The sequence below is a fragment of the Pleurodeles waltl genome, chromosome 5, assembly GCF_031143425.1.
Source record: "Pleurodeles waltl isolate 20211129_DDA chromosome 5, aPleWal1.hap1.20221129, whole genome shotgun sequence".
Taxonomy (NCBI): domain Eukaryota; kingdom Metazoa; phylum Chordata; class Amphibia; order Caudata; family Salamandridae; genus Pleurodeles; species Pleurodeles waltl.
In genome coordinates, this window is record NC_090444.1 from 888219735 (window position 1) to 888291823 (window position 72089).

Here is a 72089-nt window from a genome sequence, read left to right on the forward strand (position 1 = left end):
ACGCCAAAATTGTACCCCACTCTACTACGTGTTAACTTAGCATTCATTTTGAATCAACAGGGACTACAAGAGGTTTGTGTTTCACCACGCACGCCAATAATTCGATGAATGTCTTGACACCTTCCATGATATATTGAAGGAGTTAGCCTGCACTTGTGGATTTGCGGATGAGCAAAGAGAAATACGGGGACAAATAATATAAGGGTGCTCATCCACCAAGCTACGAGAAGCAATCCTCCAAGAACCAGGCAACTTTCTACAGGGCATTCTGACCTTAGGGAGGTCAAAAGAGCTGTCAAAAGTCAGAGCCTCTCACATGGAGGCTGTGCTCCATAGACCAATTAAAACCGAACAAGTTAAACTTGTCCGAGCTCGCCCAAACACTCCAGCTCAGAAGGGACTTCCAGACAAGCATAAGGAGTGTGGGTCCTGTGGAGGTCCTCCGCACCGACTTAACGATTGCCCAGCAGAAGGAAAATACAGCCACTTTGCAAAAGCCTGCCTGTCCTCCAAGGCCAAAGCTGCAAGAGAAATTGTCCAGGTGGTTTTTGAGGTCACAGAAGAACCGGGGGGCATGGATGATGACTCTGAAAGCTACGCGGTCTACACCATCTTTGCTATAGGAGCCATGCCCCAAAGTCTCCGTCTTCTCCTGAGGTGCCAGATAGGAACTCAACTACCCAACATTATCATTGATACCTATGCATCAATTAAGATAATGTCAGAGAGCGGCCATTCCTCATAAATGAACTCCCGTTGCTGACCAAATCGAAAATGTGTGTATTCGCCTATGGTCAGACGACACCCATACCACTCCTAGGGTGTTTTCAAACATTGATATCACATGGAGACGCCAAGACTGACTCAGCGATACACATAGCTAGAGGAGGGATCTGCATACTATTCAGTGGACAGACAGCTGAGGTGCTGGGACTAATATCATTTGCCTTAGAAGTGCTAGAACAGGAACTAGCAGTCCTTCTAAAGGAGTATGAAGACCTCTTCAAGGACATTAGCTGTCTTAAGAGAAATGGAGTCAGGCTTCACATGGACAAGTCGGTGCAACTAATTGCCCTGAGACATAGGCGCATATCCTGTCACCTCCGGCCCAAATTGGAAGAGGAACTGTTCAAGCTGGAGACTGCTTACATTATTAAAAAGGTGTCATCAGGGCCTACACAGTGGTCTCCCCAATTGTCACAACCAGGAAGTCCAAACAGCCAGGGGAAATCTGCATACGTGTGGACATGAGATTACATTATGCTGCTATCAAATGAGAGCGACATTTGACTCCCACAGTAGATGACAATCTGAACGAGCTCACAGGGGCTCAATAGATCTCCAAAGTTGATTTTCATCTGGATATCATCAGCGACCCCTCCACAAAGACATGCTTTATATCACAACCTTCTCAACGCATCTGGGTTTACGGAACTATAGCTGCCACAACTTTGGCATCTCCAGTGTGGCGGAGATCTTCCAAAACACAATTTGTGAGGTACTCACCGATCTCCATGAGTCCCAAATGTCAGTGATGACATTTTGATCTCTGCCAGAGCACCATAACTACCTCTGAGGAGTAGTACAGAGAATCCCAGATGCTGGGCTCACCTTGCACTGAGAGAAGTGTGAATTCCTGAAACAGAGAATAAGCTTCTTTGGGTACACCTTCTCATCTGATGGCATCGCTCCAGACCCAGACCCAGACAAGGTGAGAGATGTACAGGAAGCCCCAGCCCCTACTAACACACAGATGTCAGGAGGTTCCTCGGAATGATCAACTTCTGTGGCCATTTTATTCCAGGCCTCACTAACCACTGAGGGAATTCACCAAAGCCAATACAGCAAGAAGATGGGGCCCGAAGGAAGAAGAAGCATTTCAATGCACCAAACAGGCATAGTCAGCAAACACCACCCTGGTTTACTTTCATCTAACCAAGATGACGAACATTGCCGTGAACGTCAGCCCAAATCAACCAGGAGAGGTGCTCACCCAACAGCAACCCCTATACCAGCCACGTTCTCACTGGCATGGAGCAGCGGCACTAGCAGATAGAGAGAAAAGCCATTGCGATACACTGGACTTGCAGACACTTTCATTTGTATGTGTACGGTCATTCTTTTGTTGTCATGATGGATAACAAACCGCTGATTCCCCTGTTCCAAGGGTCCGCGTCCAAACTGCCCCCTCGCATTGAGAAATGGATGTTGCAATTACATGAGTACAACTGTCAGGTGGAGCATCGGCCAGGCTTATCCATCTGAGCTGACTACCTATCCTGGCATCTCTGAGCAGCGACCTCTGCGGGAGTGGCTGATGCAGAAGACACAGAAGCCTACGTGAACTTCACAAAGAATGGTCTCAACCACTACTGATATCTCTGGTGACGTTCCAGCAAGCTCTGAAAGAATATGAGTGCTTACAGCTTGTTTTGGCTGCACTTCAATCCAGTAATTGGCAAGCTCCCAAGACTCAACTGCCACAAAGGACTCCAAAAGCAGGAAGACTCTGGAATCCTTGCTACAAGTTGCCAGACTCAGGAAGGTGCCTTTTGAGAGGACCTCGCCTAGTGATTCCTTCTAGCCTAACACAACAAGCAGTCCAACTTACACATCATGGACATCAAGGGATCACAAAAATGAAAAACTGACTCCGCACCAAAGTGTGGTTTCCCGGTATGGACTGCATGGTCAAACAGCCTGTCAAGTCATGTCATTGGTGCCAAGTAGCCGGATCTCCTGAACCACACTCTCCTGTCATAAAGGAGAAAGGTCCTTTACCAGCCCTGGGAGTCAGCCATCATTGATTTCGGACACCTCCCTGATGGCTGACACCCTTAGTCATCACTGATGATAACACAAAACATCCTGAAGTTGAAATCGTGAGGTCCCAGTCCGCTGCTGACGTAATCAAAGCTAGAGAAGATCTTCACTACACATGTCATCGTGAGCAGTGTGAGCACTGAAAAAGGTCCCTAGTTTCATAAGCAAGAATTCGCAGAGTACCTAAACTCTTGGGGCATCCATCACCAGAAGGTCACACTGAGATGGCCTAAAGCAAATGGGGAAGTGAAGCACTTCATGAGGGTCCTCAACAAGGTGATCCACATCGCTCAAGCTGACAATCAGTCGGTTGAGAGAGCTATATATAGTTTCCTACGTGAGTATTGTCAGATGCCTCACTCTATAACTGGCCGAGCCCCATGACATGCCAGTATGGGGCAGATTGTCACAGAGACCATTCCGCATCACTCCATGTGGGTTCCACCCCGCCACTGTTGATTCTGAAGTACTACATCAAAGGAGGAAGACCAACCAGTGGGCCAGTTCACTGCAGCGGGCCCAGCCAAGCAAGATGCAGCCTGGAGACTGGGTTTTTGTCAAAGACCGGTATCCTGGTAGGAAATTTCAGCTAACATTTGAGCAGAGACCCTGGAAGGTCACCTAAAGGTGCAGCACTATTAAAACTGCCTGTCAAAGGGATGAGACTGTCATGAGGAATGTGTCATTTTTCAGAAAAATGATGGGTCATCTAGAAGACTGCTCTAATCAGGAAGAAGGTCGAGACTCTTTATTGGACAGTGCATGTTGGGCAAAGTCTCCAGAACCCTCACGGCTACAACCTGAGCTGGTGGTTCCTGTATCTCCTGGATGCCTGACTGCGCATTTTTGTCTTGGTCGTGAGAGAGAAGTGACTCAGCCAGAGACTGAAAAGAATCGTGGACAAGCCGACAGCTGTGATGCTCATCCTAGATGCTACCTGAGATGCAACCAGCTCCATCCTTGAGGTTGGCCGGATTCTGAAATAAGCTGCAGCATGTATGATGTGACACTGCCACCAGGAAGGTAACTGTATTGTGGTGTGCTGTTGGCATTCGTTTATGTTTGTCGTTTTGTTCATTGAAGTTTTGGAGGAATGTAGTATACCATTGTTGTATCTGGGCGAGGTGGTCTTGTGGGAGACCCCCGTATGCGTAGTACCTAATGGTTTGCTCTAGCGCACAATGGTGATCTAATAAATGGAGTGCAGGCATCAGTCAGTCACCTCCGGCCTCCAATGATAATAGTCTGCGTGACTATTTATGGTCCTGTCTGGCCTGCAGGCCCTGAAACCAGCGTGAGCTGCTCCTAGTGACAGCAGCACATGCACCACTGGTAGGCTCTCCATTGATTCCCGATCTCAGAGACTTTTTGGACTCCCAAAGTAGTCTCTTCTCTCCCTAATGGCTGCTATTTCTCTGTTTTTTCAGAAGCCTTGGACATTCTCCCAGTTGAGCCCGCAATATTACAGTATTCTCTCAGGGATAAGAGTTTGTGTACACCACTTTTACCCACACCCTGCACGTCTGGCCCTCCTTTGTTTATAAATCAAGTACTCTTCTCTCCTTAGACAAACCACTTTGTGCACTGACACAAGTAGTCTCTACCCAGGATCACCCTGCTTTCATCGGTCATTCTTTGAGACTCCATTGAGTACTGAAATATAGGTGGCTGCAGGTAATTTGCACAACAACAACTGTTCCAAATTATAATTTGTTTTTAATTAATTTCTCACCTTCTCTTCACAAGCACCTGACGATACTTGGCAATATATTTGTTTTCTCCTTCACAGTTCTAACTTTAGCTGAAGCTCATTCACTTCAGGGATTGTGCCAATTATTGGTTTTCCTGCTGGACATTGTTTTCCAGGAAATTTTTAAATAACCACTATCTTCTTGTACCTGGGATCCACGTATGCCTGGTCCAAGACACATGATGCGCCTCTCTCCTATCTGGATGGATGAGGTCTTTACAGCGTACTACTGCCTGGCAACTAATGTTTTTGCTTCTTTCTTTTTCCCCTTCCCCTTTTTCTTTTCAGTTCATGTTGTAACTTATCTCTCTGGCATGTTTTTTCTATGTCCTGATGATGATCCTATGATCTTATAAGGATCGAAACATTGTCAACTCCAGTAATACACACAAGGCAAGCGGTACTTATGAATTGTGACTACACCTATTTAGTTATGTTTTTCACACACAAACACCTGAGTCTTTGAAGCCAAATTTGTTTTTCCTTCTCACCCCAATGTGTAATATTGATGCAAATAAATAATTTACAAACTGTCCACTGGACAACATATATAGTTATCCTAGCATTCCTATTGTATTCATACGTGTGCATGTTTTTTGTGAAGGACCGTTGTTCCTTTATAAGTAGGGTACAGTGGCATAGAGTGTAGTGACACAGAGTGCTGTGATGTAAAGTACAGTGGTGCAGAGAGAGGTGTTGCAGAGTAGAGTGGCACAGAGTGCAGTGGCTCACAGTACAGTGACGTACAGTGCAAAGACGTACGGTGGAGTGGTGTACAGTGTAGTAACACAGTACAGTGGTGTAGATTAGAGTGGTGCAGAGTTGAGTACAATGGTGTAGAGTGCAGTAGCTTAGAGTAGAGTGGTGCAGAGTGAATTAGAGTGGCATCGAGTGCAGTGGCTTAGAGTGATGCAGAGTAAAGCAGAGTGGCGTAGAGTTCTATGGGGTACAGTGGTTCTGATTAGAGGGTAATGGCGTAGAGTGCATTTGTCTACATTGATGTAGAGTAGAGTGGTGCAGAGTACAGTGGTGCAGAGTACAGTGGTGCATAGTACAGTGGCATACAGTAGAGTGCACTAGCGCGGAGTACAGTGGCATACTGTGTAGTGGTATACAGCTGTTCAGAGTACAATGCAGGGACTTACTGTGGAGTGGCATACAGTGCAGTGGCATAATGTTTTTATCATTTTAATAGTATCACTGTACTTTGCAGAGTAGAGTAGCATAGTGTGCAATAGTGTAGAGTGGTGCAGAGTAGAGTACAGTGGGGAACAGTGCAGTAGTGTAGAGTAGAGTAGAGTGGCATAGAGTGCAGAGGTGTAGAATGATGTAGAGTAGGGTAGGTTGCAGCCGCACCTGGTGGGGATTCCTGGGGGCGGGGCGGCATGCGGGGTGGAGTAAGGGGGACCGGGGGTCACAGGGGGAATTCAAAATAAAAATTTAAAAAACCTTACCAAGCCGCTCCTCTCTTCGCATTCGTCTCGATGCTGCGGCCAATCCTGATGCTGCTCAGAGCAGCGTCAGGATTGGCTGGGAGCACCCAGCCAGGGCGCTCCCAGGCAGACTGGGAGCCTGTGCAGGCTCTCTCAAGAGCCTACTGTGCATGTATATTTGTCCGGCCCGATATGGTCAGCCAAACATACATGCACAGTGAGGGGGAGTGCTGTGCACTCCCCCTCAATGCATGTCACCCTGTGGCCCCGCAGGGGAGTGGGGGGGGGGTGACGCTCCTCTGCCCTAAAGGAGGAGCCGTAACTGGTAGGTTGGCATAGAGTGCAGCGCACATTTTAAAAACAACTTAGAATTTCACTGAAAAAAACAAAGACTAAAAGGATATCATAGTTAAGTAAGAATGTTAGTTAAAATATACCGTTTTAAACTAACAAACTACCGAAGTTGACCAGTTATAGCTATCTCAAGTAATACAACTTGTGCCTAAAGTAACTATGATTCAAATCCTTGCCATGCACTGCTAATTACCTCACATATTACATCACTCATGACATGATCTGACATCATTGACAACAGCACTGCAACTCTGAAATTACATCATTAATGAGAATACTGTGCATTACACAGCTCTGAACCCTTTTCCTTGTGCTCCTAATTTGCAAAGGAAGATAAATCTTCTTAGGAAGCATACCAAAAGGAACCAAAGTTCTGGAACTCTATACCATCAGTCATTAGAACAACTCCCTCTTATGAACCTTTTAAGAGTAAAATGAAAAAATCGTTTGGAAATAATACTGAATTTGTTTTTAATGACGTTGATGGTGATTCCGAAAGAAGACCACACCACGCAGTTCCATCATTCCAAAGAAGTTACAGTTTTCTTGAATCCTCTGCCTTTGTTGCGTTCCTTTTGGTGAATTTATATCTGGGACAACTATATATTGTTTCTTTCTGCTAATCTCTACATCTCAGTCGCTCTGTCGATGTCTTTGAGAGTCGCCTTAGTACATGTGTGGTACTTTTATGCTACCCTTTTTAGTCTGTAATGCTCTCTGCAAAGGTCTCACCGCACTATAAAAAACACAAATATGTATTACCACGGTAAATACCAAACTAAGCATGATGTGTACCACCAGAACCTGCAATAGATGAAGGACGTTCTTACTACTCAAGAAGGAGCCCTTCAGATTTATCTAGAAACACCCTTAATTGAGGAGAGCCCAAAACGTTAAAAAATAGTCCACAATCAAACTAAAAGAAAAACACATTCATACATAAGGACATATAGGGGGTCATTACAACCTCGGCGGTATTTTTACAAGACCGCCGAGGGACCGCCGTGCTGAAGACCGCCAGTGGTGGCGGTTTTCCGCTCGGCGTATTATTATGACTGTTGGCAGCTCTACGTCGTTTTTCCGATGGAGAGCCGCCAACAGCCATAGTGACGGGTGGCGGGGAAGTGGAGGTTGCTCCACCTCCACCGCCACGCCAACAGAACACCGCCCAGCGAATCACGTCCTGTGATTCGGTGCGGCGGTGTTCTGTTGGAGGTGTGGTGTTGGCGGAGCTGCCCCCATGGCTCCCGTCCCCTCCCGGAGGATCGACGGAACAGGTAAGTCGATCGTCCGTTAGGGGAGGGGGTGGGGGGTGTTGTGTGTTGTGTGGGTGCATTGGGGTGTGCGTGGGTGTATGTAGAGGGGGTGTGTGAGTGCGTGTATGCTTGCGGGGGTGTTGCGTGTTTTGGGAATGAGTGTGTGTATGTCTGTAGGTATGTCTGTATGGATGTGCGCGTGTATGTTTGAATGTGGGTGTGTGTGTCTGACTGTGTGTGTGGATGTTGGCATGTATGTCGGTGTGTGTGCGTGTATGTGTGTTGGTGGTGCCTGCGTGCGTGTCGGGTGTGTATGTGTAAGGTAATGTCGGGGTGGTGGTGGGTGTAGGGGAGGGAGTCGGGGTGGGGGTGGGGGGTGGGGGAGACCCCTATCAGTGCCAGGGAAGGAATTCCCTGGCACTGATAGTGCTTACCGCCATGGATTTCATGGCTGTTCCTACCGCTGGAAATCCACGGCGGTAAGCCGGGTCAAAATACCGGCGGCGGTATTGTCACGGCCTCTGGGCTGGAGACCCAGGTATCCAGCCCAGCGGGCGGAACGGAGAAGCGGCGGATGACCATGGCGGTAACCGCCATGGTCATAATCCTCAAAAAAAGACCGCCAGCCTGTTGGCTTTTTACCTCCGCTTTAACACCGTCCGCCAGGGTTGTAATGACCCCCATAATGAGGCCAAAACAGAATCACACAACAGGTTGAGTCAAAATTGCGCTCCTGGTGTTTTTTGTTTGTTTTTGACACTCAAATATTGTCCCTAGGTCCAACTGTAGGGGGGCGCTCTCCAGCATATAGAATTTTAAAAGGTACCCTTGTGAACATCCCACAGGGTGTGGATCACACTCTCACAAGTTGCAGGCGTTCGACCTTAATGCATTATAGAAAATTAAGTTCAATTTACTCGCATACGCATTCCAGTTGTTTTTCAAACGCTTGCGCAGTCATACCAGACATTTCCTGATACATTAGTGTCATGTCTTTTGTCATTCTTCATAGTAGTACAAACTGCCCCTAATGAGAACTCCAGCTAACTGGGTAGAACAGAAGTCTTCGAACTTGTTCATGCTATGCCTCCCTCTTATAAAAATCTTTTCCATTCGTTCTCAAGATGATGAAACCTGATAAAATGTTTAGCTGTTACTGCCTACCTTGCGCATCAGAAGTTCTGGGATGTTTATTTGAGGATAAGTTCAAAGACAGCAGAACAAACATGATTTTAATATAATAAGAACAATAATACCTGTAGTAATAATATTATTATTATCATTAAAATTATCATTATTTTATTATTATTGTTGTTGTTATTTATTATGTTATTATTACTGCCTCTGCCTCCTAGACATCCCATATATAACGTATTTAGTGAAACACACGTATTTAGTGCACTACAGAGTATTCAGTTCAGGAAGAAGTGTAAGCTACTCTCACAAACCCTTAGCATACTCCGTAGGAAAACAGCAGTTTAAGCTATTCTCACACACCAAACAGGTGGAGTGCACACAGGCAGAAGGGCGAATCCAGGTAACAGACAGACCAGAAATAGCACAGGCTGCAGAATGCCAAGTGTGGAGATAGGGGTGTAGTGTGGGCGCCTATTGACTCCTACAATGTATGCAGGTCAGCGTGCGATGGGGCACAGGAGCCGGCTATTGCAACTTTCTGTCTCTATGGTCCTCGTGTCTCCAGCGATATTTGGAGGCAGTGGTCTCCTTGGAATTTTGGGGAAGCAGCCTACAGATGAGACCTCTGTCATACATCAGAAATTCTCTGTCATCCTTCAACGCCTGCATGACAGCAGTGAATAACTGGATGAAGGCCAATTGGCTAAAACTTAATTGCGAAAAAACTGAGATTCTGTGCTTTGGGATTAAGAGGGAACACTGGTCTTCCATCTGGTGGCCTAAAGAGTGTGGCACTCTCCCTGTGCCAGGGTCTACCTCAAGGAATTTAGGATTACTGTTTGACGATCAATTGTCATTCAAACCTCAGGTCAATCAGATAATCAAGACCTGCATGTGGACTCTGAAGAAATTAAAGAAAGTGTTTCCTTTTATTCCACAATCCTGCAGAATTACTGCTACTCTGGCTCTAGTCATTTCCAGATTGCATTACGGGAATGCGCTTCTGCTCAACTTGGATAAAGAATCACTGAATAAGCTACAGTTGATGCAGAACACTGCTGCTAGGCTTTTACTGAAACTGCCCCGCGGGGCCTCTGTTAAGAGGTGTCTCAGAAATCTACATTGGCTTCCGGTAGCCCAGCGGATCTCTTTTAAGGCTCTCTGCATTACTCACAAGGCTGTCCATGGGATTGGGCCTAAGGCACTAACCACCAAGCTGCAATGGTATAGACCTAATAGGCTGTTGCGATCTGCCTCTGCCTATCGAATCCAAACTTCCCGCACCAAGAAGGCGAAGTGGGGAGATAGAGCGTTCACCATTGCGGCTGCTAAAACTTGGAACTCACTCCCACTGGATCTAAGGCAAGAACACAATTATCTCACATTTAGGAGACTGGTCAAGACTTGGCTCTTCCCGCAATAAGTTTTGGAGTCTCCTTGGTAGTAGATCCTGCCTCACCCAGTTAGCGCTTCGATGCCCTCGGGCCGGAATGCGCTTTATAAACACTCAATACATACATACATACATACATACATCCTCCTAAAGTCCTTCCAGGCCTTTATGTATCTAGTAGCCCAGGGAATGCTTTAGCCTGCACTCAGTCACCCTCAGCCAATTGTTATGAGGGCCCCTAGCTCTCACAGCTCCATTTTGTTCTCATATTACCTCACACAGCCTTTAAAGACCCTCTACTGGCCCACAAGCATGTCCAATCAATCCTAGAAGCTCATAGCTAGACCTCAACCAAAATGAGAGACACTATTCTGGCCCTCAGTCGGTCCTCATGGGCTAATAATAAACAATCAGAGATCATCAGATGTACTATTTCCCTCCAAGGGCTCTCAGCCACCATCAATTGACCTTCAGGCCCCCCTCTTCGGCTGCTCAGGCTCACACTGCAAACATATGAGGTCCTACAAGACTCCTCTACTGGGCTACTTTTTACCAAAGGCACCCTAGCCACACATACCATAGGATACTCCCTTAATGCTCTAAGTAAACCCAAGGGACCATTAGCCTTAGCAAAAGCTGATAACTATGTAGATTACTCCAGGGTACCTGTGGCAGGCATCACAATCCTCAAATTGCCCCTCACAGACCTTCAGCATCACCCTGCCAGTTACTAGATGCCCTGTTATTCCTCTATTGGGTCTCAGAGCCCGGAAGAGATCTCCTGTTAGTCCCTAGACAAAAAAACAATGGAACGTAGAAATGTCAGAATGGAGAAGAGGAGAGAAAGGAGAGAAAGGAAAGAAAATGTGTGAAGGGTGCTCCCCCACAGGGGATCTATGTGAGCCTGCAGAAGAGTACTCTGGTGATTTGTTTCAACATGAAGGGCATTCACAAAATAGAGTTCAGGTCTTGTGAATGCTATTCACTTGAAAAAAAACAGAGGAAACAGATTAGTGGCGAATGATTTTCCAGAACAGTTTTCCTTAAGTCACTTGTTCTGAATTCCATAAAACCCTAAATAGCAATTTTCATTTTCTTGTGCAGCATTTTGAGCATTTACTGCTTTTTGCTCTTTCTGACTGTAAAGATACTCCTAGGTGTAGACTTACATGTCCCCACCTCGTCATTTCAGAGGGTGGAGTCTGCTACAAAGTATTCTACAAACACTGTTACTTTCCGATCATATTTTACGTTCTGCACACTTGGTGGAAACCTCAGTCACAGGGGCAGAGACATCTGCAACAGGGCTGGAAACCTCCGCCTATGGGAGGTACACATCTGCATGCAAAACGGAGACGTCTGTATGGAAAGGAATAGGAAAACAGCATACAGCTGACCTAAATAACATGCCCCTGACACCTATTCACTTCCAGCCACATTATACTATATGTTAAGCTTTTATCTTGTTTCTGTTTGTTATCCTCCGGCCACTAGGAACACATCAGCCTCAAGGATGGAGACACCACTCCCAACTCTGAAGTGAGGGGAAACTTTACTGAAGAGAAGTCAGCCCTTGTATTTAAATTTGTGGTCAAACACTACAGAATACTAAGTAGGCCGCCTCCATTCACGCTCACTGCGGCATAGAAGACAGATTTGTGGCAGGAGGCCACTGACTCAATGAATGTGTTGAGGACGGAAGTTCACACCATGCAGAGCACAAAGAAAATGGCAAAATAAGAGGAGCCGGATGGAGAAGGGGTTCTTCAGGACTCAGCTTGCAAAAGTTCTTCCTGGGGTGACACCTGAATACCATCTCCATTTCATCCCCCTCAAGAAGACTAACCTCTCCGTAAAGCATCCTCAACTGCTATATTAGATGTCTGTTGCAGATAACCCTAATGTCGTGCCAGGTATGAGGTTACCCCTCTCTGTCACTACAAAATATCCTACAAGCACACACCAAATTCTGTAGTTCCACATGTCAACATTGTTAAGCACACATCATATACATACTCCTCAAACACAGCTGCTAACACATAACCTCATAAAAGGCTGATGTTTATATTAATGCTCTTTTAATTTTCTTTCATTTCATGCAGTCACTCTTCAGAGTAAATAGGCCTTATGCTAACAATTTCACTACCACATTAAAAGGTTTTTTTAACTTTGCTTCCTAGACCCTAACTCTTTTTTAAATGGTGTTTTAATTTACTAATATCTAATTAAATATGCCACGAGACTGGCACAGCACAAAGATGGTAGAGACTGGGACGGATAATGTCTGCTCTTGTGATTTTAACTCTAACATATACACTTGTAAGTGACAGGGTAGGTGGATGCTTAGTATGACAAATCCTTACTTTGGTAACATAACTTTTCCTTAGACTTGTTACTGTAAGGCCAGCACTATAATATATCTTTTACACTTTGTGTTAACTTGAAGAGTCCCTCTGTTGGTATCAAACATTACATCGGAAGTAAATGGCTTGAGGTTGGGCTTTGACTGCTTTAAATTAATTTACTTTACTTCACAGGCAATTACTTTTTTTTATAGTTTAAGTAATATAGAACCTGATTAGGACTTTAACAAATGCAGTAGTGCTGTCACAAATCACCCGCAACTCTGTCCTCAACCATGGAGCTCCGTTTACCCTAGTTAGAGTTTGGCAGTCAATTAATACAAATACAACAAACTTTCACTGCCTACGGCGGTTTTATATTCCCCCCCACAATGGAGTACTTAAGCAAACATGGCAGATGTACTCATCTCAGCCACAACTCCGCCTGCCATATTTAGATTTGGCTTTATGTTGACACAACTATGGAGGAGCCACCTTTACAACTGAGATGGCGGAAATAAAGTATAGATAGCCTCGAAAATGCCAGAATTAATTCCCTTATGGCTCTAAAAGCATCTCGTTGCGGCAAGGCTTCGGAGTGTGCAAGGCAATAGTTAAAGAGGAGCAATAATAACATGCGGTTTATACGGGGACCTAGGCATACATTGAGGCTGACCACGATTAAAAAAAACACCAGATAAACAAGCCAGGTTAGACCCCGTCCTCTAGTGCAAAAAAATTGCAAAGTGGTTTAAGTGCTATTTTAAATACTTATGGCCTTATTATGATGTTGGCAGTCCAACCGTTGGACCACCAATATGAAGGTGGGGAGCTGGCCGACAAGCCGCCGGCCTCCCCACCGCCATATTATGATGTTTCTGCCAGGAAACAGTGCAGCGGCATTGGCCTTGGCTCTCATGTAGCCCTGAGGCCAATGTCATCACAAAGATGGTGTCCCCAGCACCCTCGGAATGCACACTCTCTGCCTTGGCAGACAGTGTGCATCCTGAGGGTGCTGCCGGGGAGTCCCCTCCACTGCTAATGCCATGGGCAGTGCTGGGAACCCCCTATGGCCCCCTCCCTGCCTTTCTACCGGCCTTTCCATGACGGGGTCCCCGCCATGGAAAACCTGGCGGATAGGCAAGTTGTAATCAGCAGAGAGGTGCAGAACTCGCCACTGCTGTGGCTGACCACAACTTGCACCATTGCCAACCCGTCAGGATCTCTGATCCTGGCGGTGGCATAGTGTGCTAATGGTCTGACCGCCAACAATGTAATGTGGAGGTCAGACGTCAAGGTTGCCACAGTCCGACCCCCACTGTGGGTTCGGCAGTCCATAGACCACCGTACTCGTAATAAGGTTGTTAGTACTAGTTTGTACTGCTGAAAAAAGACATAGGGCCTGAATATGCATTTGGCATCACACTGCCAGACCGGCACTGCGGCGGCCCTAAGAAGACCATTGAGCCAGCGGTTCCCACCTGCCATGTTACAATGTTACCGCTGGGCCAGCAGCGATGTTCCTGACAGCGATGGACCAGTCAGCAATATAAGGAATATTTTTTCATGTGTTGATGCAGGTGTGTACATTTTGACTAAATAAGTCCAAAATAAACACATATGCATGTCACGTGTAAGAATACTTTGTTCAAATACCGTTCCATTTCTGGAGTCTGGGCTAATCCAGTCAATGACCGGTGTCCAGTCTACAGACCCTGTTTCAGATAGATCACACCCCCCCTTTAAAAGACTCTCCAGTACACCGAGGCGCCAGAGCTTTTGCGGCTTGGCAATCTGAATGGGGAATTATTGACTCTTGACAGACCCATTATCCAAGAAAACGAGATTACTCATTCTTTTTACCTCTATACGACCTACATGTGTGCCTTGACTCAAACTTGGGTTTGCCAGATGTCCTTGAGATGGTGCACTTGTCCGAATATTTGACTAGAACCAGATCAGATCACAACCCCCTATTGGATTGGAGTCGGCATAGACCACCCATTCCTACATGGGGGCTCAGACCCAAATAGTTAGAAGACCAGGTTTTCCGATACACAATTGGTCCTGCCATCTCAGGCACAGGGACAGTGAAGTGTACACAACATTGTGTCACACATCAGCAACAACACAGCACCATTACCTCTACAAATACAACTGACACCCTCACATTGCACACATGCCTTGGACCTTCGTCAGATTGAAGACACATATGTATGGATGTGTCATAGAACACAAACACCCCTCCCATGAAACAGACCTGAAATGGACCCACACATCACCCTCGTTGCAGCACGATTAAAGGACAATGAGATGCACACTACTTTGAGAGACAAATATACAAAGCTCACTATGCAAACATTACCTGCATAATAAGGATGGGGGCATCAGGAGCACTCATGGAAGGATGCTGCCTTGGGACACATTACACTTTGCACATGCCCCTGAAACATCATTTGCATAGGGACTGGCCCTTCAGGTATCTCTGGAACAAACAACAGTAGAGCCAAGTGACAAGATTATCTGCATAATGTGGGTGCAAGTCAAGAAAGCACATACAACAGCAACAACATGGGCCATACATCTAGATGAAGTAGCTGCAAGGTACACTCATAAAAATTGACACATGCACATTCAAATGCAAAGGAAGACAGCACAATTGAACACCTCCCATGTGTGGACAAACAAAACCCAAGCTTCCCACACATGAGACAAATGCACAATCCATAGCAGGGGGAAAAGTCTAACACCACACATGCTTACATTGGACAACACAAGATGAAATACTTACCATACCAAACATAACACAATGCAATGATGCCCCAATTGCATTAACAAGCACCATACATACAGTCAATATCTACCCTTGTCGTGGGTGACACCAGCACTGCCCACAAAGTCAGAAATTGCTAACAACAGCAAATGGATCAGCAATCAGGCTGAAACACACACAACTGTAGGCATACAACACAAGTTACTCAGGAACAACATAAAGGTAGAAAATTAATTGCAGGACAAATGTGTACCCAAAAACAACTATTTGGGTTTATTAAAGGCAGAATAATGAGAATAAAAGGCCACTGTCCGGCCCATTTGAAAGTCTCTGGACAGAATGTGCCTACACTTGGCTCCAACCACTGCCAGGGAACCTCCACATCAAGCAGGCAGGCTGGCACCTCAGGGATCATCCTTGGTTGGGGTCAGATTTGGGATGGGTGGGTTTGAGAGGAGGGCTTTCTCTTTGGAGGGATGAGCTTCTTCTTGGGGGGGTAGGTGCTTGCTTGGGGACAGGTGTGAAAGGAGGATTTGGATATGAAAGGGATGGGTTGGGATGTGGGTGGGGGGCTCCTAGGTTTGGGAGGGGGTGGGGGAAGCAGGGGAAAGCTCAAGCTCAAAAAGGAAACTCTCCTTGGGAACACAGGGACTGTCTGCAGAAGGGATTGAGGATTTGAAGGTTGAAGGAGTGGTTTTCTGGTGTTTGGGTGTAAATGTCTTGTGTGTGTGTGTGTGTGTATGTGAGGTATGCTTCAGTTTGGGTGATGTCTGTTGCATGTGTGAGTGTAGGTGTTTGCGTGTCTTGGGTGTTGGGAGGTGGAGGTGCTGGGTGATGGAGTGTTGAATGTGTGGGTGTCTGTTGGGGTGGTGTCTGTGGGTATGCTAGATGTTGAGGATGTGTCTGTAGGTGTTAGGGTGGTGTCTGCGGGTATGCTGAATGTGGTGGATGTTTGTATGTTGTTTGGAGTGGTGCCTGCAGGTATGCTGGATGTGTCTGTGGGTGTTGTGGTGGAGTCGGTGGGTATTGTGAATGTGGTGGGTATGTCTGTGTGTGTTGTGCTGGTGTCTAAGGGTATGGTGGGTGTGGTAGATGTGGTCACTCCCCTTTTCTTTGCCCAGTTTCGCGCTAGAGCAGGGACTGGGGGTCCCTGAACCGATGCAGACTGGATTATGCAAGGAGGGCACCGTTCGTGCCCTTCAAAGCACTTCCAGAGGCTCTTGGAAGACCCCCCATCCCATGCCTGTAACACCTATTTCCAAAGGGAGAGGGTGTAACACCCCTCTACTAAAGGAAGTGCATTGTTCTGCCTTCCTGGGATTGAGCTGCTCAAGCCCAACAAGGGCAGAAGCCTCTCTGTGAGGTGGCAGCAGCTGTGGCTGCAGTGAAAACCTCAGAAGACTGGTATGGCAGTAATGGGAGTACATGGTCGAGCCAGAATCAGATTGGGGGTACAATTTCCAGTTCCTTGACACCTTACATGGCCATGTTCGAGGTAACCATTGTGGAGCTACATATATGCATTGACATATATGGAGTGCATGCTTATAATGGATAATGCCATAATAAGTGGAGGAGGGTACCTGTATTTCCGCAACCTCGCCGGAACTCTTTGGAATGGTGGGGGTTCCAGGCCCCAAGCTGGGCATTGGTTAAGTACCAGTATGATAATATCCTGTTGCTGTCTCCTTGCTAGAGGCATCAGAGCTCATGTGTCATGCTCTGCACTGTATGTCGGACATTCATTGCCGGACAATGTTCAACCAATTTCATTCTCCCAGCGTCTTTGCCCTGGGGGTCTTTACGGTTGTGAGGAGAGAGTATAGCTCAGAAATCAGGTGGCTGTCGGACGACTTCTGTATAAGACATTTTTCAAAAGGAGTCAAGGCCTTTTCAGCATGAGGTCTAATGGAAGGGTGGACCACTCATTGGAGAACTTGAAGGTATTGGACCCTGTCTGTTTCCGTCAGTCCATAGTCCTCCCAGTGCTGGTCAAAGGGGATTATATCTTGTGGGTCGAACAGGCAGCCAATGCGCTTGCAGCCGCCCTCCAGCCATTACCGAATACAGGTAGAATCCAGCCCAGGAGTAAACTCCGGATTACTGAGAATTGGTGTCGTTGGGGAGGGGAAGGTTGTTAGGCCTGCTCTCTCCGCTATAGTGTCACACACTTTAAGGAAAGCATTAGTCACTGGGCAGGAGTAAAGTCCCCAAGCTCTGTGTTTTTTAGGAAGCCACGGCTCCTTCCAGATGTGGAAGCCAGCCACAGCCTGATCCATGATACAGCAGTTTTTCTCTGTGAGGGGCCTGCTCCACTCCACTAGGAATCGAAGTTGCAATGCCTGATAGTCCCGCAGGAGGGAACGAACTGGTAGGCCTCCTTTGTGTGTGGATCAATAGATGAGGTGCCGGTGTAGGCGTGGCTGCTGCCCCCCCAGATGAAGCGATTGATATCTGCCTGTATGCCCCTCATGGCCTTTTTTTGGAGAGGTCAGTGGAAGGGCTTGGAAGAGGTAGAGGGCACACAGGAGAGTGGTCATTTTAATGGCTACAATTCTGCCAAACCAAGAGAGACTGAGACGCTCCCATGAGGAAATATCAGATCAGACCTGCTTAGCAAGAATGCTGTAATTAAGGGAGATTGTTTTAGAAATTGAGCTATCAGTTGGATCCCTAGGTACAGTACGTGTGAGGGGGGCCCATTCAAATGGAAAGCGAGTCTTAATGGCTGCTTTAGTTTGAGTGGAGGAGGAGAAGTTCAGGATAAGAGATTTTTGCATATTGACTTTAAAAACAGAGTAGGTGCCAAACGCATGGAGCTTGGAGACCAAGGCAGCGAGGGCAGTCAGTGAGTTCGAGAGGGCCAGGATCACATTGTCTGCATATAGGGTAATTACATGTTGTTCGCCCCTGAATGGGATTCCCGTGATGTGAGGGTGCGTTCAAAAGTGTTGGGCCAGTTCCTCTATATCTAGGGCAAAAAGGAGAGGGGCCAAGCGGCAGCTATTTATCATCTGCCTCCTAATAGGGAATGGTGGGGAGGATAGCCCATTAACTCTCACTGTGGCACTCAGGGAGCTATATATGCTGGAGACCCAGCCACAGAACCGTGGGCCAAAGCCAAAGGCCTCTAAGGTCCGATGTGGATAAGGCCAGCGGACCATATCAAAAGCCTTCTCTGCGTCTATGGAGAGGAGGAAAGCTTCTTTCTGAGAACTGGCAACTTTATCCAACAAGTGGTAAAGGCGTCTAGTGTTGTCTCCACGGTGATGTGATGGAGTGAATCCTGCCTGGTCAAGAGAGATCAGCCCTGGCATGAGTGGATTGAGGCAGTGGGTCAAAATACTGGTAAATGTTTTGGCGTCAACATTAAGGAAGGATATGGGCCTACAAGAACTACAAAGCATTCGATCCTTGCCTGAATTGGGAATGATTGAAATGGAGGTTTCGAGCATGGAGTCTATGAGGGTGCCAGAGGTTGCAAAGGAGTTAAAGAGGTTTGTAAACACTGGGACCAATTCACAGCAGAAGGACTTGTAAAATGCGGGCGAAAACCTTTCAGTGCTGGGGGACTTTAATGGCTTAAGGAGGGAGGTTGAAAAAATCACCTCCTTGAGGAAGATGAGGGAATCAAGGGAGTGTGCACAGTGTGAGGGGAGTTGTGTTGGGAAGTAGGAGGGTAGGCAGGAGTGGGAGTCATCGGGGACACGTGGGTCTGCAGAATAAAGAGATTGGTAGAAGTGATGGAAGGCTTTGGCTATTTGCGAATCAGAGTGGACTTCTGTATCTGGAGTAGAAGGAAGGAATGGTCCTAGACATAATCTTGGACCACATACGGTGGGCCAGGACTTTAGCACAGCGGTTGGCTCCCAAGTAGTATCTATGTTTTAAGCGGAGAAGGGCATGCTCTACTCTGTCTAGGTCCAATCGTTGAAGGAGAACTTGAATACCCTCAAGCTCTCTCCATGGGCAATGGGCCCGATGCGTTTATGAATGGTTTCTAGTTCAATAACCGTGTGCTCAAGTTCTGATTCTCTATCCTTGCAGAGACGATTCTCCACGGCTGAGAGGGCGATGAGTTCCCCTCTGATGATCAGTTTCAGGGACCCCACAGAAATGACAGGGGCACCTGTTCTGTATCGTTTGTTAGCAAGTAGTCTGTAATGGTTTTCCGTGTAGCAGTCATGACCGTAGGGTGTTGGAGCAGCGAGTCTCTAAGTCGCCATTGGTAAGGGGCAGAGTATGTGCTTTTTAAACAGAAGGTGAGGTTGAGAGAGGCACGATCCAAGAGTGGTCTGGGGTAGTTGGTGGCGTTGGAAACAAGTTGCCGGAAGGCAGGTGTTGCTAGGAAGTAATCAATGGAAGTGTATGTTTTGTGTGCTGCAGAATAGTACGTGAAATCACCTGTGGTAGGATGCGTCTCATGTCAGACATCAACGAGGCCCCAATCTGTGAGTCAGGTTACTCAATGCGCTAGTAAAGCTCTTAGTTGCTGCTAATTGTAATACTACCATCATCTTAGAATTAAATGAGGAAACAGTGTATCCATCAGTTTTTCCTCATTCAAAGGTGTGAAATTAGCACTAGCTCTTTTCAGCTGCTAATAGCATCTATTTCAATGTAGAGAAGTGGTATTACTAAATGTTTAGATACTATAACAGCAGTCTTCCCCTGCCAGGGTTTGGAGGACTGATTGAGGTTCTCTGGCCATGGTGGTGTGATCCGGCTTGGCGCCAGCAGGGGCCCCCTCGACCCAGCGCCTGCGTGTTGACTTGTGCTTCTTGCTGACCTGGGCCTCTTCCAGGTTGTCCTTTGAGGCTGCGTCGGCCGTAGCCAAGAGTAACCCAAGTGTGACCAGGCCTCGGCAAGGGATCTTATTTGGGCTAATATGTCATTGTGCCAAAAGAGGATTCTAAAGGGGATGCCCCAGGGTGGACCCCCCCATGTTTTTGGACGGTTATAGCTGCTAGGTCCTAATATAGCGCAGGAAAGTGGCGTCTGAACTGATTAGGGTGGGCTTCTTTGGCCTTGTGGTGTATGGCTTCCTTCATTTGAAAGTCATGCACACACATCAAGATGTGGGCAGGTGGGGGGAATTATCCAGCCTGGTGGGGCCTACCCAATGTATGCGGTCAAGTTGGATGGTGGTGTCTTCAGAGGCTCCTAAGATATATCAAAACAGGGCTCTACTGTATTCCTTGAGATCCAGTCCCTCAGCGCAGAAAGGAACACCTCTGATTGTTATATTGTTACGCTGGTTCTCTAGGTCCTCGGCTTGGGCCTGAAGTTCAGTATGTTAGTCTTGCAACAGCAGAACCTCCTGGTGCAACCACTCTCCCTCCCCCTCGCATTCAGCCTCATGGTCCTCCACTGCAGAGACTCTGTAGCCAATTTCTTCCAGTTTCCACCGTACCTCTCACAGATTCGCCAATAGATCTTTCTTGACTGCCTATTAGTCTTCAGGGAGTGATGTGAAGAGCGTCACCCGGCCTTACTGGCCCTTGTTGGCTGAAGAATGGGCAGAGGCATCCAGGCAGGGGTTTTCCATCCCTGGGGGGCCCAAAAGGCTTTGTGAGCATGTCCTTAAATGAGTGGTCTTTTTTCACCCTGGCAGCTGCCATCATGCAAAGTTCAAGAAGGTAGGGTGGCCGCCCCAGGTGAAGCGCAGGCCAAGCAACCGTGCTTGGTAAGGGGCACCAGCGACCCGTTTTCAGGAGGGCAAGAAGGGCAAAGTCCCATGGCTACGGTCCAGGCCTCAGGCCCCGTCCAGACCACGGGGCTCAGCAAGGGAGTCTGTCCCACCGTTCCATATTGGCCAGACCCCAGAGGGCTGTGCCGGCATGCCAAGTCGCAGTAGTGGCCCCTTTTATTATTGCTGAGGCCCAGGGCCCAAAGTGGGGGACCATCCCACCTCGCCAGCCGCAACTGCCAATGTCCGGTGGGGGGCTGGCTGTCACCCTGTGCTGCACGATGGTAAGGTCGCCACAGCCTCCCCTCATTCAAAGGTCCACGGGCCCCATGGCATGTAGCAGCTAGCTGTGTGGTCTGCTCGTGTCTAGGGGTGAAGTTGTGGGTGGAGGCCCTTAGGGCCATACTATCTGTGGGTTGCTGTCTTAAAGGGCTGCGATTCGCCCCCTCCAGGGGGTCCGCGCTACCACATACAGGAGTCTGTCCAATATCCAGCATGGGCCCTTAGGCGACTGAGCTCAGCATTATCAGTTCCAGGCATGCATGGCAGGGGAGCACGTAGTCCGTTCTTGGCCCTCCCTCTCTGTACTGCAGCAGGTACTTCCTTTCCCCTACCTCTGGTCCCATAGGCCGCTGTTGACAGGAGCGCAGGGATGAGGTGCCCAGAAACTTCGGGGGGGTCCAGCTGCATCCCAGCAGGCCCCCTACTGATATTGGGTTGCCGAGTGCCCCACCGGGTCAGGCAGCAGGGGAGGCAGACGAGACCCAGGATCCTGAGTCGCCCTGTCTGTCCGGCGCAGAGCAGACCCTCCCACGGCCTCAGGCCACTGCACCCTCCGTGTTGGATGCAGGACTAGACCTCTGCTAGACCAGACTGTGGCCTAAGAGGACCCACCAAGGAAGCACTGGAGGTGGGCCGGCCAGCACCAGTGAGGCACCAGCAGGACCTGCAGAGGGCAGGCACCCGGAGGTGGGCCACATCGATGGGACGATGGGGTTTCGCCAGTGGCTGTAGAGGTAGTAGGGACGAAGCGGCGCCTCTTACTTGTGCGCTATCTTGACCACATGCCCCATGAAAATGGCTTTAAAGAGGCTTTGGGCTACAGTGACTGTAAGCACAAGTCAATTGGAGGAAGCCAGTGACAGGCACATTATAAACATATTTCTGTGAAACCTTTTGGTAATTGATCTGCTCCCACTATTTAACTAGGCGTATCTGTCTTGTGCACATGGAGAACAGGCATTCGTGTTTGGGGAAGTTTTACTTGGATCTGTCGTTCTGTGAGTTCTTTTGGTTCTTTTAACAGCCTCTGTAGTTTGACAAGAGAACAACCATCCTGATATACAAACCTGCAACCTTATCTTTTGTGCCAAAGTCGTCTTTGTGTCAGTGTGTACCATTCCCCAAGGCCTGACCTCATTACTCACTAATCGTTTTTCCGTTCCATAAAAAAGGTACCCATGAATGTGGGTAAAGCTTTTAGAACCATTTTGAAGTGCCCACTTGGATGTCTTATCTCATGGTCTCAAATTGAAATCAAATATGGTAGATTCTGAAGCCTGCCATACAATATTCACAACACTTATCATAGCCTCACTGGAAGATTTGGATGGCCAGCTGTCCTCAAAGAAAGTAGGTAAGGGTGGATGCTCATCAAACTCACCTTTTGTATGCAGGTGGAGGCTAAGCACTTGGAGTAAAAATGTCATGCTTCTCGAAGATTCCAACAAAATCTCCAAAACAAAGATGTTCTGATTGCAGGCACCTTTATTGTTGAAAACATTATCAAGGCTTGTAATCTATCAGGTGAGTTATTACAGGTATTAAATTGTTAAATGGTACAAATGTACTTTTGGATTTCATTTTGTAGTTCAAAATATTTCCTTCACTTTTACTAAATACAGAGACAAACAGAAAATAAAAGCAAAACATTTTGTTCATCAAGATTACCATGTTACATTTCAAATAAGAATGCTGCAAATCACAAAATGCTAATTTTTAATACAAGTACTAAAGTAATTATGCATTCATTGTGAAACATATGGCTACTTAAACCTTATTATGTATCGAATGTACAGTTGAGAACATGACAACAAGTAGCAATATATTTGTCAAGAGTTTTCCAGATTAAAGTTTTGACCAAAGGTGTCTTATTGTTCCTATTAAAAGATAGTTATGTAACATTTCTCATACATATTAAACATTCCCACCAAGCATAGCAAATAAAACATTGGCAGACTTCTAATTCATAGTAATAGATTTGACAGTGGAAGAAATTTAAAGATCAAATATTTCAATATCAATATGGAGTAACGGAGGTAAAAAAAAATTATTTACACACAATAAATTCATAAAAAAGAGAAAAAAATCAGCCCAATATTTAAAGATAATTTGACAATCAAGTAACATGTCCTTCAAAGTACTTGGTTCTTATTGCGATGCCTGTAATTTTGTGTATAGAACAGAAAAGTTAAATATCAGATTATTGCGGATGTGGGATAGAACAATTGTAAGCATTAAGAACCTAGGGCCAGATGTAGCAAGGGTTTTACACGTCGCAAACAGTGATTTTTGCTGTTTGCGACGCACAAAACCCACATCGGGATGCCCTATTCCCATTTTGCGAGTCAGTAACCTGGTTACCAACTCGCAAAACGGGACTGCGAGTCGCAAATAGGAAGGGGTGTTCCCCTTCCTATTTGCGAGTCGCAGCGCGATGCAGGATTGCTTTGTGACCGCGAGCATGGTCTCGAAGCAATCGCACTTACCACCAGTGTCACACTGGTGGTAACCCATTTGCAAAAGGGAAGGGGTCCCCATGTGAATGGCATTGAAAACATTTTTTCAGAGCAGGCAGTGGTCCTATGGACCACTGCCTGCTCTGAAAAAATGAAAGTGACACGTTTAATTTTTTCATTTTGTAATGCATCTCATTTTCCTTTAAGGAAAACGGGCTGCATTACAAAAAAAAAACTTTATTTAAAAGCAGTCACAGACATGGTGGTCTGCTGTCTCCATCCCTGTAAGTGCTGAGAGTTGAAAGGGGGTCGCAAATTGCGACCCACCTCATTAATATTAATGAGGTGGGCCTTTGCGACCCCCTTGCGACTCACAGATGGTGTCAGGGGCACCATCCTGCATCCTGCATTGCGACTCGCAAACTGGATTGCGGTCGCATGCAGGATTTTCCTACATCTGGCCCCTAATTACATAATATAACATAACTATGATATTAAGAGGAGAAAATACAGAACATACTTAGTAGAACAATAAAAGAGAAAAACATCTTACATTGAAAAATATCTGAAATCCAGAATATTCCAGTATTAATCCAACTCTCCTAACATGATACTGGTGAATTCAGTTTAACCTTTGGATTATGCCACAAGGATACTTTCTCAGAAGATATAATGTTGTTTCCAATATTTTATCAAGATTGGATAATGCAATTCTGGTTATATTTAATATTGGAGAATACATTTGTAATATTCATAAAGAGGATTTCTGGTAAAGGAAAGGGAGAAACAATATTTTTCTCAACTAAAACTCACTTGTGTGTTATGTAGGATTCCAAGTTTGAGAACCAATATACACTTTGAGCAGCTAGAAAATCACCCCCTCTAATCTAGAAGGTTGACCTATCTTATACGTAATCCTGTGACTTACTACTCTAAATAAACTCAGTAAAATGATTTTTTAGGTTTTTAAATAAAGTTAATGGAAAGTATAGGATGTTTGATGCTATGTGTGCCATTAATAATACATATGATACTTGTTGATTACCATTTTAATAGCCTAAATTATCCACCACCACAATAGGTTCAATGAAGATCTTTTGTTTCATTTTTCTGAAACTTTGGATATTAGTTTCTTACAATGTAGGTCAACTGTACAGTTTATTATATTCAGAAAATAAATACTGAGACATTTGAGACCAGCTATGGTACAGAGAATATCAGTGCCATGTAAAATATCTGCAGTACAGAGTACATTTAAAGGGAAAAGTGGTTTTATTAATATTCAACAAATAACCTGATACTAATCCATAATTATTAGTGAGATCTAATATAACCAGTATAATATATTTAGGATCATTAATATACAGTAGTGCATCATATACATAAGCAGACATTTTAAAAACTGTGTTATTAACAGTGATACATTTCTATTTATTGAGTTCCAAGAATATGTACTAATGGTTTAATGGCTAACAAAAATAACAAAGTGGATCAAGGGCATTCTTGTTTAGTACTTGTAAATAGTTGAAAGAATGAGGAATTAACACCAATGGTTTGACCATCATAGAGCCAAACCAAAATTCCTGCATAGTTCGCATTAGGAATTATCCTTATAAAATGCTTTCTCAGCATCTAGAGCCAGTACATCCACAGGGTGTTGAAAGCTATTTAGAGAATTAAGAGTGTGATAATGTAATCTAGTATTTTGTGATGATAGTCTACTTTTCATGAAGTCCATTTGATCTGGGTGAATAATGTGATTTAACTTTGGAGAAAGTTTAGATGCCAAAAGTTAAGTATACATTTTGCAACCTTGATTAATAAGAGAAATGGGATAGTAACTGGAGATTAATGCATGGTTTTTATCTGATTTAGGGAGATGGATATTTGTTGCTTCTTTAAAACATTCCAACAGAAGCACAATCAGAAAGAAATCTGAAATAAGGATAAAAGGATAGGGACCACTTGAGTAGTAATCATTTTATAAAATGTGGATACCATCAGGGCAATGAGCTATTTAAAAGTTTAAGGACTTCATTGCACTGCCAACTGCTTCAATTGGATATTTGATGAAGCAATAACAAATATTCTCAGTTTTTGACGATTTGTAGTTCCAATGTGTTTAATTTAGAAATAGAATTGAATAATAATTGAGTATGTTGTTCTCATGTGCCTTTGTAGAGATATAAACCACTCTAGTATAGGCTTTAAAAGCATCCCAATAAATAATCTTAGAAGTATCTTAAGAATTGTTGTTATGGAAATAATCAGAAATGGCAGATAATATTTTGTGTTTATTTGTATCTGAGAGAACAGTCAGAATTAATTCTCCATCTAGGTGAATGTCCACGAATATCCCTTAAGGTTAAAGAAAATGAAGTAACTGTGTAATCTGAAATACTTAAGGGATACACTTTTGGCTCTGAAATCATGTGGTATAAATTTATAGAAGAAAGTAAAAAAGTAATATGTGAACATGCAGAATGTGCATTGGAGAAGAAAGTGAAGAGTTTACTAGTGGCGTATTTAAGTCTACCATGATCAGTTAATTTAGCACTATCTAAAAATGTATTAAGAAAATCACCGACCTGTGGGTGTGCAACAGGCTACTGGGTGGCTGCCTGGTAGAGAGGCAGCATGTTCCTGAGCAGCGCACTGGAACTTCCCCCTCAAGTGAGTGGAGAAACTGAGATTAGGGGGTAAAAGCACTATGGGACTGTGGTGCTTAAACACTCCCGGGAAGCCCTAAGTGGCCTAGGCCTGATCGGCAGCTGCAGGTCATCTGGTGCGGCTGGAAAATATGGGACTTAGGACTATTCTGAGAAACTCAATGGGGACCCTCTGGTGTGATGTATGATACACCAGTAGACTCTCCCCAGCGGCTCCTGTGAGGAATGGTGGGGTGAAGAAACAGGCTGTGAATCGCTCGCTCCCCCATTTATCTAGGCCTGGGCCTTGAGTGAGCAGTGTGTGGGAGCGTGGGACAGCCCCGTGGCTCCCTGGCTGATGGGGAAGGAGAAGCCCCAGTGATCTGATTTCACCAAGCTCCGTAAAGAGACTCTGAGGCGAAGGCGGCAGAGTGATGCTGCAGAATGGTCATCTACCTACACAGAGTTCGAATAGAGCAGTGTGTAGCGGAGAAGGAAACCTTGGGTGGGGGGCACACCTAACAAGAGAGGACTCCCCTGGAGTGATTTGTGCAACAAAGCCACTGGAGGCTCCATGCTGATGATCGATAAATGGAAGAATGCTTCCAAATCCTCTCCCCACCCTCTGAAGATTAATGCAGCAATGAAAGCCCCTCAGTGGGGGACAACTGTGTCTTAGAAATGACCAAAGTGGCATTAGAGAGGAGACGCCTTGCTATCCTGCTCCCTGACTCTCCCCCAACATTGCTGTGCATAGACGGCCAACTCTGGATTACTGGTGTCGGAGATTGCCCATTCCCTAGTATAGTGCTACACTGGATAAAGAGTGGACTGGTGTGCCTGCATTGATTCTTCATTCCCAGCTTGCTTGAAGCAGGGAGATCCTGCTGGAATATCTGGAACATACCAGACATGCAGGAGCAGTGGTTTGGAATCGGGGTATTAAGCTTGTACAAGCAAACACTTTAGACAAGTACACACAACCAATGGCTGTCCATAATGAGGTGACACAAACAGCGGAAGGCAAAGAATCATCTCGGAGGCTGAGACCGAGGACGATCCCTCACTTCGAGAAATCATGACAGCCATACAAGAACTCAAAGGAACACCTGAGCCGAAACTGGATGCCATTAAAGTTGATGTCAACCTGCTGTAAGCAGACCTTCGGAAAATCACTGAAAAAGTTAGGCGGACATAATCATAAATAAATGGACTAAATTCCACTACAAAGCCCTTGGAAGAGCAGGTCTGCACCCTGACAAAGCAGAAAGCAATTATGTCAGCTAGACCTGAGGATCAGGAGGGGAAATCATGGCGCAACAATATCCAAGTGGTAGGGGTCCCTGAAGGGGTGGAGGGGTGAGTGTTAATTTCTTACCGGAAGGCCTTATCCTAAACATACTCCTCCACAAACGACTGTCCAATTTCTCCATCAAGCGGGCTCATAGAAAGCCTCCCCCTCATCACATCTGGGCACCAAGCCATGAACCATAATCGCCAGGATCTTCAACAATAGAGACCGGAATACAAACCTCCAAGCGGTATGGTGATCTCTGCCACAAGAACACTCTTACTCGCATTTGTCCAGACTTCCCTCTCCAGGTGCAGAGACAAAGGCACAACTTTGAGGAAGTTAATAAAAAAGCCCTGAGGACTAGAGAGATACCCGGCCCGGCTGAGAGTGGTGGAGGAGGGCAAGAAGTGGCACTTCACTTCCCCAGAGGAGGCATGTGACTGCCTCAAAGGATGGCGAGTAGTTGGACAGAAATACGCTAAGGAACAGGGAGCTCTGCACTCTAGAAGGACTCCTGAGAGGCAGAGGTCAGCCTCTCCGAGGGACAGCAGACCTAAGACTTGCCCAAAGGCTCGTAAGAGACTAGTCCCTATGCCTGATATGTATGAGTGGTGCGTGTGGCATGCTACAGAGTCACAGTAAATTACCTGTTACTGGGAGGCCAGGCTTATGATCCGGGTGCTCAAATAAGATCGAGGAGGGTGGACGACAAGAACTGCCCAAACAGAGCATTGGACTGTTTTTGCGGTCTTATAATTCTGCAATTTGGGATGCTATGCTTTAACTGAATATTCTGATCCTTAACAGTTACAGCCTACCACGTTAATAAATGTTATTACTGGGGCCAAAGGCACTCTTGAAGTTAAAGTGGGAAGTGGTTCTGAACGCACATTGCAGGGCAGCAGGGAGGGGGCAGTTTCAGGGGTTGAGTCAACTGTTCATATTTACATGTTATGTTGGCTCATCTACAGTGTTAAGCATTGCAGAGGTGACAGAAAAAAAATAAGAGACTACCCCTCAGGAGACGATCAGGACACATGTAGATAGCCACCCATCCTAAATTATGGTTGTGTAAGGGTTTGCCATGGTTGCAACATTGTCACAACAGGCACCGGTAGGACTTAATATTTGGTCATGGAACGTCAATGGTTTAGGCGGATGATAAAATGTGACTAGTGCTTCAACACTTGCGTCAACATGCTCCTGATCTGGTATTAATACAGAAAAAACACATCTCTAGAGAAACCATTACAAGGCCATTAATAAATTTGGAAACAGTTAGGAGCACACTGCCTCACACTCCAGCATGCAGTTTGCCCTATTGCATTATGGTACATGCAATACAAATTTGTGCTTACTTTATCTTTAGGTTGTAGTTTTTCACCTTAGTGGGTGCAGCTACTGCTGTATATCTCTAAACACGTGTTTCTGGGTTTAGCCCTTCATCAGTGGAGAGCAACAGGCTTTTTCTCTCAGGTTGTTTGAAATGCTTCCATAATCATCTCAGGTCTCAGTACCACTCACTGGCACACGTGCATCAACCAAAACTTGTCAGCTTGCTGGCTCAGGGGAACCTTTTTAAACAGGAAACAGTTGGGGGCACACTGCCTCACTCTCCAGCATGCAGTTTGCCCCATTGCATTATGGTAAATGCAGTACAAATTTGTGCTTACTTTATCTGTAGTCTGTAGTTTTTCACTTCAGTTGGTGCAGCTAGTGCTGTATATCTCTAAACAAGTGTTTCTGGGTTTAGCCCTTCATCAGTAGAGAGCAGCAGGCTTTTTGTCTGGGGTTGCTGGAATTGCTGCCAAAATCCTCTCAGGTCTCAGTACCACTCACTGGCACACAGGTGCATCAACCAAAGCTCATCAGCTTGCTGGCTCAAGGGAGCCTTTTTAAACAGGAAACAGCTGGGAGCACACTGCCTCACTCTCCAGCATGCAGTTTGCCCCATTACATTATGGTAAATGCAGTACAAATTTGTGCTTACTTCATCTGTAGTTTTTCACCTCAGTGGGTGCAGCTCGTACTGTATATCTCTAGACAAGTGTTTCTGGGTTTATCCCTTTTTCAGTAGAGAGCAATAAGCTTTTTTTCTCAGGTTGCTGGAAATGCTGCCAAAATCCTCTCGGGTCCCAGTACCACTCACTGGCTCACAGGTGCATCAACCAAAGCTCATCAGCTTGCTGGCTCAAGGGAACCTTTTTAAATAGGATACAGTTGGGGGCACACTGCCTCACACTCCAGCATGTAGTTTGCTCGATTGCATTATGGTAAATGCAGTACAAAATTGTGCTTACTTCATCTGTAGTATGTAGTTTTTTACGTTAGTGGGTGCAGCTAGTGCTATATATCTCTGGACACAGGTTTCTGGGTTTAGCCCTTTATATGTGGAGAGCAACAGGCTTTTGTTTGTGGTTGTTAGAAATGCTGCCAAAATCCTCTCAGGTCTCAGTACCACTCACTGGCACACAGGTGCATCAGCCAAAGCTCTTCAGCTTGCTGGCTCAAGGGAGCCTTTTTAAACAGGAAATAGTTGGGAGCACACTTCCTCACACTCCAGCATGCAGGTTGTCCCATTGCATTATGATAAATGTAGTACAAATTTGTGCTTACTTCATCTGTAGTCTGTAGTTTTTCATCTTAGTGGGCGCAGTTAGCCCTTAATAGATTTGGCTATAATCTCCTGGCCCATGCAGTGTATACAACAGACTCATGGGGGATTTGGCATTCTGGTCAAAAAGGCAGACCCATTTACATGGAATGACTGTGCCACATCATGGCAATAATGGGCACATGGGAAGGACTTACACGTAATATTAGTTCACTCTATGTACCACCCAAACTACTGCCAAGACACTTCCGGATGTAGGTGCCTTAATCCTGGAATACCCAAACTGGATACTTATACTGGAAGGTAACATGAATGCAGTGTTGGATCCCAGGATGGATAGGATAAGTACAGCAGCCCCTCAGATGACAGCAGGTCCATTACAGGCCTTCCTAGGCTCAATGGGCCTCATAGAGTTATGGAAAAGAAATAAAGTAAATATACATACGTTTCATCTATGCATGGTAGATTTTCATGCTTGGACTACATACTTACACAACACACAAATGTGAACTATTGCCAAGCGGCAATCCTTCATGCAAGAGGCATTTCTGATCACTCTCTGGTGGGGGTCATGCTGTTCAGACCATCACATGACAGGACGCTGCTCCCCAGGATAGACACATGGTACATTCGAGATGGGGTATTAAGGAGAAGCTAAGACAGGGGACGGACTCCTACTTTGATGAAAATCAAGGAACGGTAGACTCAGCCTGCAAGGGAGGCATACAAGACAATGGTGCGGGGGCAGGCCCAGGCCTTGAACAAGAAAAAAAAACTGGAATGTGAAGCCATACAGCGAGACGTTGCCAGCATTGTAGGCAAAGGTGTCAGTAGATGCCACGGCCAGCAACTTTCACCAGCTGCACCTCTGACAGCAGGACCTACGTGCACTGGCAGAAAATAGGGCAAGGAAACATGCACTGGTGACACAATGCCACCTTTATGATGTAGGAGACAGAGCCAGCAAACTGACAGCCTGGCTGGAGAAGAGAGATAGGGACTGTTCATGGGTATTAGCAGTAGAAGATGCAACTGGGGACCTGCAGACAACCAGCGCTGTCATAGCCAAAGCCTTTGCTGCCTACAATTAGTTGTTATATACTCCCGTAATGAAAATGACAGACGATGACTGTGAGGATTTTCTAAAAGATACTATCCTACAAAAATGTATAGGGAGGAATGGGAGCCTTTAGAGTCACCCATGATGGCTGAACAGCTTGTATTGTCTATCCCTGGAATACAATTGGGTTAGGCGTTGGGCTCAATGGTTTGCCCATTGAGCTATGCAAAGGGGTAGCAGACAGAGCAGCCAAGCTAATGCTGGACATGTTCCAGACAGCGCATGCAGATGGCTGCTTTCCAGTAGACCAGTGGACTGTCACCATTGTGGTCATTCACAAAAAGAGTAAGCCCCCAACGGGCTGTGGGTCGTATAGACCCATCTCCCTACTCAATGTAAAAGCCAAGGACCTGGCAAAGGTCCTTGCAACTGGACTATGCAAGAATAAAGCCTCACTCATACACGCAAACCAGTCTGGTCTTGTGCCACATCAAAGCCCCTGCCTTAACTTGCAACTACTATGTGGAGTGCAACATGTGACACATTTGCCCCGGACAGAGTGAGCAGTGATGATGGCCCTAGATGCCAAAATGGCATTTGACAGTATTGCATGGAATTATATCTTTGCCACACTCGTGAGACTAGGCTTTGGACCTAAGTTTTGTGGGTGGGCCAGGCTCCTCTATTGGTGCCCTCTAGCTAGGGTGAGGGTTGATGGAGGGGTCACTCACATATTTGCCCTTCAGAGGGGCACCTGGCAAGATTTCCCCCTACCTCCATGCTAGTTGTGCTGGTGCTGGAGCCACCTGCAGCCTAGATTCACCAAAACCAATTGATACAGGAAGTGTGGACAGATGGAGGATGGGAGGTGCACATCTCCCTTGATGCAGATGATATCCTGTTACATGTCACCCAGCCCTACCTTTCCATTAATAGGATACTTCAGATCTTCAATATCTTTGGGAGCCACTCAGGCTACTGAATTAACTGGAATAAATCGATGGTCTTTCCCTTATCAGATGACATCCCAAACCTCTCAGCTGACTGGATGCAGCATTGGTACTAGAGGGCCTACATTATCTGGGGATATTTGTCACCCAGAACCCAGCAGGATTTTTTGCATAGAAATCTGTTCCTGCAACTAGACAGGCTCTGACAAGAGGTGGCCCATTTGAGTACCCTACCATTGTCCCTTATGGACAGAGCAGCATTATATAAAATGATGACCCTCCCGCACTTCCTCTATGTCCACCAAATAAGCCATACCAGATTACCCATGAGTTATTTAAGAAAATTGCCCATGAAGTCCTCTTACTGCTCTGGAATGGAGGTACCATGCATATTGCGCTGAATAAACTTCAGAGTGAGGTGCATGATGATGGTCTTGCAGTGCGGGATCACCTGAGGTATTATGGGGTGACACAGCTACTAGTGGTTAACGACTGGGTCTTCTCAGACCTTCAGGACGGGCAGGTCATGGGTCACAAAGGGCACAAAACAATCCTATACCTTAGGAAACAGATACGCACCTGTTAGACCTGGCATCTTTTGGCATGTTTCCCCTGTCTTTTTGCCTTCTGACCTCCTGTTTTTGTAGTATGTGGGACTCTGTTTTTGATGGTTTATTGTCTCTGTGCAATTTACCACTGCTGATCAGTGCTAAATTGCAAGTGCTCCCTATGGAAAATGTATTGGTGATTAGTTTATCTATGGTTGGCACATTTGATTTACTCATAAGTCTCTAGTAAAGTGCACTATGCGTGCCCAGGGCCTGTAACTCAGATGCTACTCGTGGGCCTGCAGCACTGATTGTTCACCCCACATGAATAGCCCTGAGAACATGTCTCAGACCTGCACTGCAGTGTCTGTATGTGCAGTTCTAAACTGCCAATACGACCTGGCAAGTGTACCCACTTTCTAGGCCCAAATCTTCCCTCTTTGTGAGGCACCCTTAAGGTAGACCTCATGTAGCCCCATGGGAAGGGTGCAGTGTATGTTAAAGGTAGGACATACACTGATGTGTTTTACATGTCCTGACAGTGAAATACTGCCAAATTCGGGTTTCACAGTTTCAAGGCCTATCTCTCTCATAGGTTAACATGGAGACTGCCTTTCAATATATTTTAAGTGCAGTTTCCTATTGGGAGCAGATAGAGTTTGGGGTCTCTGAGCTCACAATTTAATAATATATATTTTGGTAAAGTTGTTTTTTAGATTGTCAGTTTGAAAATGCCACTTTTAGAAAATGGGCATTTTCTTACTTAACCATTCCGTGCCTCTGCCTGCTTGTGTATTTCACGTCTGAGTCAGACTGACAGTTGGACTGATGTGAACTCCCTCTAGGCAGTGACACAAAGGGAGCTGGGGTGTAGTCTGCATATCCTGATGAGTCTCCTGGGCTACAGTGGGGAGGGAGGAGCTGACACTTACATCTGAAAGGGCTGTGCCTGTTCTCACACAATGCAGACTCTGACCCCCTGGAGGTTGTCTGGGGCCAGGCCTGGGCAAGGCAGGATCTTGTGAACAACAGAGACTTTCCTTTGATGTTTGCCTACTTCAAAGGCAGAAAGGGGTATAATTAGTGGACCCAAAACCCCAGACTTTTAGAACACTTCTGGATCAAGAGAAACCTCTGCCAAGGGGAGGAGCTGGAGGAGGAGTACTGCCCCTTTGCTGTGTGCGCTTTGGTGGGTTGGCCTGCAGTTGCTGCTTCTGCCTTCAAAAGGGCAAAGACTGGAGTTTGCTGTGTATTCTGCTTGTGAAGTTTCTCCAAGGGCTTTGATTAGAGCTTGCCTCTTGTTGGAAGTCTCAGGGATATCAAAGACTTCAGCTTTATCTGACTACAGCACTGGGAACTGTGTGTTTTGTGCTGCAACAGAAGAAAAACCACTGTGATGCCATCAATGACGCTGCTGCCTGCATCGTGACCTGAGGATGCCACATGGAGCCATGCCCCAAGTCGCACCGCAATCCTGGTCTCACTGACGCCGCCACCTGATGCCATCACCGAGCTGCTTCTTACACCATGGCCTCCGTACTCCGCATTGCCTTGCTCACACCGCAGCCTTGGCATCCCTGACAATGACGCTCCACGCTGCCACCGACGCCGCTGCCGGCACCGTGGCCTGAGGACACTGCTCATGAAGTACATGACGCACTGTCCCGTCCCGCACTGCAGCCCCAGTACTCCGGCGCCAGCGCCATCGACTTCAGTGTCATCAACAGACGCCCCTGTCTGCACCACGACCCGTAGGTGCTGCACGGAGCACGCCCCAGGCCACACCGTCGCCTTGGGCCTACCGACGACAGTGCTTCAGCAACGACGACGCCACTGCCTGTACAGTGCTGTGGAGATACCACACATTGCACCGCCCTGCTTCACATTCACACTGAAGCCCTGGTCTCACAGATGCTGCAGGACGCCATCACCGAGCCGCTGCCTGCACGGTGACCTGTGGGTACCGCACATCACACCGTCCCGCTTTGCATTGCGGCCCTAGCGCCATCCATGCCAGCGCTCCTGACTTCGTCATCAGCCAAGAGTTCAAACTGCAATGTGTGTAACTTCAAGAGCCCGATGACCCCCACTCGACCTCTGGAACTGACACCTGTGACACCAGCGACACTGCACTCCGGATCTCATCCCAAGGCTCACAACACCTTACATTTCCAAGGTACTGTTTGTGGGTTTTTACAACACTGATGCTGGCCCGCGATGCTGCGGCCGGCCTGAACTGTTCGATTTGTTGTTCATGATGCAGTGATAGCCCCAGACGGAGCTATCAACTTCAAGGAACTGTATTTTCAAGTTAATTCTTGCGAAATTCATATTTTTATCACTGTATGCTGGATTCTTTTAGTTTTGGTCTTGTTTTACACAGATAAATATTGGCTATGTTTCTAAAACTGGTGTGGTGTCCTTTTGTAGTGTTTTCACTGTATTACTGTGTGTTATGTGTTTAGGAAAGTACCATCTTGCCTGGCATGTTACCCCCATATCTCACTGTATATATGTTGTTTTAGTGCATGTGTCACTGGGACCCTGCCAGCCAGGGCCCCAGTGCTCATAAGTGTGCCCTGTATGTGTTCCCTGTGTGATGACTAACTGTCTCACTGAGGCTCTGCTAACCAGAACCTCAGTGTTTATGCTCTCTCTGCTTTCCAAATTGTCACTAACAGGCTAGTGACCAATTTCACCAATTCACATTGGCATACTGGAACACCCTTATAATTCCCTAGTACATGGTACTGAGGTACCCAGGGTATTGGGGTTCCAGGAGATCCCTATGGGCTGCAGCATTTATTTTGCCACCCATAGGGAGCTCTGACAATTCTTACACAGGCCTGCCACTGCAGCCTGAGTGAAATAACGTCCACGTTATTTCACGGCCATTTACCACTGCACTTAAGTAACTTATAAGTCACTTTTAGCACCCAACCTTCACCAGGTGAAGGTTAGACATATGTTACTTAGTGGGTGGGCACCCTGGCACTAGCCAAGGTGCCCCCACATCATTCAGGGCAAATTCCCCGGACTTCGTGAGTGCGGGGACACCATCACACGCGTGCACTGTACATAGGTCACTACCTATGTACAGCGTCACAATGGTAACTCCGAACATGGCCATGTAACATGTCTACGATCATGGAATTGTCACCCCAATGCCATTCTGGCATTGGGGAGACAATTCCATGATCCCCCGAGTCTCTAGCACAGACCCGGGTACTGCCAAACTGCCTTTCCCGGGGTTTCACTGCAGCTGCTGCTGCCAATCCCTCAGACAGGTTTCTGCCCTCCTGGGGTCCAGCCAGGCTTGGCCCAGGAAGGCAGAACAAAGGACTTCCTCAGAGAGAGGGTGTTACACCCTCTCCCTTTGGAAAAAGGTGTCAGGGCTGGGGAGGAGTAGCCTCCCCCAGCCTCTGGAAATGCTTTGATGGGCACAGATGGTGCCCATCTCTGCATAAGCCAGTCTACACCGGTTCAGGGATCCCCCAGCCCTGCTCTGGCGTGAAACTGGACAAAGGAAAGGGGAGTGACCACTCCCCTGACCTGCACCTCCGAGGGGAGGTGCCCAGAGCTCCTCCAGTGTGCTCCAGACCTCTGCCATCTTGGAAACAGAGGTGCTGCTGGCACACTGGACTGTTCTGAGTGGCCAGTGCCAGCAGGTGACGTCAGAGACTCCTTCTGATAGGCTCTTACCTGTGTTGCTAGCCTACCCTCCTTCCTAGGTAGCCAAACCTCCTTTCCTGGCTATTTAGGGTCTCTGCTTTGGGGAATTCTTTAGATAACGAATGCAAGAGCTCATCAGAGTTCCTCTGCATCTCTCTCTTCACCTTCTGCCAAAGGATCGACCGCTGACTGCTCAGGACACCTGCAAAACCGCAACAAAGTAGCCAACGACGACTACTGCAACCTTGTATCGCTTCTCCTGCCGCTTTCTCGCCTGTTTCCTGGTGGTGCATGCTCTGGGGGTAGCCTGCCTCCTTCTTGCACCGGGAGCTCTGAAGAAATCTCCAGTGGGACGATGGAATCCGCCTCCTCTGTCTCCTCATCCAAGTAGCGAAATCCTGGTCCCTCCTGGGCCACAGCAGCATCCAAAAACCCTAACCGCGACCCTTGCAGCTAGCAAGGCTTGTTTGCGGTCTTTCTGCGTGGGAACACTTCTGCAAGCTTCTTCATGACGTGGGACATCCATCCTCCAAAGGGGAAGTTTCTAGCCCTCTTCGTTCTTGCAGAATCCACCGCTTCTACCATCCGGTGGCAGCTTCTTTGCACCCTCAGCTGGCATTTCCTGGGCATCTGCCCACTCTCGACTTTGTCGCGACTCTTGGACTTGGTCCCCTTGTTCCACAGGTACTCTCGTCTGGAAATTCACTTTGGTTGCTTTGCTGGTGTTGGTCTTCCTTGCAGAATTCCCCTATCACGACTTCTGTGTTCTCTGGGGAATATAGGTGCACTTTACACCTACTTTTCAGGGTCTTGGGGTGGGCTATTTTTCTAACCCTCACTGTTTTCTTACAGTCCCACTGACCCTCTACAAGCTCACATAGGTTTGGGGTCCATTCGTGGTTCGCATTCCACTTTTGGAGTATATGGTTTGTGTTGCCCCTATACCTATGTGCTCCTATTGCAATCTACTGTAACTTTACATTGCTTGCATTACTTACTTTTGCTATTACTGCATATTTCTGGTATTGCGTACATATATCTTGTGTATATTTGGCATCCTCATACTGAGGGTACTCACTGAGATACTTTTGGCATATTGTCATAAAAATAAAGTACCTTTATATTTAGTATATCTGTGTATTGTGTTTTCTTATGATATTGTGCATATGACACCAGTGGTATAGTAGGAGCTTTGCATGTCTCCTAGCTCAGCCTAAGCTGCTCTGCTATAGCTACCTTCTATCAGCCTAAGCTGCTAGAAACACCTCTTCTACACTAATAAGGGATAACTGGACCTGGTACAGAGAGTAAGTACCCCTTGGTATCCACTACAAGCCAGGTCAGCCTCCTCCAATGTGCAAATGCTTTCCACATTGCTTCTGAGAGAAGCCTGACTGCTTGTGCCAAGCTACCAAGGGGATGAGCAGGAGTTATCTGAGCTGGTTATCTCACTTATCCTGACTAGAATGGGGGCCCCTACTTGGACAGGGTGCAAACTGACTGCCAACTAGAGACCCCATTTCCAACAGCACTCTTCTGACACATACTCGGACAGTAGTTAGGGTATGGAGGGTGGCCACAGATTACTTAGTCTGGAAAATTAAACTGTCCAATATGACTCCGTTGTGGGACAGTGACATACTACATGAGGTGGGTGACTTAACAGGTTTCTCGAGGTGGGAGAAAATTGGCATAGAGCACCTGGGAGATATATGGCAAGGTTCTCCGTCAAGAATTTGAAATGGCTGAGTCAGAGAAGTATATGTACCTTCAACGGAGACATGCCTTTCTTCATCATATAGTAGAAGGGGAGCAAGTTCCTGAAGTGGCCCCACTTGAGGACTACCATCTGACAGAGCCCATACCCACAAAATGTATTTTGGTAGTCTATAGAAAGCTGGTTAACAACTCCCCTGATCTGTTGGTGGCACTGAGAGAGGCCTGGAGGGGTGATGAGTGGGTGGAGGCACTCCAGAGCCAAAGGGACATTGCTGTATGGGCCCGGTTTCGTCTGGTTCAGCTTAGGATATTACGCATGTCCTACTACTCCAGGACCCTCATTATAAGATAGGCAGAGTGCACTCGTCACTGTGTATCAGGGGGTGCGGCCAGTAGGTTACCTTCTTTCACATCCTATGGGAATGTTCCATAATATTCAGGTATTGGCAGAAGGTTACAGAGAAAATGTCCTGGGTTCTGTCTCAAGAAGTTCCCCTGGATCCTCAATGGCTCCTAGTGATGATATTGGGGGAGAAATCCTGGATTCAATATCAAGGGATCTGGCGGGTGGCAGGGGTGAGCAAACGCAAGGAACTGGGGCATGGTGACTCCCCCTAAAATTGAAGACTGGGAGTCTGACCTTGACTGATGCCAAAGAGCAGAACAGTAGGGGTTGCTCCAAAAAGTGGGATAAACTATAGGGGGCCTGGCATAATGGCTACTGATGGAGGATTAATTGTTCAGAGGAATAGTTTTTTTTTTTTTTAGATGAACCACAATTAAAGAATGTTGTATGTCATGGACTGGGCCGTAATAGAGCCACAACTGATATGTATATTTGCTCCGCCTTCTGGCAGTTGACCCTCATTGCTTTATATAACACTCAACGCTTGGTGTCATTTCCATGTTTAAATTGTACGAACAGCGATGTTTCAATAAAAAGGCTTACATTAAAAAAAACTTTACATGTGTGCAGATAATCCAATTTTCCTTTCTTTTAACTGGGTAGTGTCAACCCTTAACACTTAAGGAGGCAATTTTTAAACTACAGACATTAATCATGTCAATGTTTTGCTCTAATAGTATAGGGAATGTTTGAAACACTATGAGTATATAATAAACCACTGACTAATTAGCCCACATAAAAAGACAAACAAAACATACAAGTCATAGACTGTGAGAGCGCATTTTCTAATCTAAGTCAGGATTCGAAAACGCCAACATCTGGGGTCGATGGGATCTTTGGACCCTTTGAAGAGTGTGGTAAAACCCAACACATTCAATCAAATGACAATCAATACAAAGTCAATTTAAACACCATAACCAATTTGGCCATGGACATAAAACTCCAATCAATGAAAAGTTTAAATTCTTTATTACAGCCACAATGCCAGCATTGTATAAATAGTGCGCAAAACTAGATTATACAATTAAATAAAAACTATAGGCTGACCAAATCTGCAATACAAATTTAATCTACTCATCATCAAAACCATTAAACATTCCAGCAGAATTATACAAACCAGCAATGATAATGTTTGGGCAACAGAAACAGTTTTCAAATCAGTTGAAGGTGACATTGGTCAATACTAAAATTTCAAATGTAGAAAAATAATTTTTTTATGAGGACGGTTATCCAACTCAACATTCCAGTTTAAAAGGATGGTTTATTAGTAACAATCAATAAATCACAGTTTAGGGGATGGTTTAGTATTTAACCAATTAACAGTAGGAGGATGGTTCTTAAAGATCAATTAATCAGCATAAAATAATCATTATTCCCTACTGCTATCAGAGGTTAGGACAACCGTGTGGGAACAGACTAACACAAATGGGCAAAAGCAAAAATAAAAAGGAAGACAAAAATAATTTGGAAAATCATCTATCTTGGGTTACATTAGGCTAATTACTAAAATAAAAAGAAAGAGGTGTCAGGATGCTAGCCTATTCAAAATAAGGCAAGAGAAAAATAGCATTGTAATTTTATACCTCCCCCAGCAACAGCAAGTGAATCAGAAACCACAACATATTAAGTCAGATCCAGCAGAATACATCAGGAACATCATCAGGAAATGCAGAACACAAGCTGCACATCAGGAACAGGCATGGGGAAATTAACAGTTTAATTCAAGGGGCAATTTAAAGATGCACACAGGACTTAACAACAGAAGAATCAAGTGGGAATGTAATATCAGATGAGTCCAAAGAACATGACAGCATGGGAGCCGAAGAAGAACTGACTGCATGAGAGGCAAGAAGGGAACTAACTAAAAGTATCAAAAGTCTCTCCCTAGCGAGAAATGTCAATTGTAATTCGATTGGTCCATTGAGTAGAACCATATCTCATAAAATGACCAATCTTCAATAAAATGTAGAATGCCAATTAGGTTTGCAACATCTCCAAATGTTCTCAGGGTAGGGTTGAAGTCATCTTTCCTTCCATGTGACACCGGCAGTAGTTAGCAACATTTATTGATACAATCCAAAATCTTCTCATGTGTCACAACATTTTCCTTATTTCACATGGGAGCTAACAGTTAAGCAATAGTACTACTTTATTTTGCAGTCCTCATGTACTAATATTGCAACAGTTCAAGGTTGTTACTGAATAATTTTACACACGAAACTATAGAACCCTTCATTAAACATGTGAAATATAAACGCCCCTTCTCTTTTGGGTTCTTATTTGGTGCTTCTGCTTACTCCCTTTCATCATTGCACCTGACCTCCTTTGTAGAAAAGCCCTGTAGGCAATCTTCCAACCCTCCACAAAACAATGGCTCTGTCTCAATCTGGTGGTGTTGTATGCCCACTTCCACTTGTTTTTCCACCACATGCCCCCAGTTGATTTTCTAGGCATTCTCCAGAGATAACCTCAATACTCATTGAGGGTTAAAGGGCTGAGCGCCGGCCTGCCGTGGCTTGTGGCTTGATTAACCGGTAAACAAGTAAAACTGGTAAGCTTCACCTCATGCACAAATGGAGGGAAGGAGCAATAAGCTGTGAAACAAGCTAAGAAAGTGGAACATCCCGGACCCCCCCTGCATGCAATTATTTCTCTAGAGAGCAAAGCTTGGGTAAGGATCAAACTGGCTGGAGAAACAATCTAGAGGACATGCTACACTGACTGGGGTCTAAAACAGCTCTGTGTTCTAGCCCAACACCTTTTAATTTATATATGGCTGATTAAGGCAACAGACTTCAAACCGCAAACCTAGCTACCCCTAAAATTGGGCCAAACAAAGTGGTAATATGGGATCATGCCACAATAGGACTACGGGACCCTTATAATGAAAGCAGCAACCTGGTAGGCAACACAAACAAGACCAAAATTGTGGTTTTTGGACACTACGCAAAAACACTTTACTTAGATGGAGATTGGGTGCTCAGACTATCACCACGGTAAGAATGTATAATTATCTTGGGTCATGGCTCAGTGATACTGGGAAGGCATCGTTACACCAACAAAGAATGAAGTCTTAAGTTCAATCAACCATCTATGCATTATGCAAACTTTACCGGGGGCTGTGCAGCCCAACCAAGGCGCCAATTAGGAGGGTCATGTCAAAAGGGGTACAGACATGCTAAGATGAAGTTTCAGCATTGTTCTCCAGCAACTCCCTGTCAAAGCTGGCCAAATTTGGGAAATATATGGCAGAGGCACACTCCTGGTTGAGTGAATTAAAAGGACCCTGAGGTGCAACTGTGGCATATAAGACTAAATGGTAAGTAACCAGACATGAGACAGGACGGGTCTGGGTGGCATAGAAGTCCTTATGCGCCAAATACATGCTCTTTAAACTGGCCAAAGCATAAAGAGTATGTTAGCACTTTAGAGGCCAGGCTTTTTAGCTAGTAATTAACCTTTTTTAATATTTAATGCAATTAACACATATGGAAATTTGAAAACATGAATTGGGTAATGCATTTTGAACTGTTGTTATCTTTTTTTAGCTGTTTCTTTTTAGCTGTTTCCTTGAAAAAGTGTACATTGTGGATAAGCGTTAACTGCAAGTCCTCCAACCTATCCTTCCTCTTCTTTTTAACTGTTTAAATACCCTGTTTTATTTGAGATATATAGGATTTACTATTTTTAATTTCTTTTTTTTGGAATATTGCAATGATGTTAAGTAATTTGTGCAATAAAAAATTCATTCATTCATACAAGTCATAGAAAACAAACAAGATACATATGACCCCTAAGAGGACTACACAGTAACTGAAACATTGAGGCAACAAAGGTACAATCAAAGGGGGAGATTTAACTCTACAATATCTGCACAAAGAAAATAAATATAGGATAGGTTTGTGACAAAAGTACATCATGTACTGTTTACAGGCGCTTGAGAGTTCATAGCAACTGGAGTATGCAGGTGCAAGTAGGCAATGAGGTCTGAGGTGAAGCAAAGGATTTGTCTACATCATTTTTCCATGGCCCCGTGACTGAAGTATTAAAATGTCTGGATTTTTAATCAGCTCTTTAAATCTGAGATGTTTACCAGCCATTTGCTTATGTAAAACTAATGTTTCATTTCAAAAGTCTTGATGAATAAGTTTGTTTCCTTCCACCGTTAAATAAGGAATTTGTCTGACAGCTTTGCATTAATATAATGTGATGATGGTGATGCAATACTTCAAATATAACTTGCCATGTTTTAGGTTGATTAGGTTTATGAGGCAAGGATACACAGTAAGCATTATCAATTTCAAAGTTCTCAGCGAAAGTAAAATTCAGTAGAGAAGATAGCAGTTTTTCCAAGAAAACTCTTCAATTTTGACCCTCAAAATGTGGTGATAAATTGAATACACATATGGATTTGGAAAACAGGAATCAACAATATAACCTAACACCTTTTTCATAGGTCACATATGACTAATCTAAGGAGATAGATGTTTAATAGCTGCTTTATTAGCTCTTATAAGAAATTAGTTCTTATTTGTCAGACACTTAAGTTGTTAGTCCTGCAATATCTCTTTGAGTAATCTTGATATCAGAGCAGATATAGTCAGTGTTATTATGGATTGCATGAATTACTTGAAATACTGTTGCCATTGACTATTCCACCACTTTAGATTTGAGAGGCAATCGTGAAGAAGTCTGCTTCCTTTTTTTGAAAGTGTGTTATAGAGATTTAATTTCTAAACTAGGGCTCGACGTATTCTGCAACTGCTCACGAAGTAACAGGAATTTGGTGAAATATATTTTGCAAGTTTAGTTATAGAGCAGACTCTCCAGTATTAGAAAAACATGTATTGAGAAAAACAAAGGATGAAACTGCTGAAGCAAAATTTGAAATTATGAAAACCGACTTGAAGTTTTCCCAATAAGAAAGAAAATGTGTAGAACCTTTAAGGAAATGAGCAAGCTTCTTTAGTTAATCCCTTTATGAGGAAATAGTGAATCTGTACGGTCCGCCTCCTTTCCTCAGCCCTGCCCTTCACACAACATAAAAGCCACTTGATAGGAGATGAGGTCAACCAGAAAAACAGCTTGCAGGAGTATCCCACTGAGAAAAACAACAGAAATCTACAACCAGAAGGCTTAATCGGATTGCAGGTCCAGAGATGACGAATTTCTCGCAATTCCTTAAGAAAAAACATCATTTGGGGCAGGCAAAATCAGAGCTACCATACGTCTGCTATCTTGGATCAACCCTGATTAATTTTCCTAATTCTTATACTTTGGCAATTTGTGTTCCTGGTGTTATGCAATCGAAGGTTTGTTAACTCATTTGACAAAAACGATACAGCGCCCTTAATAGACCCCAACAAGAATCTTTTGCTTGCTGCTTTGTTTAAAACATTGATGGCTTTTCCGGGTCCTTCTAGACCTATGAAGCTATTGTTCATTTTTTCAATGAGTCTATAGAACAATATCCAATATACTTAATTTAAAAAATGTGACTCAACTATTTAAAAACCAGAGGACTGGATCCTTCTTTTCCATATGATCAAATGCAGCCCGATTCAAAATATATCTTTCTCTGCAAACTGCTCAGGAAAAGAAGATGTTCCTGGTCTAATACCCCTGTAATACTGTTCTTTTGTTGCACAAAGTACTTAATGCCAGATGTACGAAAATATTTTGCAGGCACAAACATTGCAATTGACAAAATCACTGGGTTTGAAAACCTCAAAATGATGCACTAAACCACTTTTGCGAGTTGGCTAACCCTTTCCAACTTGCAAAATGGGTTTATAAATCATTCTGCATTGCAAAGGTAACTGGGCTACAAAGAAGTGTTCCCCTTTAATTGTGAATTTGAATGGTTTGTATTGATGGTTTGTGATAACAATTTTCGTGCAAAACCATTGATATGTTTCAGACACATAAATGGAGATGCTATTTGCAAATAGGAAACTGTTCCTGTGGGACAGCTTCCCTTTTAGGTACTATGTCAGGAGTCCCACAGATTACTGTCGCTCCCCTGTTTTCTCTAATGGGAATTATGTTTTTTAAAGCAGCACCTTTTCCTTTAAGGTGCACAGACTGCTTTTTAAAAAGCATGTTACCCATTTGGGAAAGTGAACGTAAGGATGAAGGTCTTTTGTTCATTGCAGGCCACCATCCCTTTATTTGTAGCCTATCACAAGGAGTCGTAAACAGCGATCTGCTTAATTTATAATAATTAGACAGGCCATCTGTGACCCCCTTCAAATGGGCAAGTTTGCAATGTGACCTATTAATACATAGATCACATCACAAAAAGACTGCGAGTTCACAAAAAGTCAGTGCTCAATTAGCACCCACAATATGTGACGTGCCTGTTCATACACCTGGCCATTAGTTGCCAAAGGGTTGAAGTGCTCTACAAATAACGTGATCTGATGAGAGCAGGCTTTATAGAAAATAATGGCTTTCTAATCCCCTTTCAGGCAGGACTTCAACTAGGCAGTGGAATGGAACCTGCCCTTATCCAACATTAATTGAAGAAACCTCAGAGAATATGCCAAGACAGAGATCTGATGCATAATTCGTAACGCATTTTAACCAGGTCACGTGAGATTTTTCACAAAAGCAATAGCCTTAACTAGCAGGCAGGTTTCTGTTAAAAATGAACCTCAATTTTAGAGATATTTTTCATTGAAGCGTGTGGCATTAATACTCCTATAGGTCCCTTCAATGTCTTGAAACAAACGAATGCTACTGATTTGGGGGCTATTTTGCAGAGGTAAATTTACCTCAGTAGATTTACTCACATGTAGCTCTAATCCTGCACCAAGGTGCAATTCACCACTTTTTTGCTATTCCACATTTCTGAATGGATATTTAAATCTCAGAGCAGATATACATGTCTCCCACCATCTGAAATGAGGGAGTGGAGACTCCTAAGACTCAATTTACAAGTCTAAAGTTACTCTAAGTAACTTTTCACCTGTTGCTGAAGTTATCCATCACCAGGGTGGAGCTCTTCCACGGAAAACGTGTGGGGTAATTTAATAAAGTTTATTATTTAAAAAGAAGATAAAATATCTTAAGGTAAAATATAAATGTAAAATAATTTTAAAAAATTCATATTTATCTGGAACTAATTAAATTAAATGTTACAGCATAACTTCCCAAATTAAATGTGCATTAAATAAAAAAATATTTTAACTCTATTAAATTAATTTATAATTATTACTTTTTTAACAATCATTGATAAAATACCCATCTGACTAACATTTTTTTTATTTAATTTGTAATAAACATTTTTAAAGGTTAACATTTATTTTAATTGTCATATTTTGTCATATTTTTCGAAATAAGTTGATCTGCGAGATAAAGTTCATTATCACATTTTAAAAATAATACAAGTTATCAACAATAATTATGCTTAATTTTTAATCACTCAGTATATTCAGAACTAATTTAATTGATCCAACATTAATTCCTATGGTGTGTTGTTTTAAGTCCCTGCCTTCTTTAGTTTCTATGGGAGTGTGCTAGAGTATATATGAGTCGCCTTGTGTGGTGGTTCACTTACTCTGATGATTGGCTAGAGGGCATATATGCCAGTTTATTGACCTATGGGACTGTAGAAACTTTAAAAATGTAGTTTGTGAATAGCAATGGTCATGGGTGTGTGTTTGTTTTAGCATGCGTCTCTCTACACCCTTCCTTCCTGAACCCCTCCCCTTTTTGAGGAACTATTTCCCATTTTCCTACCACTACCTATAGTCTCTCCCACATGTGCATCTAAATTGTATACTTACGTGTACGGAGATTTTTGCCTCCTTGGTTGGGATTGCCACATAGAAAAGACGGGAGAGGCAGAGATCTTCGTCTGTAGGTTTGTAAATAGCATTTTGTAATACCTGACTAGTACTAATGTAGTACTATTTCACATAATACAAAATGCAGTTTGTGAAGAAGCCCTTCCACTACAAGTCAAATATTTACAAATAGGGAGTACTCTACTCTATACTTAAGATTAGCATCCTCCAGGAAGCCCAAATTATGTTGGATGTGGGTCATGACTTTGTCATACACCTCCTTTTGGACATGTTTATTAGACGTATCACTGCTTCATCCATATTAATTTCTTGCTCTAGTACATGGGATTCTGTGTCAGAACAACAAGGCTGATATTTAAAATTTGGACCATGAGGAAAACCTTTAGTGATGACAGCAGAAACAGTGTCCACCACCACTGGCTGCAGCTGCTACACTAACATTGTGTCAGTTGGTTTGCAGGAACACTGTAGTCATGGTGGCTACAATGTTTCCTCTTGTGTTTTTTACCTTTATCGGTGTCATACAACAAAACTTGTCAATCACAATACTGTTGCCCAATATGATGCTTAGACTAAGCTTCCTCTCCCGTTCTGCTTTGTACAGTCCCTGTAACTTATAGCTTTTCTTCTCATTGTTGTTTCAGCCTCTATTACATTCATATAATTTACCTGACTTCCTGTTTTAATTACAACATTTCCATTAATTGCTTCTCTCAGGACCAGAGTGAATGCTAAATATCTACAAGACTGCCTACTGCACATGACATCCAATGTTCAACGACTCTGATGCACTTGATCCAGGTCTCCCATAGTTGGGGAGAAGGAAGGTACATAGACATCATGAAACTGTGCCTGCTCAGCAGCAATCATCACTACCAAGATCTATTTTTTAGTTTTCATAAACCATAAAAAAGCAAAGTACCATTTATCTTTAAAACACAGTAAAACCCAAGCTTAAACATAAATAGCCATCACTTAACATCTTACAAAATAAAAATATCTGGACATTTCTTATCATCTACTCAAATTCTTATAAAGCATAGCCACTAAAACGTAAAAAGCACATCCTTGCTCTCACCATAAATGCCCAACATAAAAAAGAAGTGATTGCAAAACAGACATGAACAGACAATAAAGACTGCAAGTATAATAAAGCAGGTCTTGCATGAACAAAATACATAGCTTTTAGCACAGGTAAAATGCATTTATGTAGAAGACATAACACTCACAAAAGAAAATTAATTGCATCATGCCTTGAGAGGAAAATTGATCACATCCACAATGGAACACATTTTTTTTACCAAACTCCAACAAGCTGAAACAGCTGAAAAACAGTGAATAAGAATAAGAAAAAGTCTAAACCTAGTTAGTAAAAACCGATGTCTTTAATTTCTCACCCATGCCAAGTATGGTTCCACGTATTGGCTAGTATTTATCATAACATGGTTCCTCACAGAAAGCTTCACCATTTCCCTTGATTCTCACCTATACAGACACAATTCATGAAAATCCAATCTAGTCCATTTCACATCTTCCTTTATTATAGAATTGGAATTATTGAAAAGTCCAGGTTGGCTTAAGGTAGTGGTCTTAAAGCTTTTTAATGCTGCACCCCCCTCAGTGAAAATAAAATATCGGGCCCCTCTACAAATTTTCACAATTATTCTATTAAATTGGCAGTGTTTAAAATATGTAGACCTATTTAGGCATTGAAGTTTAGTTTTGCTACTGTTTGAAAATTGCAATCAAATATATGATGCCAAATACACGATTCTGGTCATGCAGGCCTTAACAACATGCACAAGGATTCACAGTGTTATTATTAGAAGTGGGGCTGGGGGAACTGAAGAGATTTAGAGCCCCTTCCCTTTGGACACATACTCCCAGCTTGGATATAAATGACAAAACATGTTAGTGATGGCCCATTATAGAGCGGTTTACTGCTGCTCATTTTTATCAGCTTAAAACAAAGGCATGTTGCAAGCATAATGTTTCTTTTGCCAAAAGCCAGGCACCCGCTGCCCCCTGGGATTACTTGTGGCTCCCTTAGGGGAGACCCGCTCCCCAGTTTAAAGACCCAGCATAAGGTGTAAAAAGTAACGTAATGCAACCATTCAATCTTAAAAGCACCTTCATTCTTCGAGCAGTCCCTCGGTATATCCTTGTTTAATACAAGATCTGGTTCAGACCACATCAAAAGCCACTTAAGTTAGAGACACAAAGCAATAGAATCAGAAATATACCCAAGGCCTAATTCCTCATGAGCCACAAAGCCCAGAGTGCTTCTTGGTATAGGCAACAGACGTGTAACAAGATTATCATCAACATGTTGTAAATTCACTCAACTATAGGTCACTTCTGAGACACATATGGCACGGTAAACTTTTAATATTACTTTCAGTGGTTTACTGACTAGCCCTGAAGCTAAATCTTAACTAGCAGCAATGGTCCTTTAACCCCTTCGCTGCCAGGCCTTTTCCCCCTCCTGTGCCAGGCCTTTTTTTTCCTATTTGGGGAAGTTCGCGCTTAGGCCCTCATAACTTTTTGTCCACATAAGCTAACCAAGCCAAATTTGCGTCCTTTTTTTCCAACATCCTAGGGATTCTAGAGGTACCCAGACTTTGTGGGTTCCCTTGAAGGAGGCCAAGAAATTGGCCAAAATACAGTGAAAATTTCGTTTTTTTCAAAAAAATTGGAAAAAGTGGCTGCAGAAGAAGGCTTGTGGATTTCCCCCTGAAAATGGCATCAACAAAGGGTTTGCAGTGCTAAACTCAGCAGCTTCCTAGCTTTCAGGAACGGGCAGACTTGAATCAGAAAACCCAATTTTTCAACACAATTTTGGCATTTTACTGGGGCATACCCCATTTTTACAATTTTTTGTGCTTTCAGCCTCCTTCCAGTCAGTGACAGGAATGGGCATGAAACCAATGCTGGATCCCAGAAACCTAACCATTTCTGAAAAGTAGACACAATTCTGAATTCAGCAAGGGGTCATTTGTGTAGATCCTACAAGGGTTTCCTACAGAAAATAACAGCTGAAAAAGAAAAATATTGAAATTGAGGTGAAAAAAACATCAAGTTTTCTCTACGTTTTACTCTGTAACTTTTCCCTGCAATGTCAGATTATGGAAAGCAATATACTGTTACGTCTGCTGGACTCCTCTGGTTGCGGGGATATATAGGGCTTGTAGGTTCATCAAGAACCCGAGGAACCCAGAGCCAATAAATGAGCTGCACCCTGCAGTGCGTTTTCATTCTATACCGGGTATACAGCAATTCATTTGCTGAAATATAAAGAGTAAAAAATTGCTATCAAGAAAACCTTTGCATTTCCAAAAAGGGCACAAGATAAGGTGCTGAGGAGCAGTGGTTATTTGCATATCTCTGAATTCCGGGGTGACCATACAAGCATGTGAATTATAGGGAATTTCTCAAATAGATGTCTTTTTTACACACTCTCCTATATTTGGAAGGAAAAAATGTAGAGAAAGACAAGGGGCAATAGCACTTGTTTTGCTAATCTATGTTCCCCCAAGTCTCCCGATAAAAATGATACCTCACTTGTGTGGGTAGGCCTAGCGCCCGCGACAGGAAACGCCCCAAAGCGCAACGTGGACACATCCAAAATTTTGGGAGAAAACAGAGGTGTTTTTTGCGAAGTGCCTACCCGTAGATTTTGGCCTCTAGCTCAGCCGGCACCTAGGGAAACCTACCAAACCTGTGCATTTCTGAAAACTAGAGACCTAGGGAAATCCAAGGAGGGGTGACTTGCGGGGCTCGGACCAGGTTCTGTTACCCATAATCCTTTGCAAACCTCAAAATTTGGCTAAAAAAACACATGTTCTTCTCATTTCTGTGGCAGAAAGTTCTGGAATCTGAGAGGAGCTACAAATTTCCTTCCACCCAGCGTTCCCCCAAGTCTCCCGATAAAAATGATACCTCACTTGCGTGGGTAGGCCTAGCGCCGGCGACAGGAAACACCCCAAAGCGCAACGTGGACACATCCTAAATTTTGGAAAAAAACAGAGGTGTTTTTTGCGAAGTGCCTACCTGTAGATTTTGGCCTCTAGCTCAGCCGGCACCTAGGGAAACCTACCAAACCTGTGCATTTTTGAAAACTAGAGACCTAGGGGAATCCAAGGAGGGGTGACTTGCGGGGCTCGGACCAGGTTCTGTTACCCAGAATCCTTTGCAAACCTCAAAATGTGGCTAAAAAAACACATGTCCCTCCCATTTCTGTGGCAGAAAGTTCTGGAATCTGAGAGGAGCTACAAATTTCCTTCCACCCAGTGTTCCCCCAAGTCTCCCGATAAAAATGATACCTCACTTGCGTGGGTAGGCCTAGCGCCGGCGACAGGAAACACCCCAAAGCGCAACGTGGACACATCCTAAATTTTGGGAGAAAACAGAGGTGTTTTTTGCGAAGTGCCTACCTGTAGACTTTGGCCTCTAGCTCAGCCGGCACCTAGGGAAACCTACCAAACCTGTGCATTTCTGAAAACTAGAGACCTAGGGGAATCCAAGGAGGGGTGACTTGCGGGGCTCGGACCAGGTTCTGTTACCCAGAATCCTTTGCAAACCTCAAAATTTGGCTAAAAAAACACATGTTCCTCACATTTCTGTGGCAGAAAGTTCTGGAATCTGAGAGGAGCCACAAATTTCCTTCCACCCAGCGTTCCCCTAAGTCTCTCAATAAAAATGGTACCTCACTTCTGTGGGTAGGCCTAGCGCCCACGAAAGGAAATGGCCCAAAACACAACGTGGACAGAACATATTTTTTCACAGAAAACAGAGGTGTTTTTTGAAAAGTGCCTACCTGTGGAGTTTGGCCTCTAGCTCAGCCGGCCCCGGGAGGGGGGGGCAGAAATGCCCTAAAATAAATGTGCCCCCCCCATCCCCCACCCCCCCCCCGGGAGCGACCCTTGCCTAAGGGGTCGCTCCCCCTGCGTGACATTGGCGCCAAAAAACAAATCCCAGGTGCCTAGTGGTTTCTGCCCCCTTGGGGGCAGATTGACCTAAAATCTGCCAATCTGCCCCCAAAGTTGGCAGAAATGGCCTAAATACAATTTGCCCCCCAGGGGAGCGACCCTTGCCTGATGGGTCGCTCTCCATCTCGAGAAAAACAAACAAACAAAAAAAAAAACACAACAAAAACATTTGCCCTGGTGCCTAGAGGGTTCTGCCCCCCCTAGGGGCAGTTCGGCCTAATAATAGGCCGATCTGCCCCCAGGGGGGTCAGAAATGGCCTAAAATAAATTTGCCCCCCCCCAGCCCCCACCCCCCACCCCCCCCGGGAGCGACCCTTGCCTACGGGGTCGCTCCCCCTGCGTGACATTGGCGCCAAAAAACAAATCCCCGGTGCCTAGTGGTTTCTGCCCCCTTGGGGGCAGATTGACCTAAAATCGGCCAATCTGCCCCCAAGGGGGGCAGAAATGGCCTAAATACAATTTGCCCCCCAGGGGAGCGACCCTTGCCTGATGGGTCGCTCCCCATCTCGAAAAAAACAAACAAACAAAAAAAAAAACACAACAAAAAAATTTGCCCTGGTGCCTAGAGGGTTCTGCCACCCCTGGGGGCAGTTCGGCCTAATAATAGGCTGATCTGCCCCCAGGGGGGGCAGAAATGGCCTAAAATAAATTTGCCCCCCCCCAGCACCCACCTCCCCCGGGAGCGACCCTTGCCTACGGGGTCGCTCCCCCTGCGTGACATTGGTGCCAAAAAACAAATCCCCGGGGCCTAGTGGTTTCTGCCCCCTTGGGGGCAGATTCACCTAAAGTCGGCCAATCTGCCCCCAAGGGGGGCAGAAATGGCCTAAATACAATTTGCCCCCCAGGGGAGCGACCCTTGCCTGATGGTTCGCTCCCCATCTTGAAAAAAACAAACAAACAAAAAAAAAAACACAACAAAAAAATTTGCCCTGGTGCCTAGAGGGTTCTGCCACCCCTGGGGGCAGTTCGGCCTAATAATAGGCCGATCTGCCCCCGGGGGGGCAGAAATGGCCTAAAATAAATTTCCCCCCCCCCCAAGCCCCCACCCCCCCCGGGAGCGACCCTTGCCTACGGGGTCGCTCCCCCTGCGTGACATTGGCGCCAAAAAACAAATCCCCGGTGCCTAATGGTTTCTGCCCCCTTGGGGGCAGATTGTCCTAAAATCTGCCAATCTGCGCCCAAGGGAGGCAGAAATGCCCTCAATACAATTTGCCCCCCAGGGGAGCGACACTTGCCTGATGGGTCGCTCCCCATCTCGAAAAAAAAAAAAAAAAAAAAAAAAAAAAAAACACAACAAAAAAATTTGCCCTGGTGCCCTGAGGGTTCTGCCCCCTCCTGGGGGCAGAAATGGCCTAAAATAAATTTGTCCCACCCCCCCCGGGAGCGACGCTTGCCTACGGGGTCGCTCCCCCTGCGTGACATTGGCGCCACAAAACAAATCCCCGGTGCCTAGTGGTTTCTGCCCCCTTGGGGGCAGATTGACCTAAAATCGGCCAATCTGCCCCCAGGGGGGCAGAAATGGTCTAAATACAATTTGCCCCCCAGGGGAGCGACCCTTGCCTGATGGGTCGCTCCCCATCTCTAAAAAAAGAAACAAAAAAAAAAAAAACACCCAAAAAAAATTTGCCCTGGCGCCTAGAGGTTTCTGCCCCCCCTGGGGGCAGATCGGCCTAATAATAGGCCGATCTGCCCCCAGGGGGGGCAGAAATGGCCTAAAATAAATTGCCCTCCCCCCCCAGGGAGCGACCCTTGCCTAAGGGGTCGCTCCCTTTGCGTGAAATTCAAGCAAAGAAAAAATTCCCTGGTGTCTAGTGGTTTCTACCCCCCTTGGGGGCAGATTGGCCTCATCAAAAAAATGCCCCCCCTGGGAGCGACCCTTGCCCAAGGGGTCGCTCCCTTTTGTCTGTTTCAATAAAAAAAAAAAAAAATCCCTGGTGTCTAGTGGGGTTTCAAAAGCCGGATTGCAAGCAATCCGGCTTTTGAAACCCTCGGAGGGACTTCAAAGGGAAGGAAATACTTTTCCTTCCCTTTGAAGCCCCTCCGGGCCTCCCAAGTGATTGAAAAAGAAATGCTTTTGCATTTCTTTTTCAATCGCGCTGGAAGCAGAGCTTCCAGCGCGACTAGGGAGGCCCCTGTGACAAATCAGCACGCCCTCGCGCGCTGACGTCACAGGGGGGGTGAGGGGGGTCGGGGGTGGAAGGGGAAGGTCTTCCCCTTCCATCCCGACTTGGGGGGGGAAGGGGGGTGCACGGGGGCGCGCTAGCGCCCCCCCAAGTTCCCCTGTGCCTAGGACGAGATGATCTCGTCCAAGGCACAGGGGAACTGTAGCCTTGGACGAGATCATCTCGTCCAAGGCACAGAAGGGGTTAAAAGAGATTTTCTTTTCCAAAAGTGGTGTCCATGTCCCTCTTTCATCAAATTGAACCCCCAAAAAAGAAAACATCCAGACCCTTGTTGGTTCCTGCCTTGAATAATAAAATGCCTAGTCTTAGTTGACTTAGGGCCAATAACCATTATTTGATATTTATTCAAATTAGTGGAGAGGTCCAAGGAATCCATAAAAGAAACAATAGATTGGATGAGGTTCTTGAGACCAAGGGCAGTTTGAGCAATGAAGATGGCATTATCCACATAAAAGAGGGCCGGATCTGGTCTTTGTCCAACAAGTGGGAGATCCTTAGCCCCCTTACATTATACTTCCCCCAATTTGTTAATATATAATGTAAATAAAAGGGGGCTAAGTTACATCCTTGCTTTTCCCCCTCCTACTGCAGAAGCTCTTGGTACATTGGCCCTGAGGACTTTATCTTACTGCACACGTGGTAGCCCTCAAAAAGAAAACAATACCTGGGGCCACCCCCATTGAGGCCATTATGGACCCCAGTTTGTCTCTACTAACCTTATTAAACACGGATATAAGTTCCATAAAAGCTAAATGTAAACTTCCTTGCTCAACAGTGGTACATTTGCTTATATGAAGATGATGGTTCAAGCACTGATCGAGTGTGCCCTGAACAGACCGAAAACCATATTGTAGGTCGGAGATGACATGATTAACCTCTTACCCGTCTAAAAGCCTTGATAAAACCACTTGTCATGCTACTTTTATAATAGAACCCAATGATGAGATTGGTCTATAGCAGCACAGGTCACTCTTGTCCCCCCTTTTAAAAACTGGGATAATGGTTGACTTTGACCAAGAGTGAGGAATACCTCCTTGAGCAGCTGTATTAAGAACCTGGATTAAAATGTCAGTCAATAATTCTGAAGCAACTTTATATAAATCTAGTTGTACACCATCAGGCCATGACAGCCATGTTAGGGCATCCTCCACTTCTGACAGTTCATCAGGTGGTTCTCCATACAGTTTATCTCATTCAGTACAGCAAAGTTAAGAAATGAACTATAGACCCCCTCAAAGTGCTTTACCCAACTATCGGGTGAGATATGAAAATAAATCATGTTCTCCAAAGATGGTGTAACTATTGGGCTATTCATTATATCCTAGAATATTTTCCCATTAGCAAGCCTACTGGCTTTATCTAGTTTCTTCTAGGCTTCCACTCTTATGTATTTCTTTCTCTTAGATGTTGCAATTTTTAACCTTTGCTGACAGGCCCTAACAGCATCCCTATCCATTGGAAACTTTTTCTATTCCCTACGTAGTGCTGCATTTACCCTAAAATAGTCTTTATCAAACCATCTACATAGGGGAGTAATACTGAGCGAGATATTAATAGGCTAGTGAGACTATTAAATACGTACCAACATGTTCCTCTGAAAGCATTGAAAATCTAATTAATTATGAAAACCTCTGAGAGACATACATTTGCCTCCTCTTTACAGGAGACAATAGGATGATTAAAAAAGTTATTTGGAGTGATGTTTGCCTACCTAATCTGGTGCCCTTGATCCACTGGAGATAAGAACTTCCAATCATAATGTCCTTGTTTTAAACTCCTAGGTCTATGCACCTCCTGACCTAACACTGCATATATTGGATTGTGGACAGTGAACCACTCCATATAATCTTAAAATCCTGTTGAAAGAGAGCAAGAGATGCTTAGATGAATACAAAAGAAATTGTTGTGGATGCTCCTCTGTCCATAAATGTGGGACACCTAAGCGGTGAATGATTTAACAAATCATCATATATAGTAAAAACTTTAATTCATTCCCTCATAGCCCCATGGGATCAATAGATTTGCGCAAATGTAGGTTAAAGTCACCCAGAAGAACAAAGGGGACATACAAACTAAATGCTGCTCTAAAGTCACAGAAACAGTTGTGATGCACTCATCACTTATCACTTATCACTTATAAGTCAATCACATGTAACCTACTTAATATAACTCGAGCAAAGTACTGCTTTTCTGACTATGCAATTTGCTTTCACTTGTAGTTTGGGGTTTCTTCTGCATTTGGATATTTCTGGGCATTGCATTTTCCATCGGAAAGAATATGATTACATACAGTTTGTTACTGGATTAAAGGTTTTACCATTATTATTATTGTTTTGTAACTAATCCCACTCATGGTTTGATTTGGTATCAACATGGTGACAGAATGTCAGACTTTGGTTATCACATTTGAATAGGTGGGATAAGGTAATAGGTTACCAGTAGTTTTTCGCACTAGTGTTGCATGGTATAATTTTTTTCAATTGGTGCTGTTTTGATATAATCGTGATTACACACGGTATAGGGAAGGTTTATTGATAAGGGTATCTAGATTATTTGTCTTTACTGATGGCACACTGTTCCTCCTTTTCTTCTTTTTCCTTTTTTTGCACTTGGTAGATTTTTTTATACCACACTACTTCCTTTCTATTTTCACTTTTAAGGAGAGATGGTAGTTTATTTCATGAAAATAACAAGTCCACGTATTTGTCTTAAGTGCTCTGTTTTGATAAAATTTCAGCCCTGAAGAAGTCGTTTGGGTGAATACCCCAAGACAAAACATGTGTTGGCTGCTTTTGACTGCATATGTTGACAATTTCACACCTATTAACTGAAATTTACGGAGTACTGAAACATACATCAAGTTGTTCCTCCACACACTGCGGAATACGGTTTATTGCCCAGTACAGTTGGAACTTTCCATGAATAAATACTAAAGGACTAAATACCACGATTGGACTGTTTTTATGATGAATTCCTGATTCATGATACAACTACCCATGAAATTATATTAAGAAGGTTACATGTGATTGACTTATAAGTGATTATCAACGAGGGCATCACAACTGTTTCTGTGTCTTTATGTGTTTACTTTGTAAACCTGTTGGGGGACTTGGGGTGTTCCCTTGTGATTGCACCATTTATATACATTACAACACTATCATCCTTGAGTGCCGGTTCTTTCCCCCAATCTGCACCCTATTAGATTGAATCTCTATTGCTACTCTAAAGTCTTCTAAAAAGACTCATAAAGTATTCCAATGATCATTTTTAGCATGCCCAGAAGTGGAATTCTAAAATTTCAGCACAAGCAATTTCTTACTGTTAGAAAAACTCAAGAGAACAAACAATAACTAGTAACTTGGAAGACCTTGACTCTACAAATGACACAGAGCAGTCAAGTTTCAAGGAAACCAACTTGAGTAAATCTCCCATCCCCCTATCTGAAACAGCACGGGTAGCCGCGCAGAAATAAGACTTAAAACCCTAAAAAAAGAAGGTATTATTCAGTTTCCAGTTTAACGGAAGGCAGATAACATTGTAGCTGCCAACAAACTCCAACCATTCTATATTGTTTTCTGTATTACCAAGGCCTCCTATATTCTAACTTAGAAATTCCAAATTTCTACATTTTACATACATGGACGGTGCCTTGTGGGTTACGTTTCTCTAAGTATGATCAGGTACTTCTGACCTTTTTACCCTTGATTCTTGTTTTTTCGGTGACATTCTAGTCTTTCTTAAAAGTGACACTCTTTCTCCTTTGGCATACACACCCCTGTGGGCAACCACCGTTAATTAAGTTTTTTTCTTTTCTTTTCTTCCCTTCTTTTCTTTAAACCTTGGTGACAATAGATAAACAGTGGTACCCATTCCCTCCACTGCAAGAGTTGCATACCTCCTAACACCAGATACTATTTGCGTTTGGGACCTCCTTATTATCCGTGCATGTCTGTTCTGGTCACTGGTACTTGTACCTCTTAACACTGTATGAGGTGCCACTTTCTTACTAGTTTACACTACAAGATGGCACGCTTGAAATAATGTATGATGCATTATTTTACTTGCTCCATTCCAACATGGAGCGCTCCTTCCTCCGCGTTTCTTTTTCAACTAGTTTCTTGTGTACCAGTCCTTGATGAACAGGCGTTTACAACGTTTGAGACAAGGAGGCTGGCAAGACTAAGGTGGTCATTCCGACCTTGGCGGTTTCAAACCGCCAGGGCCGGGGACCACGGAAGCACCACCAACAGGCTGGCGGTGCTTCCAGGCCCATTCTGACCGCGGCGGTAAAGCCGCGGTCAGAAAAGGGGAACCAGCGGTTTCCCGCCTGTTTTCCCCTGGCCCAGGGAATCCTCCATGGCGGCGCTGCTTGCAGCGCCGCCATGGGGATTCCGACCCCCTTCCCGCCAGCCTGTTCCTGGCTGTTTTTACCGCCAGGAACAGGATGGCGGGAACGGGTGTCGTGGGACCCCTGGGGGCCCCACAAAGATTTTCGCTGTCTGCTTAGCAGACAGTGAAAATCGCGATGGGTGCCACTGCACCCGTTGCACCCCTGCAACTCCGCCAGCTCCATTCGGAGCCGGCTTCATTGTTGCAGGGGCTTTCCCGCTGGGCCGGCGGGCGCTCTTTTGGAGGGCGCCCGCCGGCCCAGCGGGAAAGTTGGAATGGCCGCCGCGGTCTTATGACCGCGGTGCGGTCTTTCGGTGGTTACCGACCGGCGGGCGGCGCCCGCCGCCCGCCTAGGTCGGAATGAGGGCCTAAGCTACTTGTGGATTTACTCGCTCACTTTACTGGTAAGCCAGAGTTTTCTCCAGTGGTTTACCTTACCTGCCATGCTCTTTACCTGGCTCTACAACTATTGCTGTTTGATTCGCAGATTGACTTGGGGCACTTAATATGGTTCCTCCCTCGACCCTGAATTACTATCTTTTTTGACTAAGACATACTGTTCCTGTTGTCAAGATATGCTTACTTTTTAGGGTGTTCACGCTTCTTTACTCGTTGAGCACAATAAATACCATTGTGGCCAAAATATGATTTGCAGCTTTTTCTTGTTTCTCAGTACTTACCGTTCTGCTACATTGCTTCACCGAGGGTCGCGCCTTGGTTCAACTTGGAATTCAGATTTTATTACAAGACCTGAAGCTCCTATTATGCTTGTTTAAAGCATGTTAATAACAGAATCGGCAACAGTAGAAATTTGTCTACAATAAAAAGTTCTAAAAGTGGAAACATTAGACCAGTCTGCCAATCTAAGAATGTCCTCCAAACGAGCACCGTCCCAGAGGGCTTTAGAAGCCATAGCACCTCTGGCAGAATGAGCCCCAAACGAAGTGGTGTCAATACCCGCGAGGGTCACAACCCACTTAACCCAACGAGCAAGGGTAGGAGAAGAGACAGGTTTATAGGGTTTGAAAAAGGAAATCAGCAACTGGGGGGAGGTGGACGTTCTTAAATCTGCAGTCGTTGCTATGTAAACTTTTAAACAGTTACCAACCCAAAGTTTAGGATGTGAAGAAAAGTACGGGTAGTGAACCATGGAAAAATTTGTTTTCGTTCTTCTATGAATTCGGAAAGACACATTAGTGGGCGAGATTTGGGCAGAGGATACATCGAAAGCTCTGACATCGGAAACACGTTTCAAAGAAACCAAGAATAGCAACATTGTTAACTATGCCGAAAGGCATTTCAGAGAAAGAAATTTGTTATCGTGCCAAGAATAAAACAAATTCAAAACCATATTCACATCCCATAAATGATTATATCTAGAAACAAGAAGACTGGAAAATCTTACTCCCTTCAAGAGACAACACACCAAAGGATGTTCACCGACAGGTTTTACATTTATTTGAATATGCTTGGCAGAAATAGCAGATCTATAGGTATTCACTGTTCTATACGCCCTACCCTGGGAGGCTAGAGAGGCTGAAAAATTAATGACTAAAGTCACATCGGCTGAAAAGGGATTTTAATTCCTATCCAAGCACCAGCCACTCCAGACCAACCAGGTGGACTTGTAAGCCTTAGCCGTTCCCGGGGCCCAAGAGTGGCAGATATACAGGGCAGCTTCTTCCGAAATTCCGGGGGTTCTCCAGACTGCCCCGAAATCTTCCAAGCCACCAGAGTTAACATATGATTGAGAATCATATCGTGAGGACGACTTTCCGGATCGAAAAGGAGTTCAGGAAAGGTTGGAATTAGAACCGAAAAATCAATTGACAACTCCAGAACCGAAGGGAACCACGGTTGGGTTTGCCAAAAGGGAGTTACTAGCACCAGGGAAGCTCGTTGACGACGAACCTGGGCCAAGACCTTGGCTATCATCATGAAAGGAGGAAAGGCATAATTGAGATGTAGAGACCAATCTTGGAGAAAAGCGTCTGTAGCACGAGCTTGAGGTAAGGTCTCCAACTGTATAACTTGGGAAGGTGAGAATTCAAATGAGAAGCGAACAGATCCACCGTCATGACACCGAATTTCAAAGAAAGTTTGTTGAATACGAAAGGGTGAAGACGCCAATCGCTGTAATCTTTTAGATGTCGGGAACACCAATCCGCTATGGTGCTTAGTTTGCCTAGAAGATATTGAGCTCCGACCGACAATTTTCAAAGAAGGCAAAAGTCCCAAAAGCTTTTGGCTAGATCCGCAAGAGGTTTTGGTTTTGTTCCTCCAAGATGATTGATGTATTTTACTGCGGAAATATTGTCCATCTTTAAAAGAATAGAGCAACTTACCTTGTCCTTTGCGAAGGTCTTCACTGCAAAGGAGCCTGCAAGCATCTCTAAACAATTGATGTGCAGTGCAGACTCCTTCCCTGACCGTACGCCCCCAGTTGAGATGTTGCCACATCTTGCGCCCCAACCTGTCCGACTTGCATCGGATTCTAATACTAAATCTGGGGCCATAGAGAAAATTGCTCCTACGTTCCATGCTTCCAAATGATCGAGCCACCATTGTAACTCTGCTCGAGAGTCCAGGTCCAGCTGAATTTTGTCCGAATAACGAAGACCTTTGTGAAGATGTTGAATCTTCAACCTCTGAAGGGCTCTGTAGTGTAATGGACCTGGAAATATGGCCTGAATAGAAGAGGCCAGGAGGCCTACAACTCTTGTCAGAGAATGAAGAGAGAGAACGGAAAGATTGAGGACTTGCCGAAGTTCGTGTTTTATACGATTCACCTTTTGTTGGGGAAGAGACAGGGATGTTGTTTTGGAATCTATAAGAAACCTCAGGAATTACACTTGAGTTGAGGGAACAAGAGAAGACTTTTCCATATTTACCAGAAAACCTAGGGAATGCTAAAGCTGAAGGCAAATGTGCAAATTACTCAATAGAGTGTCCTTGTTTTGAGATATAATGAGAAAATCATCTAGATAAATGATCAGTCTTATTCCCTGAGCTCTTAGATGAGCTACCACTGGTTTCATCAGCTTTGTGAAACACCAAGGAGCGGAAGTGAGCCCGAAAGGAAGAGCCGTGAACTGGAAGATCGAGCCTTCCCACTGGAATTGCAGGAATCTTCTGTAAAAAGCATGGACAGGAATCGCAAAATAAGAGTCTTGGAGATCCAGGCTAACAAACCAATTGCCTTCCATCAAAATGTCTCTGAGATGAAGAAAAGTCTCCATTTTGAAATGATTGTAAACTACATAATTGTTGAACAATTTCAGATTTATCACCGGACTAAACTTTTTGCTTTTCTTTTGGACCAGAAAAATGGTACTGAGAAACCCCAAGAGGTGAAAGCCTGTTTCCTCTATTACGTTTTTTGAAATCAAAGAAAGAATCTCCAGTATGATCAACCGTGTTTGTTCCTGGGAAAACCTTAGAGGGGAAGGAGGACGAGTCTGGCGGGGAACTTGATAAAGGTCTATACAATACCCTTGAATGGTTTGAAGAACCCATGGACCTGCAGTAATATGGTGCCAGTTTGAAAGAAAATGTGCCAATCGACCTCCTACCGGAAGAGGGACAAAATTGTAATTTCTTACCTGAGACTTGTCCTCCTCTTTGACGGTAACCTCTTCTCCAGAACCCTCTCCCTCTTTGAGGGTAGAACTGAGATCTGTATTCCGGGGAGTAGAAAGAGTATCCTCTGAGGGAACTGCTCCCACAGGAGGTGAAGCGGCCAGTAAAGCGGCTCTTCCCTTTACTGGCCCTGCCAAAAACCCTGGAGTTGAAAAACTTCTTTAAGGAGAACTGAGCCTTATCCAGAGTCGCGAAGGTCAAAACTTATTTACTCAGTTCTTTAATAAAAGAGCCCCCAAAAAGAAGACCATTAGCTTGCTGACCTTCCTCTCTGGAGATGAGGCTTCCCAACTTAGGTTCCATTTTAAGCAAAAGACTTTTACGCCTCTACTGGGAGATATCGGTGTCTGCATTGCCCAAAATACAAACTGCTCATTGGGCCCAGTTAGATAGGGTAGCTGGGTCAATTTGTGAGCCTTCCGACCTAGCCTCCTCTGCTGAATCAAGAATTCTGGTCGAAGGACCCGCCAGATCTAAAAGCCTGTCCTGACAAATGGACCAAGCCCTATCAACCCCTTTTTTAGGGTCTTTACCTTATTTGGAGAACAACAAAACCATATTAGGGTCAATAACAGGAGTGGAAGTGATGTTATGAGGAAGGGAGGGACAGGGACATTTGGAACAAAGTTTATTTCTTGTGGATTTGTCCAAAGAATGTCTTAAATGCAGAGAAACATAATCCGCCACATGTTCAGACGGGAACCATTCAGTAGAATTCGGATGGTGTATCAAAGTGGGATCAAACACCGGTTCCCCCAATCCATCCAGAACAGTATAATCATTTGTATTAGTTGAAAGGTCTGAATCAGAAAGATACATTTTTCTGCCTTTTCTCTAGAAGCCCTTGCCAGAGGTCATCAAAACCCTGGATATCATCGTCATCCCCATCCTCGAATTCCATGTCATCATCCCTATCCCTCAGGTGTGTAATATTAAATTGAGGGGGACCCTTTTCCACCGTATGAACCTCCTTACGGGGGGAAGGACCTGCAAGTTGGGAAATATCTTAAGTGCCAGAAATAACTTGTACCCTGGAAAGAGTATGCTTCTTCCCTTTATTCGCCTCAGAAACATTAGTATTTTGGTAAGCCAATTTTTTAAAAGATATTTCAAATTTTTTAGACATCTGCAGCATAGACGCTGACACAGCCTGTTGAACCAAATCTTGAATAAAAGTATTCAAATTGGCGCGAAAATCCTGAAAATCCTCATTATTAGAGACTTCAGAATTATTCTTAGACATCCTTAAATGTACAAAATAGTTACCAGGAACAGGAAAGCTCACAAATTGAAAGAAAAATAGCTTAAAGGGAAAAATAAAAAGCTACACTAAATTTAACCCAGTAAAGAAGGGGTTAAAAATATGTCTTGGGCAATGGGTGTGAGCAAGGGGAGTGTAAAAGGATGCAAGACACTCCCCCAACTCCTAAAAAGGCCAACCAAGGTGTGACTCACCCACAGGCTCCACCAAAAGAGGAAATAATAATCCGTGCAGAACGTGTGAAGGACGCGGTGTCAAACCGCCAGCTAATCCGACGCAGAAAAACAACGAAGAAGACACGAGAAGGTGCGCTGCTAAAGCGCGAGTTGAAACCAGTGGCGGTAGGCGTTTAACTGAGGCGCGTACCTCAGAATCTGACACGAAAATGAGAGACGAACATTCTGGAAGAACGTTCGACTCTCAAAATGATGAGCGAACAAGACACTTGTTACGCCACAGAAAGCCTGCACAGAAACTAGTATCAAACAATAAAGGCACACATAATGCTAATAACAATAATAATAATAATAAAGTACACAGAATATTGTAATGAAAAAACGTATGAAGAAATGTATAACTTATCTTGACTGCGAGCATCAAGAAAAGAGGGCTTGTTGCTCGCAGTTAAGACAGTTATTGGCATTGGGGGCTTGCTATTGGTCATTTCTTTGTGACTTCATGTGTGGCATTTTTTTCCTTGTTTCATGGGATATGTAGTTCTTGTCGTAATGTTGTTTTTCTTGGCTGCTCTTAAGATTTAAGCAAGAAAAGGAAGCATAATAGGAGCCTCCGGTCTTGTAATAAAATTTTCAACTATATACCAAGGACTCACACATTGATGAATTTTTAAGCCAGATCCTAAGTAGAGATATTTGGTGTATATTTCACTAGATAGTTACTTATGGGTGATGGTTTTTGTAACAAGTTATTTATAAGCATCTCTAAAATTAATCATCCTTTTGTTGTATTGTTTTTGCAGCCCTGAGAAAGTCATCATATGATGAAACCTGTTTCGACTGCCAGCCTTTGTGGAATAAATATGATGTCTCTAATACACTACTTTTGGAACTGATTGAATGAGAACTAATACTTTGTGCTCTGGGTGATATTTCTATTGCATAACCGTGTGAGAGGTTCTCCCACACTTATATTTGGCACTATTCGGGTAACGTAGTGCCTCACCGGTTGAGCATTTGCTTACATTATGTTTTTTAGTCACCCAACTTTATGTGAAGTGTAGCAACTCTCAAAGTACAGCTACCTCTTTCTGGTTAGATTGATTCACGTATCACTAAGGCCTGCTATATTCCAACTTAGAAATTTCACATTAGCAGCAGGCGTAGCCAAGTTATTTGTAGCAATGTCTACTTCAGGGGTTCCATCTGTGTTGGGGACAAAGGAAGAATTGCCCAGTCAATCATTATCTGCAAAAGAACTAGGGTCTCAGAAGAGTTAACTATTGGGTGTTTATATACAGCAGAGGAAGAACTGGACACCCCATCCTGCATCAATTGTCTTGATCTAGAAGAAGCCTAATACATGCTGGCTGGGAGGAGGGGGAGTCAAAATAAAACCCAGTGGTCTCACAAATAGTGTAGATTTAGAAGTATGAACTATTGACAATCACATAAGCAACCTGACTGCAGCCTTTGGTTTATCAAACTTAACCTCCACCAAAACCCCTTCATAAACTTTGGTTTCCTCCCCAATCTAGTCAATCCTCCTTATCATGTTGATATAGAGCAGGTCCCAGGCCCAGCTCTGCCCCTCAATCGCTCTTACTCCTGTCTTCTCCTTGATTTCTTCCCCCCCATTTTTGAGTGCCTTCCCCTTGCTTTCACCTCATTTTCACTCTTTTTCCTTTCTTTTTTCCCTGTTTTTTGTTTAGCCTCTGCATGCAACTCTGGACCATCGCTTCACTTTCAGAATTCTGAAGGGCTCTCAAGACCTGGCTGTTTGAATGAGCCTCGGGGATCTGCAAGCACCTAGATACCCTATTAGGTGATTAGCCTTGCTTTACAAATGCTGATCGATTGATTGATTGATATTGTTAAACAGATATAGATTTTTATCTAACGTCTGATTTCACCAGTGCAACACTTTATTCAGCAATTGCTGGGTACTTTCTGTTGCTCCTTCCTAGAGAGGCAGTATGTTCATCAATATGACTGTATAAGGAGTGGCTCAGCCTTTTAATGGGCCTAGGTGGATCAGTGTGACTAAGAGTTGTATTACCATTCCCAGGGGCTGGGTCTGCATGCTTGGAGGTGGAATTAACCCTAGGGCAGAGGGAGCCACTTGTTTAACAGATCCGATGGACTTGAGAAATCAATTTACAGAATTGTGTGGAGCCCATGTCAGGCCCAATCCCAAACCCATCCTTTCTTCCTGACCCTTCCCCCTTGGGGATGCATGTGCCGGATTGAACCTGGAATAATAGGCCGGATCCTCTTTTAACATCCCCAGCATAAGCACTGTGGTATTAGTTTCTTTCATGCCTGCTATACATTTTTCAAAAGAGTTTAATCCTGCACATATGGGATCCAAGAAGCTCTTCATTACCAACTAAATCTTAGCAAACCATTCCGCTAATGTTGAAGATAAAGAATCTAACTCCTTAGAATTAGGAAGCTGAATATGCATGATCCCACCAACCCCTTTCTTATTAGTACCATCAAGAAATTTACGAACCCTCACCACCCTGCCCTCCCACCTCCCCCCTTGTATAATTACTCACAGTTTTCCCAGCCAAGTCTCTCTTTTCCCTCTAGCTGGATCAGTGGCCATAGGATCAGTTTATGGGGAGTGATGTAGATCCTCAATAGTAACCAAGACGGCCGAGCCTTCTCCTGCTGTGTGGGGGTTGTTACACAACAAAGCTGGCGCCAAACTGATGTCCCTAAATTGCAATGGGACATCTTTAGATAAAACAACTGGGACACCATCCCTCAGCACCCTACCCCCCCAATGCCAAGCTCCTCCTTGGCAGTTGTAATTTATTCAGAGAGGGCACCCACTGCAGAACAAAAACAAGATAATTCAAGAGGAACTATGTAGCTTAGCCCTCTAAGTCACCTCAGGAATAGAGCTTGCAACAGTTTTGTGCTTACCCATACTGGCCTTTGACTCGATCTCAACAGTCTGCAGTCCTGAAGAAAAAATTAAAGAAATGGGGTCCAGTTCGGCCTCAGTCAGCCGAGGAGAGGCGCAGATGGGCTTGCTTTTGGCTTGGGCTTTGCCTGAGCTCCTCCGGGACACGTCCCTTGCTGCAGGAAACAGCAGCACCTTTTGTACATTTTCAGGTGTGCAAAGTCTGCTTCTGTAAAATCTCTGGCCCTGCTCTGCAATGCCTCTTAAGCAAATAATGTTTCCTTATATGATTACAGACCACCAGTAGTGTTTCTGTGTTTCTAGAGTAGATAGAAACGTGGGACATTTTGTGAAAGAAAAATCTATTTGTAGACCATTTGAGGGTTGGATGAAGAAAATGTCCTTTGTATCTTAATTACTCAACAAGATGAATACTTGACCAACCAGTAAGTCAAAGAACGGTTGTCAAAATAACACATATACAGTAAAGGTATAGGGGGAATATAGTGAACAGACCCGCAGGACCTGTTCAACTTGTGATAAGATCACTCTTTTCCGTGATATACTCAAAATAAAGCATGATTGTGATAACTGTGTGTTGGGGACCTATCTCAGGGGTTCCTCCTTATGGAATAGGTGGTCTCCCACACATTATAGTGTCATACTTCATGAGTTGGCCACCTATCCCCACCCTGGGATAATACCTGGTAGGATAATACCACCTGGGCGGACTCAACCTCGTGGTTAAATGAACCCTGAGGGAGTGCCGAAATGATATTTCTCTGGATAATATAGGGATCCAGTCATACAAATAAAAATACCTAGCAGATCAACAGTGTAGATCACACCTTTTAATAATGCTGTCTGTTGGTAAAACTGTTCAGTATAATGACTCATAATGTCGCTCTAACCCTTCTGGACAACATGTTTCTGGCCACGTATCTAGCCTTTACTGGTCTGGGGAGTTAATAAGGGCCTGGGATCCCTCCTAAATATAGTGTGAAGAGGATGCCTCCCCCAAATTAACAGTGAAAGGCTCATATATAACACACTCAGGGTCTACCTGAGTTATTTACTCAAAACTGGGAGGCCCGATCTGTCCCCCGAAGAGAGAAGCCTGCCTGGGCCACAGCGGTGAGCAGGCACCCAAGCGGGTGCCTGCTTGTGCCCCGAGGCTCCTCTCTCAGCATGTTTCACCCCGGGGCCACTCCAAGGAGCACACCAGCTCCGGCCGTCCCTCCTACGTGCCCAGCGGGCACCAGATGCAGCGTGTCTTCGACACGCTCAGATTTTCAGGGAACCCAGGTCGCAGCGGTGAATTTTGCACAGCAACGCGCTTTTTCAAGCCCTGGGGCAGTTTTGCAGAGCCTGGGTCACAGCGGTGAACCCAGGATTCCAGGATGCACTTTCAGAGCGCGAGGCCAATCAAAAGAGAAGCGCTTTCAAAGGGCTTCGAGGAAATTATACAGAGTGCTTTCAAATCGCTGGGGGCATAAAGAGAAGCACTCTCCTAGGTGCTTTAACAGGTGATGACAGGGGCCACAGCATCCAGCCCCTGGGGGACACAGCAGATGGAGCACAGGGCGGCAGGGCCCAGCAGCAGGCCAGCACAAGGTGGATGCAGGCAGGTACCAGGTCAGCACAGCAGCAGCAGTCCAAGGCGGTTCCTGGGGAGTCCCTCCAGCAACATTTAGGGGGTGATTTTAACCTTGGCGGACGGCGGAGGCCGTCCGCCAAGGTACCGCCGTGAAATGACCGCACCGCGGTCAAAAGACCGCGGCGGCCATTTAAACATTTCCGCTGGACCGGGGGGCGCTCTCCGAAAGAGCGCCCGCCGGCCCAGCAGAAATGCCCCTGCAACGAGGACGCCGGCTCAGAATTGAGCCGGCGTAGTTGCAGGGGTGCGACGGGTGTAGTTGCACCCGTCGCGTATTTCAGTGTCTGCAAAGCAGACACTGAAATACTTTGCAGGGCCCTCTTATGGGGGCCCCTGCAGTGCCCATGCCATTGGCATGGGCACTGCAGGGGCCCCCAGGGGCCCCGCGGCACCCCCTACCGCCATCCTGTTCATGGCGGGTTTCCCGCCATGAACAGGATGGCGGTAGGGGGTGTCTGAATCCCCATGGCGGCGGAGCGTGCTCCGCCGCCATGGAGGATTCAATGGGGCAGCGGTAAACCGGCGGGAGACCGCCGGTTTACCCTTTCTGACCGCGGCTGAACCGCCGCGGTCAGAATGCCCTCGGGAGCACCGGCAGCCTGTTGGCGGTGCTCCCGTGGTCGGTGACCCTGGCGGTCACCGGCCGCCAGGGTCAGAATGACCCCCTCTGTGTCCAGTTACAGTTAAGTTCAGAGTGTCTCCCAATTGTGGGGAAAAATCCCATGTACTTAAACTCAGTTTTGCAGAGCTTTAACAAAGAAGGGGAGAGGAGGTTCCAACCAGTTACAACTGGTTCTGGGAGTGCAGCCACTCTCCTCCAGCACAGGCTCCAAACATCAGTTGGGGGTAAACAACCTTTTTGTGTGAGGCCAGGGCACAGCCTTTACAGATGCATGTGTGCCTGCCTCCCCCTTCTCTCAGCCAAGGGAGACCATTCAAAATGCAGATGCACCTCTGTGACATCTCCACCCTCCCCGTGTACAGGCTGTTTGAAAAGTATGCACAAAGCCCAACTGTCACTCTGCCCAGACGTGGATTGGAGTCAAGCTTCAAAACACCAGAGTCATAAGCACAGAGAAGAGCTCACTTTCTAGAAGTGGAATTTCTGTAATAGTAATAAAAAAATCCACTTACACCAGTAAGCAACATTTCTCTCTACCTTTACAACCATACCAAATATGCCTACACCACACTTCATAAATCAGACAGTATCCCCTACACATAAGGCAAGGCATTTCCAATCCAATCCTATGAGAAGGCAGCGCTCACAGCAGTAAGAAAGCAAATAGGCTGTTTGTCACTACCAGGACAGGCCACACTACTAGGCACATGTCCTGCCTTTTGCATACATAGCACCCTGCCCCTAGGGCTAGCTAGGGCCTACTTTAGGGGTGGCTGAAATGTGGTAAAAGGGGAGTTTTGGGCCTGGCAAGTAAATTTAGATAAAGCAAAACAAACTCCAGAGATGGAGAGGGTCCAATGGCACTATCTTCCTGTCTGAAATGCCTGGTTCGTGAGGTAAGTGTGGGGACTTTGCCGGCAGACAAGGACCCACGTCCTCCAAGAGGGAAAATATAATGCAATCAAAAGGTAAAGTCCCACTCAAATAATCTTGATTTGAATCAAACCTATAGGTCCAGGGCCTTTTAGTAAAATCAATATCACAGAAGATGCACGAAAGGTTGTAGTTGAGCAAATTAAGCTGGTATTTATTTCATTCTTGTAAAAGCGTTGTGATTCCAGAGCAAGAATGTCATTAGTTTTGCAAGGCAAAGCAGTATCCAAAATGGTAATGAGAAGGGTCAGCCAACACGTGTTTCGCGGGACGTTTTCAATTTTGCAGTTCGTTCGCGGCTTCCCGACATTTCGGGCACCGCTTAGACTATGGTTCAACCAAAACTTAAAACACAATGATTGTTTTACTTAATTGATCCTATCCTGCACACCTTGAGAAAGCCCCGGCTAAATAGCCAGAGGGGGCGAAACACGTGTTACTTGGTGGTGGAAGTGTGCTTGTATGAGTGTTGGGTCACGATGGCAGGATATTATGGTCCCAATATAGACAATCCGGCACCGTTCCAAGAGTTGTATAATCTTTTACTCTTAGCTAAATATCCGGTGGTGCTAGGAGATGATTTTAACATATTGTTGGACCCTGTATTGGATAAATCTACCCCTCGTGGTACGGTTAACTCCCCTAAAACACGGTCATGGGTGAGGCAGGCCATGATAGATCTTGGCCTTGTGGATATTTGGCATTGGAAAGGGGGCGAAAGTCCTAGATTTACATTTTATAATAAGAAATATAGTCACAAATCTAGAATAGATTTTTTTAGTACATAAAGGTTTGTGTGGAAATGTCAAGTATGTAGGTCATGCACCGGCGCATCTTTCAGACCATTCAGCTGTAAAGTTACATTTTTGTTTTATGGCGCAGGTTCCCAAGGTGAGGTGGACAATAAATCGGTCTTTATTTTTGGATGATTTGATAGTTGAAGCATTAAAAAAGGACACCATTGGTACATTCGGATCAGAAAGGATTCATTAAAGGTAGACAGCTCCAGGAATTAACTCATGACCTGTTGGGGGTGGTAGATCTGGCATTGCAGGAGGAGGCTCCTTTGGCTGTCTTGACTTTTGATGCAGCTAAGGCGTTTGATCGAGTCAATTGGAGCTTTTTGCAGGTTGCGATGGAACTTTATGGATTGGGGACATTTTTTATCAGTGCAATTAAGGACTTGTACAGATCCCCGACAGCGAGGATATTGATCAATGACAAGTTGTCACAAGAATTTAGGATTGGGCGAGGTACTTGTCAAGGATGTCCATTGTCCCCTCTACTTTTCGATTTGTATACTGAGCCTCTGGAAATATTGTTAAGGGCTAATACTAATATCCTTCCCTTCCGGAGTGGTGGGTAGGAAAAGAAAGTTGCACTGTATGCAGATGATCTGATGATTTATACTAGAGATGTGACTGTTTCCCTCCCCACCATTAATTTGTTGATGGAAGATTTTGGCAGAATGTCGGGTTACTGTGTAAACGCTGAGAAGACAGAGATCATGTGTTGGAATATGTCTTATGATGCTCCATTAGTTAAACAAGAGATAAGATATCTGGGAGTCCAGCTTACGGTTAACTTTAGTGAAGAGGCGAGGGTTAATTTTGATAGAGCTCATTCTGAAACCAAAAAACTTCTTACGGCATGGGCCGCTCTTCCCCTCTCTCTAATTGGCAGGTCTAACATTTTAAAGATGTGTATTCTTCCAAAGTTTACGTTTCTATTTAACACTATTCCATTAGAATTTAAGGCATGCTGGTTTAAGAAATTACAGGGTGATCTATCTACATTTATTTGGGCATCTAAGGGAATAAAGATAGCATGGAAAAAGCTATGTAAAAAGAAGGAGTGGGGGGAATTGCATCTCCAGACTTTTATAAGTACTAGCTGGCGTTTCAACTGAAGAACATTAGAATGCTTCTGAATGAGAAGTCAGGGTATACCCCCCTTTGGAAAGCATTGACTGCGCATCTTGTGGAGGGGGCCAATCATTTTTTATATAAATTTGGTCATCCGAAGTTTTTAAAGAAGGTTCGACGTAAAATCCCCAGACAAGCCTGCAAAGTTTGGGCACAGATTCGGAGTGGGTTAGGGATAGCCTACTATTGCAGTTCAGCTCCTATTTGGGATTCACCAGGAACTCCTGTGTGTCTTCTGGATAAGTTATCAGTCCAGTTGAAAGCTAAAGGGGTGACTGTGTGGGGTCAGATTATAGAAGGTTCTGAGTTGATATCTTGGCCTACATTTTTGGAGTGAGCAGGCAGGGCAATTTCTAAGTTTAAGTATTATCAGCTACTTAGTTGGGTAAAGTCTCTTCGGGAAGGAGAAACTGGGAAAAGTTTCTGGGAGGAAAAACTAAGCCAGAAATCCTTAAATAAGGAAGTTGCCTTATGGTATCATGCGCTGTTGGATGCGGTGGAAGAGGATCCACCTCTTCCGGTGTTGAAATGGGAGAAGGTTTTCCCAAACTTAGATATTGTTTATTTATGGCAAAAGTCATGCCTTAGACTCTGGTTTACTATCAAATCTGTGGCAATGAGGAAAAATAATTTGTTCACTTTGCACAGGGTATATTGGACACCGGTAAAAATAATGGCTGTTGGGAAAACAAAACAAATCTGCCCGAGTTGTAGAGATGCTAATGCGGATGACCTTCACATGTTTTGGGGATGTCCGGGGTTGTTCAGATTTTGGGAAGGCATAGGAAACATTCTTAAGGAATTGTTTAGTGGAGATTTGGAGATGAGTCCTTTTTAAGTCATATTTGGGTTAAGTGATTCAGAGTCTCAAGGCCAACAAATCTCTGTGCAGCAAGAATATTTGTTGTTTGTATTGATGCTCTTGGCTCGAAGTGAAATTTGTTGTAAATGGGTTTGTTCATTACCTCCCACAGTTCAGGAGTGGCAAATGT